Here is a 66,547-nt window from a genome sequence, read left to right on the forward strand (position 1 = left end):
TGCAGAAGAATTTTCGGAGAGAAAACGCTGGACTCAGGTCTCAAGACCTCTTAAGCGTAAAGTCCAGACCGCACGAGTTCTACAGCCCGGATGTAGTCATTGGGCTAGCTCTGACTCGCCGCAGTCATCAGGTGACTGCACGCCTCCTAAGAGAGGTAAGGCGATGCCTCAACAGACCTCAACTTCTGTTAAGGCTCTGCCTCAACAGTCCTCAACGTCTGTTGATCCCAAGATGGCTTTGCTGCACTCTATGCAGTCGCAGCTTGCGGTATTGATGCGTGAGTTTCAGGCAGAGAAGGTTACACCTCCTCCTGCGAGCGCTCCTCCTCCTCTACGCAGTCCAGTCTGCCAGACGTACGAAGTTGAGGTTCCTCAAGCTACCTCCATGCGTGAGCTACCGCGTTGGGAGTTGCCAGATACCAGCGTTGTGCAGCAACCTCCACCTTCCTTGAGGCAGGAACCTCTTACCACGCGGCAACCTCCTCAACAATGGGGACAGGAGTCTTATGCCTTACAACCTCCTCTACCTTTGAGGCAAGAGTTTCTTGCAGTAAGACCATCCTCGAGGCAGCAACCTCTTGAGGTACGACAACCTCTGCCATCCTTGAGGCAGCCACCTCAGCTCTCGCAGCTGATACCTCCACTTTCCTCGAGGCGAGAACCTCAACTCTCGAGGCAAGCACCTCAAGAACCTCAACTCGTGAGACAGGAGCCTCTTTCTGCGCAGCCGCCACCTCAACTCTCGCAGCACCCACCTCAAGAACCTCAACTCGTGAGACAGGAACCTCTTACTGCGCAGCCACCTCAACCCTTGAAGCAAGCGCAACTCTTGAGACATGAACCTCATGCAATGAGTCAGCCACCTCAACGCATGCATCTACCTCTTTCTCCTCAGCTTGAGCAGTCTTTGCAGCCTGAACCTCAGGTTTTACTACAGTCGCCTCTCACCACGCTTGCTCCCCAGACTCCCGCAGAGCCTCTTTCTTCCCGGCCTCATGACTTTGTCATTACCAGCCCTCATCCTCTTCAACAGAGACTTGAGGATGAATCCGCAAGTGTATATGCACCCGCTTGTCAGGATTCTGCCGTTCAGCATACCGCTGTAACTTTACCTCTCGCTTCTCAACCCTCAGGTGATGAGGTTTCTGAGGAGGAAGCTGCGCACCTGGATGATCCCTCTTCTGACGTGGAGGAACCCAAGTCGTTACCACCCTCCATTGACTTTCGCAAGGTCCTGGCTCTTTTCAGAGAAGTTTACCCGGATCACTTTGTTTCTGCTACCCCTCGCTCTCCTCCATCAGAGTTTTCTCTAGGCATGCAACCTGTTAAGTCTGCCTACACTAAGCTCGTCTTCGCTAGATCTTCTAAGAGAGCTTTGAAAATGTTAGGGGATTGGTTGCAGTCCAAGCAGCAACTAGGGAAGACGTCATTCATGTTTCCACCTACTAAGCTGACTTCTAAGGCGGGCGTATGGTATGCCACAGGAGAGGAACCAGGCTTGGGAATCCCTGCCTCTGCCCAGGCTGACTTCTCAAGTTTGGTTGACTCTCCACGAAGGTCGGCTATGAGGCGCTCTAAGGTCTGCTGGACCTTTTCTGACTTAGACTACTTCTTAAAGGGAGTCTTTCGCGCCTTTGAGATTTTTAATTTTCTCGACTGGTGCCTGGGGGTCTTGAGCAAGAAGACTGCCCCATCTGACAAGGACTCGGCCATGCTTATAATGTCCTGTATGGATAAAGCAATTCGCGATGGTTCCGGCGAACTTGCCTCCATGTTTGTTTCGGGAGTACTCAAGAAAAGGGAACAACTTTGCACCTTCCTTTCCACTGGTATCACCTCTTGTCAAAGGTCTCAGTTACTTTTTGCTCCGCTTTCTGAGTTCCTGTTTCCTGAGGACCTTATCAAGGAATTGTCTGCGGCTCTTATTCAGAAGGACACTCATGACCTTGTGGCCTCTTCAGCACGTAAGGCTAAGGTTGCTCCTTCGGTTCCTAGAACTTACCGCACCCCAGTGGCCGATACTCCTGCTACAAGATTTATTCCGCCCTTTCGTGGCAGAGCCCCCAGCCGAGGAAGTACCCGTCCAGACGGTTTCAGGGGCAGGTCCAAGAAAGGTCCCAAGCCTTCGAAAGGCAAACATTGACTCTCCTCCTCTCCAGACAGCAGTAGGAGCCAGACTCAAGATCTTCTGGCAAGCTTGGGAAAGAAGAGGTGCAGACGCCCAGTCTGTCAAGTGGCTAAGGGAGGGTTACAGGATACCATTCTGCCGCAATCCCCCTCTGACCACTTCTCCCATCAACCTCTCTCCCAACTACAAGGAAAAGGACAAGAGGCTAGCGTTACACCAAGAGGTGTCGCTCCTGTTACAGAAGGAGGCAGTGGTGATAGTCCGGGACCATCAATCCCCGGGCTTCTACAACCGTCTCTTTCTGGTGGCCAAGAAGACAGGAGGTTGGAGACCTGTGCTAGACGTCAGTGCGCTCAATGCTTATATCACCAAGCAGACGTTCACTATGGAGACGACGAAGTCGGTCCTAGCAGCGGTCAGGCAGGAGGACTGGATGGTCTCGTTGGATCTGAAAGACGCTTACTTTCACGTTCCTATTCATCCAGACACCCAACCTTTCCTGAGATTCGTTTTTGGAAAGGTTGTGTACCAATTCCAAGCCCTGTGTTTTGGCCTAAGCACGGCGCCTATGGTGTTTACGCGACTGATGAGGAATATTGCGAAATTCCTCCACTTGGCGGACATCAGAGCCTCCCTTTATTTAGACGACTGGCTGTTAAGAGCCCCCACAAGTCGTCGCTGTCTGGAGAGTCTCAACTGGACTTTGGACTTGATCAAGGAACTGGGTCTTTTGGTCAACTTAGAAAAGTCCCAGCTTATTCCTTCCCAAACCATCGTTTACCTGGGAATGGAGATTCGGAGTCAAGCTTTTCGGGCTTTTCCGTCGGCCCCAAGAATCAGCCAAGCCCTAGAGTGCATTCTGAGCATGCTGAAGAGGAACAGATGCTCGGTGAGACAGTGGATGAGTCTAACAGGGACCCTGTCATCGTTAACCCTGTTCACCGAGTTAGGGAGACTCAACCTCCGCCCCCTTCAATTCCATCTAGCAGCTCACTGGGACAAGAATATGACGCTCGAAGCGGTCTCTATTCCTGTTACCAAAGAGATGAAGACTACTCTCATGTGGTGGAAGACCAACATCCTTCTCAAGGAGGGTCTATCGTTAGCGGTTCAGACCCCCAATCTTCATCTCTATTCGGACGCATCAGACTCGGGCTGGGGCGCGACCTTGGACGGACAGGAATGCTCGGGAACATGGAACAAGGAACAGGAAACGCTTCACATCAACTGCAAGGAGTTGCTGGCAGTTCATCTGGCTTTAATGAACTTCAAGTCCCTCCTGCTAAACAAGGTGGTGGAGGTGAACTCCGACAACACCACAGCCTTGGCATACATCTCCAAGCAGGGAGGGACCCATTCGAGGAAGCTGTACGAGATAGCAAGGGACCTCCTCATTTGGTCAAGAAGTCTAAACCTCTCACTGGTAACGAGGTTCATTCAGGGCAATATGAACGTCTCGGCAGATCGCCTCAGCAGGAAAGATCAAGTCATCCCCACGGAATGGACCCTTCACAAGAGCGTGTACAACAGACTTTGGACCTTGTGGGGTCAGCCAACGATAGATCTGTTCGCCACCTCCATGACCAAGAGGCTCCCTTTGTACTGTTCCCCAGTTCCAGACCCAGCAGCAGTTCACGTGGATGCTTTTCTGCTGGATTGGTCCCATCTCGAGCTATATGCATTCCCGCCGTTCAAGATCATCAACAGAGTCATTCAGAAGTTCGTCTCTCACGAAGGGACACGGCTGACGCTGGTTGCTCCCCTTTGGCCTGCAAGAGAATGGTTCACAGAGGTACTACAATGGCTGGTCGACGTTCCCAGGACTCTCCCTCTAAGAGTGGACTTTCTACGTCAACCTCACGTAAAGAAGGTACACCCAAACCTCCACGCTCTTCGTCTGACTGCCTTCAGACTGTCGAAAGACTCGCTAGAGCTAGAGGCTTTTCGAAGGAGGCAGCCAGAGCGATTGCCAGAGCAAGGAGGATATCCACTCGTAGAGTCTATCAATCCAAGTGGGAAGTCTTCCGAAGCTGGTGCAGAGCCAATGCAGTTTCCTCTACCAATACCTCTGTAACCCAAGTTGCTGACTTCCTGTTACATCTTAGGAATGTTAGATCTCTTTCGGCTCCTACGATCAAAGGGTACAAGTATGTTGGCTTCAGTTCTCCGCCACAGAGGTTTGGATCTTTCCTCCAACAAGGATCTACAAGACATCCTTAAATCTTTCGAGACTTCTAAAGAACGTCGATTGTCCACTCCAGGCTGGAATCTAGACGTAGTCTTAAGGTTCCTTATGTCTCCTAGGTTTGAACCTCTCCAGTCAGCTTCTTTCAAAGACCTTACTCTCAAAACTCTTTTCCTCGTCTGCCTTGCAACAGCCAAAAGAGTTAGTGAGGTTCACGCCTTCAGCAGGAACATAGTATTCACATCCGAATCAGCAACATGTTCCTTACAGCTCGGATTTTTAGCAAAAAATGAACTTCCTTCACGTCCTTGGCCTAGATCGTTCGAAATTCCTAGCCTTTCCAACATGGTGGGTAATGAGCTAGAGAGAGTTCTTTGCCCTGTCAGAGCTCTAAAATACTACCTTAAAAGGTCAAAACCTATACGAGGACAATCAGAGGCCTTATGGTGTGCCATCAAGAAACCTTCGATGCCTATGTCCAAAAACGCAGTTTCGTATTATATAAGGCTTCTGATTAGAGAAGCTCATTCTCACATGAAGGATGAAGACCTTGCTTTGCTGAAGGTAAGGACCCACGAAGTGAGAGCTGTAGCCACTTCGATGGCCTTTAAACAGAACCGTTCTCTGCAGAGTATTATGGATGCAACTTTTTGGAGGAGCAAGTCAGTGTTTGCATCATTTTATCTCAAAGATGTCCAGTCTCTTTACGAGAACTGCTACACCCTGGGACCATTCGTAGCAGCGAGTGCAGTAGTAGGTGAGGGCTCAGCCACTACATTCCCTTAATCCCATAACCTTTTTTTAACCTTTCTCTTGAATGCTTTTATTGTTGTTTTTTGGGTTGTTACGGTAGGCTAGAAGCCTTCCGCATCCTAGTTGATTTGGCGGGTGGTCAATTCGTTCTTGAGAAGCGCCTAGGTTAGAGGTTGTGTAGAGGTCCTTTAGTATGGGTTGCAGCCCTTTATACTTCAGCACCTTAGGGTTGTTCAGCCTCCTAAGAGGAACGCTGCGCTCAGTAAGGAAGACGAACTTATTAAAGGCAGAGTAATGGTTCAAGTCGACTTCCTTACCAGGTACTTATAATTTCATTGTTATTTTGAATAACTGATAATATGAAATACGGGATACTTAGCTTCTTGATATACATGTACACTGGTTTTCACCCACCTCCCTGGGTGTGAATCAGCTACATGATTATCGGGTAAGATTAATATTGAAAAATGTTATTTTCATTAGTAAAATAAATTTTTGAATATACTTACCCGATAATCATGATTTAATTGACCCACCCTTCCTCCCCATAGAGAACCAGTGGACCGAGGAAAAATTGAGGTGGTGTCAACAAGAAGTACTGCAGTACCTGGCCACAGGTGGCGCTGGTGAGTACACCCCCTTCTTGTATAGTGATCGCTGGCGTATCCCTTCCGTAGAATTCTGTCGGGCAACGGAGTTGACAGCTACATGATTATCGGGTAAGTATATTCAAAAATTTATTTTACTAATGAAAATAACATTTTTAAAGAAAGCTCTTGAAATGTATGATAAAAGATTAACATAGATACATTCAATCCGCCCACCCCTTTTTTCATTCGAAAAAGAAATCTAAAAGAATATTTTTCTTATCTTTAAAATTAGAAGTCTATCAGTGGGGAAGGACTTACCTTTGGCTCAGGGAGACTGGAGAGTAATCCTAGTCTGAAAGTCTGTTTCTGTGTCTGGTTTTTTGGCCATGAATAATTTCTGTGCATAATTTTCTAGTGTTACCAAATACTGTAGTAACCTTGTATAGGATAAGTGAATCTGCAGTTGCCAAACTGACTTATACATGTATATGAAACTCAAATTCTATGATTTGAAGACTTATGCCTTTGTTCATGCCTAATAGGCAATTATCCTTAAAAAAGTGTACCAGAGAACAAAATGCAGGGTAAGGTATTACCCAAGTCCACAAGTTGTGAGATTTTAGCCTCGCTATCTTAGTTTTTATTAAAGCTCATCTCCTAAGTCAATTCCCTATTTCTCTCTTCCCATAAAATTCATGTAGTTTTCAATGAAAATGAAATAAAACTCCTTATTTTTCAAGGTTATTTTGGATGTCCAGTTTCTTATAAGCAGTCTTTGAAAAGTCAATATTCATGTTCCCATATCTTCCCTTTAAAGAATTTTTTTTTATTTTATTGTACTATATTTGGTTTTACTGCGATTGTTCAAGCTTGATTTATTCCTATGCGGATACAAACTTCTGAGTCATTTATATGGGGTTACTTCTGGTTTCGTTTTCTACGGCCAAACAATAAAAAAAAATGATAGATTACATCATGTTGCATTGCTAGGTAACTGCTGCACATGATGCGTCCCGTCACAAGATTTCTGACTGTGGAGGTATAGTAGTTGGACATGCCTGCCTTCACTCCTACTATTAGACTACCACATCGCCTACTCTTCACCCTTATAGTGCTTATGTCTTTGAAATTCCTTGTCACCTTCCTGAGCCGGATAGAAGTGAATCCTCACCCCGTATGTCTTATTGCGTCGGAGAAAAAGATGTATGGTGGAATCTCCACGTGAGTATTGTAGGGAGTGGTCATCCTTCCAGTGGGATAGATATTGTTCTCGCCGTAAGAAGCGAGCAAAGAGAGATTGTTCTCCTCCTTTGCCATTTGTAAGCAGTGAGAAGAAACGTTAGGCAGGTTCAGCAACGACGTTATCTCCCCATTTAGTTCTTCATGTCAGGAGCCCTCTGAGGTTTATATCACTGAAGATGATGGCTGTAATTTCATAAATATTTCATCACCTAGTGTTAATAATGTGCAATATGAAATTAATCCTGTTCTTATCGCATATACCCTGGCTACGGCCGCTGTGCTCCCTGAGCTGCATCCAACTAGATGATTCTATACCAGATTATGCCGGTATGTCTTGACCTCCTTCACCCCCTACGAGTGCGCTGAGTGGGGATTTGTATTAGTCAGACTATGAAGATAAGATGTTCACCCTTATAGAAGTGTCTCCTATTAGAACAGTGAAAGCATCTCCTTGTTCCTGGAAGGACCTTAGAGTTGAGGCTGTCATTTCCCCCCTGTACCAAGGCAGCCTTATTGGAAGATCCTGATTACCAGTCTCCCACTCCTATTAACGAGAAAGGCTTTCCTCATACACCTTTGGGTCCTCGGCAGAAAACTCTTATAAAAAGCACCTGGAATGAGTTGAGAGATTTATCATTTCTCTACCATGAGGTTGGTCGGACTGCATCAGCTAAGTCCCCTCCCACCAGAGTTGGCAATACAGTACTGTACCTTCATGCTCCATGCAGGCTTCTCCTTCCAAGCTTACTAAAGCTGGAAAGTTGAGTATAACTATCCCTGCCATACCAAGAAATTCTTCTAAGAATATAGTTCAGATTCATATATCTGAATGTGTTAATGCGTTTCAACATGTCGTCGTCACTGTAAGCACCGGCTTTGTTGCACGTGAAATTACTCTCCTGTAGTCTAGGCGTCATGACATCACTGAACACGCCACCATTTTGACTGAGGAGAGTAATACTTTGTCATAATGATGCTAAGACCGTAACTATACACCCATCTGATGTTAGAGGGCATAGTAAATCATGTCCATATAAGTCCAGAGTTCCCCCGAAGTATTATAAACTCTCGTCTAGGAACCAACGAGATAAAATTTCACTCTTTGCAAATAAGAACCCTCAGTAGAAACAAACCTACTAATTGTCTAGATAGACCCTGTTCTTACACCTTGTCTGACGGTAAGTGTTCTACAGAACGCTATCCTCTTTCAGATACAGTAATTCTTTGCTGGTACAGAAAGCAGATAAGGGGCGTGAAAAAATCCCCCCTTCCCAAGGATCACTCCCCTATCAGACATAGAAGAACGGATCGGCAGACAACGTAGATGTGGTCCTCGCCGTAGGTGTTCAAGATGGCAGTGATGAGAATTCTCTCTCGTCTCGTAAAACGAGTTCTGAGAGAGACTTTAACTCCGCTTAGAAGAACATTTACGATGGGTGTGAACTAGATTCCTCCCACTCCCTCTCCACCTCCTCTTCTCGGTATTACTCAAGGGAAAGGAAGAACGTTAGAGGAAAAGTTAAGAGCTGTTAAGAAAGAACATTCTCACTGGGATATTATTACTATTGATGACTCCCCGGAAAACCTCATGGCACGTGCAAGTTTAAGCTCTGCTGATGCACCCCCCTTGATGCCCCGGTATTGAGCTCGAAAGCCTCTCACTTCATCAAGATCATGAGCCTCATCCACCATTTAAGAGGTTTAGACGAGCCTCCCTTAGCGCAGACCGATAATAGACGGGGCACTATTGATGCTATCTTCCTGTAGTATCAGAGCCCCAGACTTAAGTTTGATGTGGCCCTTTCCAGCCTGACTAAGGACACGCATGAGTTTATGAACACAAGTCTCCACAGTTGAAAACTCGCTAAAAGCGAGAAGATCATCAAAGTTTCCCCTATTAACGCCAGAGACATTTTTACGTTAACTGTGGCGACTTCCTATTGACCTGAAGGCATTTAACTTAGTACCTTCAATTCTGGCGGAAACACTACCGAACTTACCAGCCATGATTTCAGCACTGGAACTGGCTAACATGGAGGTAGAGGGCATGTCCGACAGTCAAACGTGCTCATGGATAGACCACTGGTGTTGGGCCCTCTCTAGTTTTGCCATTTCTAGGAACCTCAACAACAAGAACATATGGGAACAGTTCAAAGAACTTTCAAGATCTGGTCCTAAAGCCATAGAGTTCCTCCTCCACCAGAATGTTTTCCTTTGCGGAAATTGTCTTCTGAAGAAGCGCAACGCTGTCTTAGCTAAATGCTCTAGACAGCTGTTCCCTAGAGATGCTACAGTTCTTAGGAACTCGACCAAATTAATTCTCCTTCCCTTTTTCCATCCTCAGACACGACTAAGGCCACTGAGAAGTTAGAGAGGCTGGGACAAAGTCCTATAGTAAGCAGAGCAGTGACACAGAGGTTGCTCACTACTTAGAAACAAACAAAGAACTCGCCTTTTAGGCCATTCCCCCTCTAACAGAGGGGGAATGTCTCAACTGCCTGGGAGGCAGAATCCTAGACTTAACTTTTATTGGAGAGGACATCCCTCCAGTTGAAAAGGACAGGGTGGCAGAAGTTCACGCTAGGGAGGGCTTGTCCTCCAGCTTACCACCAGTAGGGGGATGCCTACAATGTACTTGGCAAATATGGCAGGACTTAGGGGGCCAACCCTTGGACAGTAGAAGTCCTTCGTTTAGGGTATCGGATCCGCTTCATAGACAATCCACCTCTTTTGATCAAGAATTGGAACCACCATATTATTTGAAAGGATCTCCAAAAGACCTACTCCTATTAGAGGAAATCCCCAAGTTGGTAAGCAAAGAAGTGGAGAAAGTCTTTGACGACTCTCCAGGCTTCCTCAGCAATCTATTCTTGATAGAGAACCCGACGGTAGGTTGGACACCTGTCATAAGCCTCTCCCTCTTGAACCTCTCAATTTTGCAGACAAGGTTCAAGATGGAGACCATAACCTCCATTCTCCAGGCCATCAGGAAGAATTACTTTCTTCTGACCATAGATCTGAAAGATGCTTACTTTCAGGTCCCCATCCATCCTGCCTCAAGGAAGTACCAAAGGTTTCCCTTTGGAGACATGCTGTTCCAGTTCAAGGTGCTGTGCTTTGGCCTATCTACAGCCCCCAGGTCTTCACCAAAGTCTTATGTCCTTGACTCAGTCTGGGCACATGTCATGGGTATCAGGTTAGGTTCATGAGATACCTAGACGACTGGCTTCTTTTGGCAGAATTCCAAGCTCTCCTGCTGAAACAGAGACCTACTACTGGATCTGTGCAAGGAGTAAGGGATCCAAATGAATCTGCAGAAGTCCAGTCTCGTCCCTGGCCAGTCCATAAGGTGTCTGGGCATGGGTGCAAGCCAAAGGCCTCCCGGCTGTAGACAGACTGGCAAGGTTCAGGGCATTGGCAGCAACCTTTTTGAAAGGGAACCTCCTGCCTGCCCTAACATGGCAGAAGCTGTTAGGTTATCTCTCCTCGTTAGAGAAACTTGTCCCCTTGGGGCTCTAAAGACCCAGTGGTCACAAGCCTCAGACAACGCTGCAACCCGGCTGCGAGTACCTCAAGAGGTGATATCAGACCTCCGGTGGTGGCTGAACGAAGAGAACCTGGCAACGAGAACGCTCCTTCAGGCTGCTCCTCCCATATCTCATGCTATTCATTGATGCATCTCGCCAGGGATGGGCGCTTATCTGGGAATGAAACAGATTTCGGGCGTGTGATCAGAAGAGGACAAAAACTTCCACATAAACTTTCTGGAAATAAAAGCGGCACAACTAGCTTCGCAAAGATTGAAAAGTCACTCTGTGGTGCTGATGAGCGACAACTCCACGGTAGTGACCTACATCTCCAAACAATCCTCTCTCCTGCTATGCAACCAAGCAATAGAGATTCTCAAGTGGACACAGTCCCAGGTGATCTATCTCTTGGTGAGATTTATCCAAGGGAAGAGAAACGACAGTTGGTTCCGAATGGTCTTTGCTTCCCCTAGTGGCGAAGAGACTTGTGACTACCGTAGTGCCTACATTTAATGTAAGATGAGCTAGTGGAACACAATGCCAAATGAAACATGAGGCAAACAATTGAGTTTTGTTGAAACTTCATTCATTCACCTAAGGTTTTAGAAAATACAATATGCCACACCATCCACCTATGTAGTATAATATGATTTAGGAGCACTTACTTAACGCATGGAGGGATATTAGGATCCAGACTACCCAATCGGTCTTCTGCCTCACACTTTAGTTGTCTTATAGAGCGACTAGGGTTTTAGCAGCAGAAGGGTCTAAAATAATTAAAGTATTCAAGGTTCTGAGAGAGGTTTTCAAACCTGTAATGCCCAGCAAATTTTCAGAACCTTTACTGAAAGCAACGCTGAAAACTAGACTCAACGAGGGGAGTTTGGTTAGGTTAGGTCAGCAACAGGATGGGTAGAACTAGGTTCAATGTTGCCACTTTGAGAGGATTTACTGGATTCTGAACTTTAACAAAGTAAAGTAGGCTAGTTGGGAAGAGAGCTTATAAAGCTCAATTTCCATTGGAAATTAGCTAATTTTGTGAATGGTGCAAATTATCGGGCATGAAGTTGAATCTTAACAAAACTCGGAGGAATTGCTTCTCAACATCCAAATCTCAGCATTGAAGATGCTTCTTTAACTCTATATGACTTGAAAAATTTAGGTGCGATTCTCAACAACAAATTTACTTTTGAGAAACACATTAGGTCTGTGTGTTCTTCAATTGCTCAAAAAATTGGCTTATTGATAAAGTCTCAAGGTTTTTGCTGATCAGTCTATTCTGAAGTGGTGTTTTAATTCTTTCATTTTACCTTGTTTTGAGTATTGTTTTCCTGTCTGGTCTTCAGCTGCTGATTTTCATCTTAGTGGGACAGGAACTTACAGTCTATCAAATTCCTTATTCCTGATCTAGATATTAATCTCTGGCACCGGCATTCAATTAGTTAATTATGCATGTTGCATACGATTTTTCATAATTCTGACCATCCTTTACATTCAGATCTTCCTGGACAGTACCACCAAGTTTGTAATACTAGGTATGCCGGTAATTCTAATAGCCAGGCCTTCTCCAGCATGAAGCTCAATAATACACTGTATTCTAGAAGTTTTATTCCATCTATGGCCAAGTTGTGGAATGATCTTCCTAATTGGGTGGTTGAATCGGTACAACTTTAAAAGTTCAAACTTGCAACAAATGTTTTTATGTTGAACAGGTTGACTTGTCTCTTTTTATAGTTTATTTTTGGGCTCAAGCCATGACGTCCTGATGGAAGGTTCATTTAGTAGCTTCCCAAGGGTATATATGACTACAGTGATATTCCCAGAGAATCAAACCAAAGGTTTCACAGAATTCTAACTTTTGGCGCGAGTACCCTTAAGATTACTCTCAAGGGTATCGTATATAATCAGGGGACGTATTCTTGACACGCCACATGGCAATCTGCACCCCGAATAGCCTTTACGCTTCGAGGGGGATACGTGGCAGAATTAGAAGGGTAGCTGCAATAGAGGTTACCCTGGTTCCCCTACTACAATCGTATCACAACCGCGCCAACTCCCTCTGGCGGTCATTCCTTTAATTGTAGCGACTCACTATGGTGATGTTCCCTGTTGATCTGACATTTTCATTGATTTCAAGGGAATCTTTATGCTTTCTACAGCTTCTTTCTCCATCCATGAAAGTGGAGTATTTATTCTTTACAATATGTATTTTAGTTCCAGCCTCACAATGAAATTAGTGTATTTATTGTGTTTGGATCTACCCCGGTCACCGGTGTCGCCATAGGCGCAGTCGTTCATTGGGGGATGTGTTATTTAGTTAGCCGAACGACATTTCCGGTTTTAATAGCATTAATTGTTATTATGACAGCTGTTTAGGCATTTTATATTGTAAAGATATTTATATGCATAATTTTCCCTTTTCTTGTGTCGATCGTATATGTCAGAGTTTTGGTGATTTTAGGTAACCGAGATCTCACCTTGACTAGGTATCCCAACCTAGACAACATATACTTTCGACATTTCCCCGGTTACCCTTGTGTATCGGTTATCATTCTTTGGAGATTGATATCTCCTGGATTTATATTAGCTGTTACTAGTCTCTAATAGAGATTTATGGGTAATCTCTCTTCCCTCTGAGAGTAGCCTTAGGCTACAACTCTCTGCGTCGGTCTTGAATTTCGAATTCAGGCATGACTAGCCTAGAGTTTTTCTGTCTCATCTCTTAACAGCAGACGGCAAGATTTGGGATTCGATCAGAACCTCAGAGTATTTAGTCTTTTGTCGGCAGTCGGTCGGCGGGGTGATTGCATTCCCCTGCCGGCTGAACTGCCGGCATAGGAGGCTAGCCCTCCCTAGATTACACCTGAAGTGGTTGCATGATGCCGCCACCTTCTCCCTGTGGTCTAGTATACTAGTCCTATGCTCGCAGACCCTAGGCTGTAGAGTAGTATACTCTTGCCGGCGCCTAGGATGGCGCCGGCATTGGAACTCTGTTTCTCCCTTGTTGAGAGGAACGGCATGGACTGCCGTCCCCTTAACTGTATTAGCACCTCCTAAGCTGGAGAATAGAAGATTCTCCTGCCGCTTGGGGTTGTGCCGGTACTGAAACAGAGTTTCTTCAAGGTGTGTAGGTCCGGCAACATTGCCGGCCCCTCCCGTACCTCATGTAGGACCCCCCCCCCCCTGTTCTTTTACGATGGCCGAGCCATTGTCTTTCCTGAGCCAGCGTCCTGCAACCTTCCCATTGCCGGTGTTGCCGGAGCCGGCCAGACCCCCTCTCCTCAGCTGACGGCTGTCGGCGACTGACGGCTTCCTGCGGCCATGCCGACTGTGGGTGGGAGGTCCCTTTTGTCACCAAGGTTCTCCAGTTTTCCCTTGAACTGCTGGCCACAACTTCTGTTGTCGGCATGTTGCTCTGGCCGGCAGTAGACCGGCACGGATAGGTACTGACTCAGTCAGTAGCATGCCGACTGTACTAGTGCTGCCGGAGGCTGGCATACAGTGGTAAACTGGCAATAGTACTGTGGCTAGATGGAAGCCTGAATGTTACATTCTCCCCTTCCATTTGAACCTTCTTTTCGGAGAAAGGCAGTAAAATTAGACTTACATCCTTTATTACTGTATACATACACAGTAATAGATAGCCTTCACTCCATGCTTTCTCTCTCTCTCTCTCTCTCTTAACTAGCATGCTAGATGCTCCAGCAAGAGCTAGCTAATCCGGCAACTTGCCGGCTGAACTACAGTATATGTCTATACAGGTAGTCAGTATATTTGCAGTACTGTATAGTATATACGGCAGATGGAAAACTAACGTATATATTATACTAGTAGAAAGGCAGTAAAATTAGACTTTTACATCCTTTATTACTGTATACATACACAGTAATAGATAGCCTTCACTCCATGCTTTCTCTCTCTCTCTCTTATCTAGCATGCTAGATGCTCCGGCAAGAGCTAGCTAATCTGGCAACATGCCGGCTGAACTACAGTACTGTATATGATTATACAGGTAGTCAGTATATTTGCAGTATTGTATATACGGCAGATGGAAAACTAACGTATATATTATACTAGTAGTTATTTCCAATATATCTTGGGTATCCCTCCCCAGGTATTTGCTGAATCCAATTCTATATTGATAGAATAATATTTCGTCAATATTCTGATTTGAAATCAGTTTCCATTTACCCTACAATATTAAATTTCGTAAAGGGCTGGTGGTGTGACACCTCTAACCCTTAAAGGGGAGAACCCTTATCCCTCAGTTTCCCTGATCAGGAAACTCCCTGATTTAATATTGTAAGGGAGGTCACAGCAAATAGATTGGTTGGGATACACAAATATATGTCTTTTATCTTTTCTAATCAACATATCTTGGGTACCCTTGTGCGAGGTTCTGCTGCTACCGCTCCTATTTCGAAAGAATGGCATTCCCTCGATACTCTGATTGTGAAATCAGTCCTCCTTACCTCACAGTGTCAAGTATAAGGGTTACCTCACAGTGTCAAGTATAAGGGGGGACAGTGCTTTGTACACTTCCTTACACCTAGGTGTTCGACCCCCCTTTTTACCGGGAATTCCCCAGTTGGAGGAATTTCCTTATCTTAATACTGAGGGGAGGTAACAGCATTGGCTCGCAGGGGATACACGGGTATGTGTCTCCCGCTATCTCTTTATAGCTTTCTGTCCTAAGCTATTTTGGCAAAAGATGATTTTTGCAAATTGTTTATCAGTGTGATAATCAATTGAATATTCATTTCTGTTCTCCTTTCCTTACAGGAGGGACACCAGATGATGCATTGCAGTCTTTTGCAGTTATAAGAGTGAGTATTTTCACGGACATAATACATGCAGGTTCATGCCCCCAGCAATATTATTTCCAAATCCCCAACCCCGTCTGAGACCCTCTGACCTGTAAGTAGGCCAGACCTTAATGTCGAAGGTCTCGAAAAACCCAAGTTGATAGAATCTGGTATACAGCTCTTAACATTTACACATTTGGGTGTGAGATTTCTAAAATCTCTCCGAAACCATACCCACCTATTTAACAGCTTCCTAAAGAACATCCTGTCCCCTATCCCTCCTTTCTCCACTCCAGTTCGAGGAGAGGAGGTGAGGATGGGGGTACCACCCCTCCCTCTCACTCCCAGTGCATACACGATGGCAGTCTCAAGCTGTCGAACTACGGTTGGTTTGGTTTCAGAAGTTATCACAAAAATGCGGTTCAGTTGCGAACTTGCAAAAGTTCGGAAACTCTACGGGAATTGGACCGAAGATTTCACTTGTTCATTGCGATAACTGGCAATTTAGTGTTTCTTTTAAAGGTTTTTAGGTCTTCAAGTTCCCCAAACCCCCTAACCTTACCTCACAAGGATGCTTAGGTTGCAGATACTAACGGCACTAATGAATCTGAGCAAGACTCGTACCCCCAGCTGGCAAACACCAGGCAGAGACATTTCAATCAGGCTACACCTTGTAGTGATAACAACGACAGCAGTCATTGATTCACTGTCACATCTGACTCCGCCGCCGAGAGCCGGCAGTGTGTGCCCTTGGTCACCACCCAGTCAATAGCTGAGTTGGTATGCCTTCAATCGGCAGCCCGCCGATAACCGGCGGACTGCTGACAGCCCAAGGGGTCGCCAATGGTTCAGAGGGCTGCTGACTATGCGTATAGTTTTCACCACTACCCAGTCACATTGAATACTGGCTAGGATGGTATGTCTTCTGTCAGCGACCCGCTGACAGCCTACAAGTCACTGACATGCCGGAGAACTGCTAGCCATATCGGTACTGAAGTAATGTGCCAGTTAACTTAGCCCCAAGTACTAGCCTTGACGGTAATATGCCAGTTGTATAGGTGTATACAATACCCCAAATCACAGACAGAAATCTTTGGTACATAACCATACAATAGAATGGTTTTCCAGTACGCTGTGCTTCTGAGAACAATCTCTTACTGAGACCTACCTGATTTAGGGGATACACCCCCTCCCTTTTTTTCCTTACGCTGACTCTTCATCAGCCTCTTTGATTCTCATTATTAATTCCCTGGATGTAGGCGCTGCTTACGCTACTCTATCCTTATGGGCTAGAATCTTCCATTGGGCTCCTTCTAAAAGGGGATGCCCTAGAATCAATAATTAGGAGGGCCGCAGCAGTTGGCTGGAAGGATTCACACGTATGTGCCTCTCATATTCTTTTCCAGCGTACTTATCCTAAGCTTTATACTATAGAAAGGAATCTTCTATTACAGTGAAACACTGAGAAGCTGATATAGACAAACGGTCAGGTATGACCTAAAAGGAGGACGGGAAGGTTTCTCAGTTCTCCTTGGGATGTTAAACAGCATCCCACAGTTACAATGACCGTTGTTCCACAGACGGCCAGATATGTACACCTTCTCTGGTAGGAAGGAAGTTCCTCCTGGATCGCTGGACCTTCGATCCTTGGGTCCAAGGCCTAACCAAGATGAGACTAGAATGGAAATGGACATACCTCCACCATCCTTTCCTCAACTCTTCCTACATTCCAAATCCCCTGGAAGGGTATACCTTAGAGCTCTAGAGCATACTAGCGGTAAGGAAAGTAGAGTCCATCGATTTCCAAGGAAGGCTGTTTAGTGTTCATGTGAAGGACTCAAGAAAACTCGGAGTCATTCTGGACTTGGCGCCACTCAATAAGTTCCAATAAAACAGCAAGTTCAGAATGTTAATCCTTCTGAACACAAGGACCTTATTCAGTAAGGGGTGTTGACAATCTGGCCAGACCTGAAAGATGTCTATTGGCAACTTCCAGTCAGTCACCCCCTCCACTCCTACCTAGGATCCAAGTTACAGAAGATAACATATATCCTAGACAAGATTCTCGTCGGACTAGATTCAGTCCTAGGATCTTCACGGAATTAGCAGACACAGTCAAGCGAAACCAAGCCTAGAAAGAGTTCAGGCAACAATGGCCCTGGACGACAGGCTGGGGTGGGCAGCACCCGAAACGACTGTCTATGAGCATCCATGGAGATGATGGGGCCCCGGAACATCGGGGATGCAAAATAACTTCAATAAGTCTCGATTCTCTCCAACTCAGGGGCTTCAATGTTTTTATAAAATCATTGAAACCTGCGGTCACCCTAACGCTCCTTTCCCTTGGGGATGTAAAAGGAGATCGTAAGGTCTGTCAAGAGACTATTGTAATCAGTCAGGATTCCATGATGCTAACAGGGAGGAGTTTTGAACTCTCTCCAGTTCACAATAATGACAGACCCAGTGCTATGTGCACAGCTGAAAGATGCGTTAAGAGGCTGGAGAAGATACGCATCAAACACTCGAAGAGATCTAATAGGACCAATGATGGTCATTCCCTCTTCGCTTACCCTACAATGACCAAAGGCCACGGGCCCGTAGTCCATTTTAGCCCTGTAATGGTTGGAGAAACACTCTCCGCATAGATCAGACCTCCTCAGGCTGATCTGAGGCATTGAAGCGATAAGGGACATCTCATTTCATTAGGGAATGTTAGCCATCCCTTCCTTAAGGGAATGGCGCCCATCAGCAGCTCGTTTATAAATGATCCGCAAGGTGACAACTGATGCTCTTCTCAGGTTCAACCCAATAGAGTTGGAATGGTACACGGACGCAGACCCATTCCCTCCCAGATGGGAACAAGTCCCCGAGCTGCAGATCGTTTTCTTCATCACGAGCGTCATCAAGATACTATCTTGATATATAGCCCCATACGAGGATCCTCTAGTGGAGGTAGAATAGAAGTGATGGACTTAAAAATTCCTGTTCAGCCCATAAAATTTCCTCCGGAAGGCCCTCTACATGTTGAGACCCTAGTTATGCACCTAGGATTATCCAGGAGGTTCAGAAGTTTTCTGCCTTCAATTTATCACTCTACACCTGATCCCTTCATCTTATGAATTCCTTGCCCTTAACAGTTAGGAAAAAGACTGGGATCTCAAAAGGCAAAATAGAATTCCTTGAAGAATACAAGTCTAGTCAACTAGAAGACAATACGAGTCTTCTTGGGAAAAGTAAGCTGCTTTGTAAAGCAATAGGGACCAAAAGCAATCTCATGATCTTCTGCCTGTCCTCCTCTGTCCACCCCTATATTCAAGGTCTGGCGGCCAACAGCACGATAGCCTTTGAGAAAGGAGGCAGTGTATCCTTGGATACTATGAGAAGCCTAGTTCTTTGGCCTTGTCCCCATATAAACCCTTGAGTAAGCACCAAGGGTATGGCCGACTTTGCGAGAGAGGTCACTTGATTGGATCTTTGGATCCATGGACCAATATCCATGTGCAAGTCAACCCCAACTAGACCTCTTCTATATGCCGTTTAAATGGATCTGACGAATGAAATCTTTAATAAGATTCCAAAAACATGTGCAGGCTTAGGCCTGCAACGCCACTAAAGCCCATCTCATGGTCTTTGGACAAGGTCTTACATTATGCCTCACCTGTGAACAATGAGGATTGTTCCCTCAAGGATCTAACCTAAAAGGTTATTTTTCGGTTCGCTATAGCCTCTGGGGCTAGAGTTAGTGAAATAGTGGCCCTATCTGGGATGAGGGCCACATTAAGTGGGAGAACTGCATCTCTTTCCTGATCCAACCTTTCTCACTAAGGACGACCTACCCACTAAGAGGTGGGGTTCCTGGAGAATCTGCCCTCTGAAGGATGATGTCTCTCTAGAACTTCAGACTTCAGGAGAAACAGCTCTTTACAGGAGAAAACTTTGGATCAAACTATCCCTATAACTGAGGGCGAAGCTCACCTACCTTATTCGCGGAGCAGATCCTGACAGCACTCCTGCAGATTAAGATCCGAGAAAAGTTGTTTCATCAGTGAACCTTTCAGTGTGTGGACTTCAGCCTCTTCGCTCATTTACTGATCAGAGGTTGTCCGGTGTGTCTTACAGACACTATGCTAAGCAAGTCTATGGATTGAAGCATTATGTGGTGGCGGCAGGTGCTATTTTGGACCCTGTTGTCTAGCTCTGCGATGAACAGTAAATTGATTGGGACTATCAATTAAAAGGAGAAGGGGTCAGCATTTTTCGTTTGACCTCCCTTTGAATAAGTGTTGCCATGGTAACACCAAATCTGTTCAGAATCTCAGGTATGAAATTATACGGATACCACTAGTGCCATGTGTACATAGTACACAGTGTTGTTAGACTATTTCATGTGCAGAAATTATAAAGAAAAGTCTTGTTAAAAGAGCTTTTCTTCAGTCTGAGAGTGGCACTCATCAATTTTGCCCTTTCAAAAAAGGGAACATTAATTTCTGTGTCTCTTGTATAATTTCCTTATCATGCTACATTCATTTAGCATGTCATTTATTAGGAATAAATGTCTATTAAAATGCAGTTGCGTCCTAATTCGCCCAACAATTGCATGTTTAAGATGCCAATGTTCCTTGACTTACTCATGTAAGTATTTCTCATATCATTGTATGCTTACAAACAACAGATGAGGACACTGTTATTGGTTCCGCAATATATACAAGCCTTGAGACCGTTTTTATTCTCAGTGTATACTTATGTTTATTCATACAATATATGCTACCTTGAGCCCCCTTTTCTAACGTCTAAAAATGACTCTTCCCTGCAGGGGGCAGGAAGCACTAACATTGTTATGCTTAATGATAATGACGGATAACGGTAACGTCATTTGTCTCAATTGGCCCTTTTGGGCGTAGAAATATTGTCCCAAGGTTAAGGCACTGATGAAAATCCAGAGATACATTAATTCTCTGGTATGCTTCCATCAGGACGTCATGGCTTGAGCCCAAAAAATGGATTTTGAGCGAAGCGAAAAATCTATTTTTGGGTGAGATGGCCATGACGTCCTGATGGACCCACCCTTCTTTTCTATGAAAAGATCTTCACGGTTTCCCTCCCTGAACTACTGTATCTGTAGCACCATGCTCAACGCTACAAGGAATGACCGATTGTAGTAGGGGAACCAGGGTAACCTCTATTGCGGCTACCCTTCTAATTCTGCCACATATCCCCCTCGAAGCGTAAAGGCTATTCGGGGTGCAGATTGCCATGTGGTGTGTCAAGAATACGTCCCCTGATTATATACGATACCCTTGAGAGTAATCTTAAGGCTACTCGCGCCAGAAGTTAGAATTCTGTGAAACCTTTGGTTTGATTCTCTTGGAACATCACTGGTGTCATATATACCCTTGGGAAGCTACTAAAGGAACCTTCCATCAGGACGTCATGGCCATCTCACCCAAAAATAGATTTTTTGCTTCGCTCAAAATCCGTTATATGGAAGATCTGTTTTAATGTTACTGTTCTTATAATATTTTATTTTGATTGTTCAGTATTTCTAATATAATTTAGTTTATTTCCTTATTTCCCTTCCTCACTGGGGTGTTTTTTCCTGTTGAAGCCCTTGGGCTTATATCATTCTGCTTTTTCAACTAGGGTTGTAACTTAGCTAATAATAATAAAAATCATAATCGTCTAAAGGTGGAGTCTTTGTCATTATCCCGTTACAATCAAGTAGCCTAGTCTTCACTGGCTTCTCTAAACTAAGAGCAAGTTCTCTTTAGTACTTATCAATACTATATTAGCTTGGTCGGCAATCATTACAGCATCGCATGAGAGGTACCGTGAGGATTAAATCACAGTATTGTCCCTGCTATGATATATCAAGGGAAAGCAGATAAGGAACTTCCCGAAACAATTTCTGTGCACACTCCACATAGTAATTGCTAAGAAAACCAGGGAAAGACATCTTAATGCGCAGTAGTGATAAGCAAACAATTTGGAGGAGGTCTTTCCAGTAGCCAGCAATTGAAGAAACTGAGGAGACATCGAGAATGGTGCGTAAGTTAACGCTTATATCAAGAATGCCCATTCCTTTACTAAGTACATGGGTTTTGTAAAGGAAGAAATTGGAAAAATTAAAAATTTCTACCAGTATAGGTCAATTAGACCAAGCTTCTGGGAAAAAAAGCAATATGAACACGAGGGGGGTTCAAAGAGATAAATGTACTTACATCGAATATCTAGCAGACTTGTTGATCCTGTTGGTTTGCTTTCATTCAGAAGCTTACTGACTGAATGCAAATAAATAAATTTTTGTTCATATAATGAAGTTCTTAAATAAGCATTAGTAATTGAGGATTTTGCCTGTACAGTACTTGCAATTTATTCGAATATGGTTCCAATATGAGAATAATAAAACATTCCAAAAAATATTTTTTACCATTTATGAAAGTTAATATTTTTTTCCTGAATGCAATAAATTTATTTCAAATGCAAAAATATTTAGTACTTTTATCAGTTAGTAGACTATCAATTCTTTGGAAAGAATTTACCAATATTCATCAATTAACACTACAAAGATAATAGGGAAAAAATATTTTCATTCATTTTTAGAGATTTTAATTCTTATATTTATGTTTCTATAATACTGTAGAGCAAAGTAAAGATGAAGCAGCCAAAGTTCCCTATTATTAAACCAATTGTATTACATTATCAAGATAATCTACTAAGCGCTGTGGCTGTCCAGGTTCATACTTTTTTAACTGTGATATTTCTAAAGTAGCCAAAGTACTTTTTAAAGTAGCTGGATAACAGAAAAAGCAAAATTCTCTACTAGCAAGTTCTTCAGCTAGCTCTATCTGATGATTTGCCATCAGCGTGTCATTTACCACTGCCACAAGTGGCTTCCCTGCTTCAAGGGCCTCCAAGCATGAACCAGCCCCAGCATGGCTGATAACTAGGTCTGCTTTCGCAAAATACTCGGCAATTGAGGGCTTCAGTCTGAAGTATGCAATGTTTACACCCTTACGAACACCTTCTTCTGGAACAAACTTTCCATTTCCAATCTGAAGAACAATTTTGTCATAGCCTTTCTCGCACAATTTTACGAGTGTTTCATCATTCACAACAGCTTCTATGAGGGCATCAAAATGTGTTGTGCCTACTGTGACAAATACAGTCTTCCCTTCCATTGGCGGATGCTTTCGTCTTTGCATACAAGCAACAGCAGGCGTTTAAGGCTATGTATTACTCCTCCTCAACAAGATCATTCTTGCCAATCACCTCACATACCTGAGATATGGAAGTTATTTTTAAAATTCATCAAATTCAGTAAATTTAAAAATGTTGCAAATTTTTACTTCATGATGTATTTCTACAATTACAGCACACCATTATTTAAATTACTGTATCAGAAAAATTATTTACCATAACATCAAAAACTTCTGAATATAGTTAGTACCATATGAAAAAGTCCTTAAGTATTTTAAATCACTGAATCAACAATCCAAAACATTAGCAAACTATAAGGACAAAATATTAAAGCTTACATGCATTATGGAAATTTAATAAATGCCATGCAAAAGAGTGGAAATTATACTAAATGAATATGCTAATTTATGATACTTTTTAATCAATTAAAATGAAAGCAGAAACAGTACTGTAGCACAGAAATCCCCTCGATACTTTATCAAATATTGTGCTAACAGGGAAAATTTCCTCTGAGTGAGTGCTGTAAAGAATTTAGGCCCCATGACCCAGCACTTGAACTGGGGAGTCCATTTAGCACCATCAGACAAAATGAGAAATATTTCCTTTGAAAAAGGTCAAAAGACGACTAATTACAGCTTCACCCAAAATCTTCCAAACTTCTGTTGAAGGCCAAATTGCCTCCAGCTCTTGAATCTGGAGCAATGCTCCAGAATGTGCTCAACCAAGGGTAAAATACCAAAATGGGCACAAACTGTAACACTGCTAATATGTATATGTGAGGCAGATTTGCCAGGTTCTCAGTGTATTGAAAATGACCAAAAATCTTAAGTGGAATCAAAATGTGTCAGCAAGGTAGTAATATTATCCATGATGCTTATAAGAATTTTTATAAAATCAATCATTTCAATATCATAAAAGTTCATTACTGTTTTTTTCTGTAGAAGGAACGTTCTGACTACTTAATCAAATGATGAAATTTAAGCTCGCCCGTATGCATCAACATCATTACCAAAGCACAATTCTACCATGTTAATACTTTGTATCTTGACAAACACCTGTGGTCACCTTAATATAACAATCTACTCTCATATCAACATCTTATACAGGACCTGAAATAAGGAGAAAAAAAACATGGCCTACTTCCGAGCGTCAGAAACTGGCTCGACACCATATTTGTTCTCTACATTTCACCATAACACACACAAAGCCTGACACAGCCTTAGAAGTACCATCTGAAATAGTCTTATCTAAGCAAGTCAAATACCCTAAAATAAAGTTTTAGCTCTTGAAAACCTACAAACCTCTTCTATCAAATTAAAATAACCCATTTTAGAATCTGCAAATGAGTATTTCAAGAATACTCTCCACTTTTTAACAAATTTCTCTAGTAAACCAACTGGCAAATTACATTTATATATCTCCACTTTTCAACATTTCTTATAGGTTCAAGAGAAGTCATTATATCTAAATCAATAACTAGGTTAGGTAACCGATTTGTTTTAAAGATCTCAGAACGTCTTGGTGTGATAGAAAGTTTCAATACTAAATGAGAACCGAAATGAGCTGTTTTTCTTGTCACTGCAGATAATTAATCCATTATATTTAAACCAATCCAAGAAAATTGAAGGCTATACTGTATGTCATTTTGGAAGTGGCTGCCTCTAATGATCTTGAAGAATAACATCAACTTACCTTAAGTAACTTATTTGGATATTTTTCCAAAAAAGGTTTCCTTAATAATTGAAGGCAAGATACAGCATCAAACTAGGACGTTTTCTTTGCATCATCTTCATCTTCCTATTCTTAAGAAAAGTAAAGGTATAACTTTAGTTTGAGCAAAAACATTGCCCTTCCCATTTGTTTACCCTTAACGGGAATGATTGTGCCTGCATATGGCAAGGAACTCATTTAGTAGGAGAGGTGCTCGAGCCTACTTCAACATTTCTGGGCTCGATCTGTGTCGCTCCGTGAAATGCTCCTCTAGCACCATTTCTAAGGCATAGATATTGCTGATTATACCAGAGAAAAAAAAAAAGATGCATGGAATGCCAGGAATAAACCTAGCTCGCTCACTCATTGAGTGTCGGTATAGAAAACTGGGGCGTGATTGAACCACGACCATAGATCCCTCACCAATTAGACCTCTCCTTCATCAACATCCCCCCCCTCTCTACCCCTACATTTCCCCACCCCCTATCCTCATTCCTCCTCAGCACTTGCGTTGGTCAGACGTGTTTTGTTTTGCTCTTTGTTGTTAAGTGTTTTTTGGGAAGATGTCCAATGTTTTAGAGATCCCAGCTCCCAAGTTGAGTATTATATTCATAAGAGCAAATTGGATTATGGAAATGCAATGGTTGCTAAGTAGGAGATACAAAAGTTATTTAAAGTGTGAGTCTCTAGGAAAGGATATTGACTCTTTGATGTGTTGTACACCATTAGAACCCTTACAGACTGGTGTGCTAAAATAACCAATCAATACCTAGGGTTCAAAACTGGGTAGGTTAGGTTAGCATTCACATTTTTGCCCAAAAAAATCACTAGACTAATGAGATTGTACAACTAGTTAAAAAAGGTCTAAAGCTCAAAGCTCATTACCATCAAAACCCAAAAGCTAGTTAAAAGCCAAGGGTTAGTTAACAGCTGAGGGTTTGTTAACCCTTTCAGCTTTAATCCCTATTGGTAATGTCTCTGCCTGGTGATCGCCAGACTGGGATTCAAGTATTGCTCAATCTCGTTAGTTCCTTTAGTATCTGCAACCTTAGCATCCTTGTGAGCTAAGGATGGGGGTTGGAGGAACCTATAGATCTACCTGCTGAGTCATTAGCAGCCATTGCCTGGGCCTTTCTGGTCCTATCTTGAACAACTTCATTACAAACTAGTTCAAGGCTGAAAGGACTATAATCGGCAAGAGCCCGAGGCCTTTAGGAACACAATCAAGTGAGAATACAACCCCAGGGAAGGAGGAGCCAACTCCACTGCACAAGCGAAGAGATGACTCTCACTTCCTTAGAAAAAATTTGAAAGAACTAACAAATCAAACAAGGACTTGTCAAAAGGTATCAAAATCAACAACTGGGTCTCTGCCCCTCTGACAGAAAACAAGGAAGGGAAACTTACAGTTGAAGCCTCAAGGAGTTGGGGGAATACCTGCATGTTAGAAGCAAGACCAATCTAACGAGCAAACTCCATCGCATTCGAGGTACAGAACTTTTCAAGTAAGGGGGCATCAGGAGGTAGAAAAGTGGAATCCTTAATGTACCTAAACCAACCACCTAGTAGTCACATAATAAATGATTAAGTCTCCAGTAAAACAATAAAAGCAGACTCCATAGCCTTTTTTGCTTAAAGCGCGCTTAGCACAAACATGCTAAAGAGTACTCGTGATTCTTCAGGATCGCCTCCAATCTATGATTGAGCGCTCTCATGCACACAATATTAGCATAATGAAACATGGCTCACCAACAACAAGTGCAATTATGACATGTGCCCACAATGACATGCCCAGGATTGGCGCGCATCTTGAGAGCAAGCGATTGCAAGGATTCACTCACGCCGAATACTATGACATGCTTCCCTTTCGGTACAAAAGCAAAGGCTTACGAAAAGCTGGTCAAACTCTGAAGTAGACCTAGGGAGATTCAATAAGAGGGTGTCACCTGCCACCTGAGGCCCTCCGGAGCTCTAGAAGAGAAGATTCCTCTTCCCCTCCCCATACATCTTAGAGACACTAGACACAAAGTCAGCCTATCTCTTGCGCACCTATAAAAGAAGAGAAAGCGCAAAGTCCCTCACAACTGGAGAGGCCCCTTAAGGAAGACATCCACTGTGACACATCTAGGAGGCATCCTTATCATTTCCTAAAACATCACTGGAGGAGGAAAACCCAAGACCATCTAAAAATCTCCAGTAATCGACATTCTGGTCCTCAATCAAAATCAATAGGACAGAGCTCCAGGACCAAAATTTATGGAGCCATTCATTATCGTCCTACGCATTACGTGGTCCATCCTCGACGCTTCTCACGGAGCACTGACTCTGGTTTAGTGCCAAGCCCAGACCCAGCAACACCCACATAAGTGCTCTCTGGCATTATCATCGGATCAAGAGGGTCTCGATGGGCAAATTATTGTCGCCAACCCGCCGGTCCTGCTCCCTTCTAGGCCTAAGCTATGTTGTGGTTTACAAGCCGGGGGATCTGTCACACCCTTACCTTGGGTACAGCCGAATGGTACCTGACGAGGAGCTGAAAGGGAATCCATGAGAATACCTATATTAGAATTACTAGTAAAAGCAACCTCAAGATTTTCTGTCAGATTGTAAAACTAAACTGAAACGTCTCGGTCTAAATTCAGTGCAAAGTTTCTATCTTCTGATCCCAGCCAGCTTCAAGAGAAATAGACCTAATTTAAACCTCTGTAAACCCTAACAGCCTAAAAGCCAGATGTGGAATGGCAAGGATAACAAGCATCTTGGGATTGGAATCATTCACCCTGAAGAAGAAAACCCAGAAACCATAATATAAAAATCAAGGAAATCATTACTCGCTAAGGAATTCACAAATAACTTCCTCTCCTTTCAGCTTTCTTATGCTGCACAGATTTCCCAATTTATAACATACTCAGCCATTACATTATCGGGCCAATACTTACACAAGCCTCAATGGATAGTCACATCACCTTATCCCTAAGAGGGTCATACTCCCTGCAACTTATTCTGATATCACAAGAAGAACAGCTTCTGACTGAATACGAAGGAGGGATGACAGGATTCTCTGGAGATTCCATGAAGAATAGAAAATCCAAGGTTGCAAAAATTCACCAAAATTAATAAAAATCTACACTTAAGATATTACCAAGAACATTAACTATACCAATTGGTTATTAAAGAACCCAACAATTCCTAAAGAATGAAAGCTCTAATTCTAAGCTAGAAAGCTCTAATTCTAAGCTAAATAAAGTTTGGAAATTTAACAGTGATCAATGTTTAGAACACAAGTGCACTCATTCACAACTGAAGTTCTAACAGGGTAGCCAGCCGGAGTGTTGCCAACTGGGAGACAGAAAAGGAATTACAGTAGTAGGTAGCAGGTTTGCCAATGTAGTTAAATGTTGGAGCGGGTTTGGGGATATGAGGCTAGATAAATTATCTTGAGGTAATGTTTACTAACAATGTAGTTAAATTTCAAGAATTTGGGAGTGTGAAGAAAATGGAATGAAATTTAGAAGTATATATAGTGTTATGGATGCTTTGGGAGTTTAATTTGGAAAGGGTGTACAGTACAGTGTACTGTAAAAATAGGAGTTTGTACAGTTCTGTATTGTACAATTACAGTAATATCACTTAAGTACAGTTAGTGGACTAAGAGATTATGTAGTGTGTTATATAAGGTCCTAATCGACCTCAAGTAGGCAATGGGTCTGAGTTCACCGACCCTAGGACACCAATATTACTTCGTTTTTCGATTTACGCAGTGGTCTGTTACCTAACCCTCATGGACTAATTGCACACGATCTTTTAGATCTATAGTACAGGCCCAGGCCCTAGTGTAGTAACCGGTAGGCTTGTGCAATGGTCGTCATCCTGAACACATTTATCAAGACAAAAGAGAGGCAAAAGATACCCTCCCCTCAGAGGAGTCCTTCATGGAAAATGAAGTCTGCCCAGGAATTTAGAAATCTGTATTCCTCTGTGGCTTTCTTTTCCAGCATTTTGCTGATAAAGAAGTTGAGGTCCAGGATTTTGGCTTACAATAATTTTTGTTTGGGAGAAGGTTTGAATTTCCCACAACTAACTCAGACCATTTGAGCCTATTTTCTGTCCCCACTAAGAAAATGTCTATCATTCTTTAAAACAATGGAGGTGACCTCCAACCTCAATGTATTCAATATTTAAGTCCTCTGCCTTTGCAAAATGGTCCAGAACCCTGACATCCCAGTCTGCTTCCTACCCCTCTTCCTCCTCTAGAAAAATCCTTAAATTGAAAAAGTCGCAGGAAATCCAGAATATGCACAATCCAGAGCAGGATCGGAGATGCACCCAGAAGAGGTTGGGGGGTGCAGATCAACAATTGGACTCGCCTTCAGAAGCAAGACTCCCTTTGACCCTCACGACCCCAGAAACTAAATACAGCATACTTGAGCCTCTAAGGTGCATTAAAGTAAGCGCAGTATCAGGCAATGTGCAGGTACAGTACTTCACTTGTACACCATCCACTTGGTGGTGAAAAACCTTGCAGTCAGTCAGGTGCACTCGAAAAGGCATCTCAGTACTTGTGAGAGTGCTGAGAACAGCCCTGGATGATCTATTGTTTCTAGTTCTGGTGCAAGTGTGGACTGGCCACAAGGGGATAGAAAAGGTTCACTCAAGCGCATGTGTTGGGGCGTTACCTGTATCCTGCGGGTCACAAGGAGAACAAACACGCAATGACCGATAGCTACTTCCTCTCATTCCATCACGAGCCAAATACTCTACCTTTGGAACTAAATCATCCTAAAAAAAAAGACCGAGATTCATCTTAATCGTTCATTGCCCCGCTTTCATCCAGACCAAAAGTATGTGTGTTCGGTTCGGTATGAGACTGAGCACCTGTATCACACAGATTTTCTTACAAGTACCAGCATCATAAGAATCTAACGAAGACAAGGCAGAGGATGAGAAAAAACTAGAAGAGAGGAGTGCATACAGTTCTTCTTGCTGGCCTTTTTTGGGGCCGAGGTCTTGGAAACCAGCAACGACACTAACAAAGGAAGATCACAGGAGACTCTTTGAATACAACAGCGATAACATCAGCAAGTGCCACACCCCTCAGCACGTCCACGTGAGAAGCAAGAGTCAGGAAAGCTCCGAACAATTTGCCTTAAAAGTCCTGGCGGCAATAAAACAAAAACTTTCTCCCGCTAACAGAGCAACAGCGATACCCAAGGAAGATTAACTTAATTAGATTCAAGTTGTCATAATCATCATACAGCCACACACCGCAAGAGGATAACTGTAAACAATCAAATTCCCTGCAATAGACAAGGATGATGAGTTTTAATGGCAGCTTTATACATAATCCTGTCACAAATTTGCAGCTCATCTGGAAAACCACTGCATGTAATAGTACTGTAATGCAATTTTCATTTAACAAGGTTTGCTTGAACACAACAGCCATCTACACACTTGAAAAATTTTCTAGGAGAAAGAAGAGATTAAAACGGCCAAAATTTTGAGAGGCAGCAAGAGTGTGAGTGTACTGCTTATGGCCAAAGTAAAATGTGAGTGTCTACCTCACAGAGGTGAGCGAGCTTTCATGCCACCTGTCGGTAGTTATAACTACATTGTTGAATTTTTGCAGCTGGAGTGCTGAAGACATACAGTACTCCTATTAAAGGATGATGGTCTGTATTTGTATAAGAACTAAGTAATGCTGATGTAATAAAATAATAGAATACTCTATCATCACCAATTCCTATACTGTAATAGCTTTTGTACATGAATGCACTTTCAATATCAAAACAAACAACAGGAATAGCAGAGCATGCAATAAGATTATTCCATAGTGCTATAGATTGGGTCAATAATAAAGTTAGAAACTAATTACTTGTACAAAATTAGAAGTTGAGGTAGAATCCCATCAATCATCAATAAGTAAAAAGAGCAAATTAATAAGTACGGTATTCCCTTACCAGCGACTAAATAAAAGACGATTGACAGGCGAGAAACAAATGCTCGATTAAGCATTGTCTTCATTGTTACTACTGTATTGAGTCACTGGGTGGCATGTCATTAATTACCAGATGACTTCAATACTGAAGGTGGTGTGACAGGTTTAATAGGGGCTGACCCGACAGTAAAATTCTTAAACACCGGGTTCATGCTTTGCACGTTGCTACATTGGTCCTAAGGATGGGAAAAAAAAATTTCTTTGGTATATCATGTGGTATTGGATTCTGTTCTAATTACAGTTAGGTCATTTGGGACCACATAGCAGCCTAATGAACAAGGTAATATGTTGGAATAATAAAAAAAAGGCATTCACCAGTTACAACTAAATATTACTGAAGGTGTGCATTCACCTGAGATGGCAACTTCCAACAGGGAGATCTGGGATAACGTATTATTAGGGTAATTAATGTGATAATTTGTGTTAAGAAAACAAACGCTCCTAGATCTTATAGGAATACAAATATCAGGTAAGGTTCATTGAAATAATTTCCCTATTTTCTTTTATTTTCCAATTTTATTCTTCTATTTGTTATTCTTTCTTCTCTTCTCATTCTCCCTTATTCTTCTTTCACTAAACAATTATGTCTACAATTGGTTCTAGTATTAGGCCTATAACAGGGTATATTAATTGTTTGATTACTTATAAATATAAGAATGAAATTATAAATACTACATTCATAATGTTTTTTTGCTTTTCTGAAGAATATTGAGCAATAATGAATGTCTTGTTTTTCTGAAGAATATGTCAACTTTACTGTGCAGTAATCCGTTAAGTTTTATATCAGAGACAACATAAGACTGCTTAAAATTGTGGAGCTGTTTGATACAAGTAACTGTAACGGATAATTGGCAACCATGGTCATAAATATTACACTGGACATCAAGTACCCCTATAATCAACACAAGATTTTGTGGAACCCACCTCCCTAGACTGGTTAAGGGAGGTGGGATATGGACTACTTTCATTGGTACAAAGTGGCTTCTAGCGGTAAATAAACACCCAGGTGGCATTGCCGTCTTCCCGACGAGTTGTGCTGTCCAGTGGTTAATGTGTTACCAGCTGGCAGATGAATATAGCAATGGAGAGCTTGAATCTTTGTCTCTCCCTTATATATACCAAGACCATGCTTACAAAGTGATGCACTACCTCCTAGGGGAAGGAAGGTAATATTTCTTTGGTATATTCTGTTCTAGCCTAGCAGGAAAGTCTTTGTGACGACTCAGGATCTCCAAAAAGTAAACCCATTTTTTTAATTTCTCAGATAAAAGCTGTTAAAGATATTGGTTACGCATGTGACTTTCTAAGTCCTTAACCCATGGCATGATCCTAAGACTAGGTCTGCATGCATTCATAATTGTTTTTGAGGAAGCTTTACATATGTCCAATTTTATTGATATATTGTTAATTCTAAAAAATCCAAAGTAATATCAGACCACTTGAAAAAATGTGCACTAGTTACAGTAACTAACTCAGCACCTGCTAACAAAGAGGTCCAGGCTATTGTATCAGAAGGAATTTTAACAAGTTAATTTTGGTTGCCAAAAAGCTAAAGTTTCTAGATTTTGAGCAAATGTATCAAAAAAATTATTCTATGGTACTTTCTATCTCCCTTTTCATTATTCTTTTTCATCTTATCCTTACTTTTACTTTTAATAGCATTTCATATATCCCCTTCTCCATTTCCTGGACTTTCCTACAGGTTTTAATACTACTGCTTTTCTTACCAACTAGTACTCATCCCATCTTACCACATATTCTTGAACCATCTCTTTCTAAAATTTCACTTTTACTATCCCTCTTAAATACTCTTCACACTCAATTGAGAAATGTTTTACTGTACTCACTAATAACTACAGCTCAGTGACAAATACAAAACTGATATGCTATAAGTTTCAAGAATGTTTGGATGAAATTTTATGCACCCAAGTTTCAAACATTACCAGCGATGGAATGATGTTTGCAATCTTAAATTGTACATATTTATTTACTATGGCAGCTTTTATTCATACTACTCTTAGGAATTTACCTAACAGTAGTTTGCATAGCTCATTAGAGTTCTAGATATGTACTATACAGGCTCAGTACTCTATTTTTCCAAAGAATTTCAATTTATTGTAATATGTTTGTACTGTAAATTTAATTGCAACCACTTTCATATATCTGAATTGCATGAATGTTTAAATTTGATATAAACACTAGCAGTAGATTCTTGTTGCAAGTTCTACATCATCTTGAATTTGAGGAATTACAGCTCCTTACATTTGACAAATACATTTTACTTTTAGAAAGACTTTATATCTCTAATTCACCCTTTAATGACTTAAACTATGTCAGCAAAAGTTAAAGACAAACTATGACCAGTGAGGAACTGTTTCTATCCTCCTACCTTACCTAATTACTTCCAAAGAGATTTGAAACTCTAAATTGCAGACTAAAATTTCAGGCTACAATTATCATAGAATGATGTAATTTAGATTAAGGTAAGTAATATCCACATTAGCATCCTATCCAGTTAACCCTTTTACCCCCAGGCTCTTTGGAAATTTCCAACCCTTAACCCCCAAGGGATTATTTTTTTCCCAGCACATTTTGCAGTATATTTTTTTTAAATTGCTCTAACAGCCTTAATTTTTGTCATAGAGAGGTCAGGTTGGTCTCATTCTCTTGGAAAATGCCTGAATTTTTAAAAAAATTATCAAAAATATGAAAAAAAGAAAAAAAAAAAATTTATAGCATTTTTTTGCAAGGATGTACCGGTACATCCATGGGGGAAAAGGGATGGGTTTTGTGAAACGTACCAGTACGTCCTTTGGGGGGTAAAAGGGTTAATTAAGAACTGATGCTGAAGTATTCTGCAATACCCCCATGGATACAATCCAAACATTTGTCAGTTCATGTTTGTTACAAAAACTTAATTACCAGTGAAAGCAATAACTTAGCAGTGGTATATCATGTAGCTAAATGTCTACCAAGGAACTGACAAAATTATCAGGCAAAATAAAGAAAGCATTATCTCTAGATGTATGTCTTGGGAGTACCCATAACACATGAATGGATGAAGATGTTAGCGACTATGGCTGTTCTTTGCACCTCATAATTGAAGCCAAGCTCTGCATAACCTACCCAAGCGGAATCCTACATGTGGTACAGATTATTTACTGGACCTATGCATTTCTAACATGAGATGATATCAGCCAAAGGAGATGGCTTCTTAGAACAGTAATCACACTCAATATGACAGCCCCTATCACCCAAAAGCCTTTCCAAAATTACAACTTTATAACCTTAGTGACATCTTTAGAAGAACATTCAATAAAAAATTTAAAAGCAATGGAGGTTGTCAGTTTAGAACAAAGAGCTGACAAAGCGAGGGGAACGAGCTACGTGTTACAGCTGTTTCACTCAATTAACCTCCCCAAATGAAGTTGTAAAATTCTGAAAATATCTAATTGTCAAATCTTATCTAAAAAAAAGGGAGCTTACAAACAAGTTTGCATTTTTGCAAGAACCAGAAGTTACATCTCTACTTACAAATAATACTGCTACACAAGGAAGAGAGATAACATTTTGCAGACTTGGTACAGGTTTATGTAAAAAGAAAAGTTTGACTAACTACTCTTTAGATATAAAAATAATAGGCAATTAGAAAGCATTACAATTTTATTACTTGAAATTGTTTTACATACTGTACTTACAGAATGACCTCACTAAAAATCTAGTATGCAAACAATATTGCACAATGAGCAAGAAACTGAAATTATGAACATTTGTAACTTTTACTTAAGTAAATTTACCAAAACATAAGTTACAAATAAGAAGCCTTACAAATAGCAAAATAATAAAGTACAAAAAACACTTAAAGCTCTTCAGCATTTTAAATCAAACTAGCAACACTGCAAATGAAAAAGAAGCAGCAATTGTTATTTGAAACATTACATGAGCAGGCAATTTTCTATATAGCTACCAAGGACACTGTTATTGTAACAACTAAAAACTAATATAGCAAATTTTAAAAGCAAATTGCTTTGATATATAAACCTCACTCTTTTATATAAGAGTTCCGTATGTTCCTTAAGACCCAGATTGTCCATTGATAGTTGCTAATAAATAGTTAAATGGTAGCAGGTCAGTGTAAGTACTGCCGCCTCACCTATCAGCAGACACACTATTTTCATAAGCTAAAGCAGAAAAAGTGGGGATTGTCTAAGGTGGGATTTTGCAAAAGAATTTGGGTTTGTATATTAAAGGAAATGCAATTTGTTTGAATAAAAATTGCTGTTTGTTCTTAGAATACAAACAATTTTTGATAAAGGACACACACCTCTAAGGTGGCAGGTTTATCTTTCAAAGTTGGCTAGGGTTTCATTCTAAAAATGGAGGAACAAATGTGGTTGTGAATCTTCATTGTCTCAAGCAGTCTGTTCCTACTGGCTACACCGATAGGATAATCCAGTCTCACGAGAAAAATCCAGGTTCACACGTAGGAATTATTATGGTCATGTGACTGCACACCATTCATCTTCTCTTGTTTAGAAGACTGAGGGAATGCATTCTTAGACCTTATTCTACTGACATATGTTTGGCTGTGTAGCTCACCGGCTAAATATCAGCTGAACCTACATGAAAAAAAAAGTCCTCCAAGATAGACATTCTTTGTCTGATGCATGAACCTGAATGGTGACAAACTTTCCTGTTACAATCTTGGTCAGTGTTCAGGCAGAAAGAAACCTAAAATACATGCAAGACAGAACACAATATGACTATTGCAGTTCAGTATCTCAACCCACAGTGGTTAAGATGCAATATAGAATTATTACACAAAGCCAAACAGAATGCCATGGGGAGAATTATGTAAAGGTAATTTCTGGTAATACCACAATAAATCAACTTTCATGAAATCACTCATCTTGCTGTCATACAATTAAGTCAAAAAGAAGGAAACAGAGTGATCTATAGGTAAGATCAAGACAAAGTAACCTGAATAAAGTAAAGAAAAGGAGAAAAATTCCAGTCTGACAACCCTATAAAAAGAGCACCACCACCTATCCAGTCCATGAAATTTCCTAAATCTACTCTTCAAAAATGAAAAGACAAAATAAGAAAATCCTGTCCAATTTGCAATAGATTTTACAATATATAAAAACTTCGTCTTTATAAATATTTAAGACAAAGGTTGAGTATCTGATAACAATCAAACTTTTTAATCACTTTGTATTTTCCTAACCAAACAAACCTGAGACCTTTGATAGCATAATGACTTAAGCGAAGCTGGAACAGACAGTTAAGCTGTTAACGAGGTCAACAAACCTGGCTGCCGAGTGGCGGGGGAAGCCCCGCCCACCTGGCAGATAGCGCTAACCTTCACTTTGACCTATGGCGTTGCACTAGCGGGGTGGTTGAGACGGGTCATACAACCTAAAGGTCATGGGTTTCTATGGGTAGGAAAAATACAAATTGATTAAAAATTTGTGATTTGTTCCGATACATAATACAAACCCTCGTCCTATAATAAGAGACTTATCCTGGAGGTGTGGAAGTCCCTATGAACCAAACTGGCTGATTTCTCTGACCAGGCAAACGTCAATGTACATTAGTCTTGTAGAGGAGCAAAAGTCATGACTCTACTGTTCAATCTCCTAACTACCTGAGCATATAGATGTCGGAGATGTTAGGTTAGGCCTCCAATAGGGAAAGTGAACAGTCTTGGAAAATCTCAATCCTACCAGATTATAAGTCCTTCAATTTGTATTTATATGCTTGATGGTAATACAAATGTCTCTCCATCCTTCCTTTTGTAAGAAGGATGGGAGAGATGCTTCAATACATACCAATGTAAAGAAAAAATTTTCTATTGGGTAGTGTCCTTTCCACCTGCATAATGACGCAACTGCTAGAACCCCAAGATAGGGGCCAGTCAGTCACTCTACCTTTCATTCTTGAACTTAAGTCAAAACCACTATCTTAGGCGAAATGCTTTTTGTCCTATAAGGGAACTAGGCTTGCTACACAACCTGTTGAGCAGCTAACACCGGTCCTTAAGAGAATATGGGGGGGGTGAAGGTTGTCTGGCATTTCCAGACAACTCCCTTCAGCACCAGTGCCACGGACAGATTCTTCCTGAAGGCGTGGCTGGGGCAGATACTTCAAACTTCGTGAGCGCGCAATCTTGAAGGGTCGCTCTCAGTGCTTCCGAGGAAGAATATACGTGTCTGATAATTTCACGAAGCTAGAAGGAAATAGTATTCTTGGAGATTGGCTTTTTTGCCCTACCTATCCCAAAGAAAAGCCACTTGTGCTCTGGTTTGAAGTGAAGGGGTTTCCTTGAGGTAACATACTAGTGCCCTTACAGAAAAGAGAAGTCAGTCACCCTGATTGCTAGTCTCATCTTTACGAGAAGATATGGAGAAGAATTTGAACCTCGGGTCCCGAGTTGCTGAGTTTTGAGTCTTCACCACAAACTCGGGTACAAAAGCCAACGAGACCTTCTTCCAGCCCCAGGAATAACTAGTGGCATACAATATGCTATGAAGTTCACAAACCCCTTTCATCAAGGCAAGCGCCAGCAAAAACATGGTATTAAAAGTGACACCCATCCAATACCCTTATTAAATGTTAGTTCAGCACATGTTTAATAGAGGCAAGAATTCTGTTAATCTTACAGGAGGGGTGTTTGAGTTCCCTAATGGACAGGATTGTTCAAGCTCCTCATTGGCATAGACAGTTCCCTAGATGAGGAAACGTCCAGGCCTTTCAGTCTAAAGAGTTGGCTCAGGACTGAACAGTAGCTATCAGTTGCACAGATACATTCAACCAGAGGAGTACCCAGTTTATGACACCAACTGCAGAAGATGACCCATTCTCCCTGGTAGACAGCTTCAGAGAATTTAAGGAGGTATCCAACCATCTCTCTTGCAGAACCTCACAAAAAAAAAAAAAAAAAAAACTTTCGCTCAGAGATGTTGGTTGTCTCTACATGTGAAGAGACAGGGAGGTTGGTTGTGGAATATCTGCATGTATGGCTGACTGACAAGATTAGGTCATTGGGGAGACTTCTGCATGCATGGCTGACTGAAAAGATTAGGCCATTGGGTACCTTGCCTAAAAGCATCATCAAATCCAAAAATCATTCGGCTTGTGGTCACTTGGGAGCCACCAGGCTAAACCTGATGTTCGAAGCCGTCAAAATTTTGTTGAGTATTCATCGTATCAGACAGAAGGGGAAAGGCATAACCATCCAGACTGTTCCACGGATGTTGGAGCTCATCTTTCATGGCAGCAGACAGATCTGAGACTGGAGAAAAAATACTGGAATCTTGATTAGTCAGATTATGAACAAATCTATCGTCAGGGAAACCCAAAAGGCAAGAAGCCTTTCTGCCACGCAAGAAGAGGGAACCACAATATTCCTATGACCTGTTCCTAGTGACTAAGTGTGTCTGCCAGTACATTCCTCTTGCCCAGAATGAATGTTGCAAACAACTCTATTGCATTGTTTAATGCCCTAGTGTATACCTACTTTGCCAGGTCACAAAGAGGTTGAACACCGTCCCTCCTTGATTGTTGACATAAGCCACTATGGTAGCGTTATTGCACATCAATATTACAGAGTGCCCTATCAAACTTTGTTGGAAAGACAGTACAGCTAGAAGTGCAGCTCACATCTTGAGCAGGTTGATATGAAGGCCCTTCATGTCCTCGGACCACAGACCTTAGGTGGTTTTGGTCTTCAAGTTGTGCACCCAACCCCTCCTTAGTTGTGTCTGTAAATAGAAACATCTCCGGAGGTTTTCATCATTGAACAACTGATCTAAATGTCCACTAACTCCTGTTCTACCGGAACCTGAAGGCGAGGAGGATCAGTGGATACTGACCAGTGTCGTTTCAGGCACCACCAAAACTACCTTTGGTGGAGATGCCCGTAAGGCAAGAGCTTCTCCAACGACAAAAGGTGAGGAGGCATTGCCACTTTTTTGCTGGTTCTTGAGCAATCAGGAATGGTTGCGCTGTCTCTCTTAATCTGTTAATGCGATAGTCTGACGGAAAGACTCGCACTGCCACTGTATCCCTTAACATACAGTACTCAAATACTCCATCTGTCTCTTGGCCATGAAATTCAACTCCTGTCAATTGATCAAAATTCCTAGATCATGACAAAAGACGATAAGTTTGTCCAGATCCTGAAGTAACTGTCTTCTCAAGGATTACAGGATCAACTAGTCAAGTTATTGTCATATAGAAGGATGCAGATCCTGTTAAGAGGCCAAAACTGTGGATACACGAGTGCACACTTAGGGAGCAGTCGACAGTCCTAAAGTACAGTACATTATTTTGAAACTGGTACGCAACTCCCTTGAAAATCAAGTGAAGGAGCTTTATGTCAGGATCGATTGGCATTTGTAAATATGCATCCTTCCGATCAATACAGCATGAAGTCTTCGCTCCTTACGGCAGTGCAGAATGTGCTCACTATCTCCATCTTGTATGGAGTTAGGAGAACAAAGTTGTCCCCGGGAAACTCATCTTGGCAGATTTCTAGTGTGTTTTCCTCCATCATCAACTTCACTTCATTCTGGAGGATGAGGGCTTTCACCAATTCTGGACGGTACAGCTGGAATATCATCAGAAAGAGTGAGAGGAGGAGAAGAGTTGATGAACGGAGCCACATCCATCCTAAGGACATTTACTACATAACTCTTTATGCAGTATTACTACCACGTTGCCCAATGTTTTATCAGGCATACCTCACTCACGGCAGCTGGAGAAGGTGATCACCGATCTCAACTAGCTCATCCTCCTTTCCTACCAAAGCCTGATTAGGAGCAAATGGAGGGAGTGATCTCCAGCCTTTCTCAAGGTAGAGGGTCCTGAAGCTTCACATCTTGATATAGGCTTTGCCGTTGTGTTCTTCGGGAATTTCCTACTAAGATGAGAAGCAGCAGCTCTTTGGGCCAGCGGACTTTTCGAGCCTCAAGCCTTCAAAATGTCTGCCTTATGGATGAGGAAGTCATGACTCTCCTTCCTCTTCAACACCCAGTCTGCCCACTGGTTGGTCAATGGATGATCTAAGAAATTTCACTGCTTTAGCTCCCAAGAGCAAGAGTTCCTTTTAATTTCTAATTCCAAGAGGATATTGAGAAATATTTCAATGAAACATAGAAAGATAAGGCTCTTGACCAGTGGTCGATCCAGCAGGTGGCCCACAGGCTTGCCATTCCCTCGTACTTCAGTCTGTCCGCCATCGTGCCCCTGTTGTCAGTAATGGGATAGGCTCTTCTAGAACTTAAAATCTCTGTTGACAAGAGAGGGCTGGAGGAAGGATCTTGGTGGATCTACTTGAACGAAGTGAATTCTTAGGTCCAGCGACCTGCGAATTCATTCAAACAAGTGCATCCCACACAAGGATTGACCACACAAGCTCAAGGTCTGGAGGTTTGAGGAGCACCGATCCATCTGCGTCACCAAAGCCTTGATTGGTTCCGTGGCTTCCTACCCGAGTTTGTTCATCACTTTGATGAGTGCTAGAGCACACTATAGACTGATGATTCTGGTTTCTCCATTTCTGCATCATGAGAGGGAGAACCTTTCCTTCCCCAAGATTCCTCTCATCTCCTCAAGGAAAGAGATAAGCAGCAATAGAAGTAAATCCCACTCTCCTACTATAGTAGGATCTTTCTGCACCAAGGACAGAACCCAGTCTACTGTATACTCCAAAGGAGCAGAAGGACTTCCGATAAATCTCTGCAGCCTCACTGCTCTTCTTTCTCTTGCTCCCGAGATTGAGGAGACAATGAGTAATCAGGTCACTCAGAATGCTTCCCCTTGTAAGGGTTCCGATGAGAATTACCTTTCCTCGAGAAAGACTCCCTCTTCTTTCCATTGCGTTTTCCGCCAGCCGAAGCCTCAGAGGGAGAAGAAGAGGAGCATGCAATGACCTTAAAACCCCAAGAAGGGAGAAAAGAGCCTGAGAGGTTCTTGGGTATCAGCTCCGGTATATCCAAAACAAATTCTGAAGAATCCTTCCTTAACTTCTTCCTCTCCTTCGCAAACTTGGTCCACTGCAGCATAGGCCACTCCCTACACTCTGGACAGGGGGATTCCTGCTAACAGAAATGTTGCCTGCAGCAACTATTTAACTTACGAGGGTTAATTTCCGTCTTGCTCATAACCGGCCACAGCCTTTACCGGGCTTGCTGAGAACCACTGGAAAGATAAGTCTGTACTCTTCAGTGTCCAAAGTCAAATTGAAGGTTAGCGATACCCATCCGGTGGACGGTGTTTTGCCACGCCGCCCGGTAGCCAGCTGTGTTTACCTCGGTAAATTTTTAACGGCCTGTTCCAGCTTCGCTGAATTCATACTTTATTAAAGATGTCGGGTTTGTATAACTTATAAGAATAAACAACAATTAGCCTTCACATAACCTATTCATAAAATATTGAATCACAAACTGGAAGACTATATATCAGCATAACATAATTACAAAGGTAGAAATAACTGAAGAAAAATTTCACTTTACCACATGTTCACCTTCTAAGCACTTCTGTTGTAAGGCAAAAGTGTTCAAAACTTATCAAAAGCAAAGTAAAAAAATATAAAACAGTCGGAAGAGTAGCAATAAGCAAGTTCACACTCTTTGTGGCCAAATGCAAATGTAACGTGATACAGTTGGGGGGAAGGAGTCTCCCCCACCTCTCTCCTGCTCCAACATTGTTGAATAATCAATAGACATCCCAAACTGAGCCTAAGCTATACTCTAATTTAACTGAAATGGTCTGTACTGTATACGTGGAAGATCAAAATTTTGTAATCGAGGTCCAGTTCCATGACCACAACTCTGAGATGCAGACTACCTATCATAACAGCGGCCAAAGAGAGAGAGTGTGGTCTGCAGACAGGAGACAAGCAATAACTAACCCCTTATTTACCTTGTTAACAAGCTTCCACAATTAATCAGTCACTGAAGATACCTCTATTTAAAAGACAAAGGATTGTATTCTTACAGGGACAAATAAAGTAGAGTATTATATAGTATGTAATACTGCAGTATTTACCAGTAAACCAATTCAAAATATGAAGCATAAAATAAGGATAATTTTGCCCAACTAAAGATTTTCTAGTTTTACTATCTGGATTTCCTTAATGTTAAAAATGAGCATTTCACCATAAAACATAAATGATAGTAAAAATATCAGCATCTTTGATAACCATACTGTCTTTTTTGTAGGATAAACATAAAATACAAAATGTATTAACCACCTAGCTAAAATTCATATACCGTAACTATAAAGCACTTTCATTACATGAGTAAGTAAAAAATTTCTCTACATGTTCTGATCAAGACTATCTAATAATATCGGTCACCTGCCACTCTAAGCAACAGCAGTCAAACCCATCTGTTACACGTATACAGTACAAAGTACCTATAATACCAAAAATTCAATAAACTAAAAACTATACAAGTGTCTTTTATTTTCCTTAGAAAAAATGAAGTATGTTCTTCGGATGATATAGTACAGTAATCAAAAAGTCTGATCAAAGAAATAGAAAAAGTACTATTCCCTACAGACATGCCAGTGAATGAGATATACAAAAAAAAAAAAAAAAAAAAAAAATAAGTGTTATATGAAAGCTAAGATAAAGATGAACCCACAAGAAGGAATGGTATAGATAGGAGATAAGCCCAAAAATGTGAATCATAACAATTACTGCTTGTAAAGGAGAGGGACTTGCATGAACTTAACATCAGCATAAACTAACATGTACGGTAAACTGTACTTGGAATGACCCGCAGAAAGACTTTATACTAAATACACCAATATTACTGGTACAATAGTATCTTGATTTAAGAGTAGAATTGTATCAATGTGATTAAAAATTTCCCATGTTTTTTCTTTTGTGCACGAGTAATTGAGAGACTAGCACGAAATCTGTCACATTATGCTCATATGCCACACGTGATTTTCACCCCAATTCCATGGCATTTTAAAGAAAAACCATTAGTCATCTCTAGATAGGTTCCTCGTCAAAATTAAATGTAAGTGTAAAAAAAAAAAAAAAACGTCAACCAGTGGCCATAAACCATACAATGGAGTTTTTATGATAAAACAAAGTTTTTATGATAAAACAAAGTTTTATGAATACTTACCTGGCAGTTATATATATATATAGCTGATATCTCAGCTATATATATATATATATATATATATATATATATATATATATATATATATATATATATATATATATATATATATATATATATATATATATATATATATATATATAACTGCCAGGTAAGTACTATTCATAAAAATGGAGTTTTTATGATAAAACAAAGTTTTATGAATACTTACCTGGCAGTTATATATATATATATATATATAGCTGAGATATCAGCTATATATATATAACTGCCAGGTAAGTACTATTCATAAAATTAAGTGATTCGGTTAGTGATAGCGAAAGTCATTCAAAAGAGAACTTTGCTTTGACTGAAATATTACAAATTTTTTTGTTAATTTGTATTTTTCATAATTATAAAAACCTGAGTCCCTTAACAGGACATAGATTTAAGTGAAGCTGGAACTCGGCTATTCAAATTTATAACAAGGTGTCACCAGTACTGCCAGACGGCAGGGAAGCCGCGACACTCCCCAACAGCCGCCGAGTAGCCACTGTGACCTTCACCTAGGAAATGCAGCACAGATATGGCAGGAAGTTTAACTTGAAGGACTTGGATTTGTCTAGTTAGGAAAAATAAAAACTACTTCAAAAGATTTGAGATTTGTTCCTACACAAATACAAACCCTTGTCCTTTAATAGGAGACATCCTAAGAGGGAAGTGAGTTCTTATTACCAAACTGGCTGGTTTAAAATCCCGGGAGGTACAACACTCGGACCTGAAGAAGTACTAGAGTGCCAACTCCAATCTGCCTCCTGTCAACTTGAGAAAAGACCCTCAGGCTGGAGGGAGCCACACCAGACACTACTTCTGCCACAAGCAGCAAGGGCAGAAGGAGAAGCTGTGGGAGACGGGGAAGTCCAAAGACTTGCAATAATCTCTTCGTAAACGGAATGCCCTCCAGACCTAAGGAAGGCCACAGCGTCTTTAGGACCAAGTCCTTGGCTGGGTTGACATCGTTCGCTGGTTCATCATCCTTCTTCGCTATCCCTCCGGAGGATGGAGACAGAAGATCAAATAACTAAGAGCAAAAGAAGTACCTCCGTGGCTTTCTTTGCCCTTTAGGAAGTCAACGAAGGTGAAGAATCTCTCTTCAACTCATTAGTCTTCCTCCTCTTGCTATATTTCACCCACTGTGGCAATGGCCATTCACTACATTCCTTACTGGGGGATGACTGAAAACAGTCATGCCCCATGCAAGGACAACAAAAGGAATGGGGACCGGCAATGACATTTGCTCATGAAGGTGCCACACTTATGGCCATTACAGCATGTCTACACGTGGTTTCTCCATTCCAAAGCAAACTGTAAACAAAATGCGCAAAGAGGAAAAGAAAATTAAAACAGCCAAGTTCGGAACAACAAGAGTACGTCTGTATTGCTCAGCACCTATAGTCAAATTGGTTACTCAAGTGTGCTGGGGGGAAGGGAGTCCCCACCAACTGCCAGTAATAACAACACCTCGTTATAAATTTTACTGAGTTTTCAGCTTCACTAAAGTCCTACTCCTATTAAAGAATGACCATTTCTATTTCTGTAGGAACAAAACTGCTTTGAAAATGTTTCAACAATCAACTGGCAGGGCCACCCACAATATAAACTCAAAATTTGTGTATGATGATAGACAATGGTCTGCAGATAACAGTATAGGCTGCCCTAAGCAATTAGTTGACTGAAGATGTTAGTACTGTAAACACTTTACTATACAACACATGGGAAAAAATCCCATAGTAATCCCAAACTACGATTAATTTAAAAGTACTGTATATAAATGAGATGGGAAGGCTTCCAAGTCCCTAACTCGACTAGATATGCTTTGTCTGTGCTATGCAAAAGAAAAAGTGATAGCAAGATCCTTATTTCCTTAAAAAAAAAAAAAAACACTGATTTGAGTTAATGTGATTCTCATATGACAAAGACTGACAGCATCTATAAATAGCTTCCCTTTACCTAAAAAAAGAATGTCACTGCTGAAACATATCCACTTTTGGGATAATGAGGGATGTGTCAATATTCTTCCTTAATAAATATTCTTTCAAAATAAGAACAAGTATGATATAAAGAAAACACATGCCAGAACTAATCCAACAATCATGTAGATTTGACCTATGGTGTTTCAGCCATAAACCCTAATGCTGCAGCTGGAGAGACCATCCGGCGCAGATGTATAACTGAGAGGAAAATGCCTATAATACACAATGAAATCAAATTTAAGAGGGACATCAAAATGGGCGAAAAGAATTAGAAACAGAAGTGAGGTACAAAACTAAAAAGTGAATACAGCATTTGATCATTTAGTGAGAATTACTTTTATGAAACAATGTCTTGTAAACAAAGAGTGACCTTTGAGGAGTCCCAACAAATTGAATTCAACTCATTATATTGGATGACATATGAAACCTAGTTTCTCAAGGGATGATAACTTTTATCATGGTAAACGATTCCCAAACAAATGCCAACCTACATCTTTTGGCGATCCTTAGGAAGGCGGACCTTGGATTTTAGCGTCTAGCAAATCTAAGTTTTCTTTCCTATTCCTAGTAAAACTAGAAATTCCAATAAAATACAAAATACAGTAAGGTGAAAATTTCCATAAGTTACATCTAGATAATTTTACAAAAAAGAGCAAAAATTTTATTTTTATTAATAAAATAAATTTTTGAATATACTTACCCGATAATCATGTAGCTGTCAACTCCGTTGCCCGACAGAATTCTATGGAGGGATACGCCAGCTATCACAATACTAGAAGGGGGTGTACTTACCAGCGCCACCTGTGGCCAGGTACTCAATCATTTGTTGTTTACACCTCCTCAATTATTCCTCGGTCCACTGGTTCTCTCTGGGGAGGAAAGGGAGGGTCGATTAAATCATGATTATCGGGTAAGTATATTCAAAAATTTATTTTATTAATAAAAATAACATTTTTCAATATTAAACTTACCCGATAATCATGTAGCTGATTCACACCCAGGGAGGTGGGTGAAAACCAGTGTACATGATTAAAGGATAGCTAAGTATCCCCAAATTTCATATAACAGTTATCTCAAATAACAATGAAATAATAAGTACCTGGTAAGGAAGTCGAATAGAACCGTTACTCTGCCTTTTATTTAAAGTTCGTCTTCCTTACTGAGCGCAGCGTTCCTCTTGGAGGCTGAATCAACCCAAAGGTGCCAAAGTACAAGGGGTTGCAACCCTACTAAAGGACCTCTACCAAACCTTTAACCCAGGCGCTTCTCAAGAATGAATAGACCACCCGCCAAATCCAAGGATGCGGAAGGCTTCTTAGCCTACCGTAACAACCATAAAAACAACAACAAAAGTATTCAAGAGAAAGGTTAAAAAGGTTATGGGATTATGGGAATGTAGTGGCTGAGCCCTCACCTACTACTGCACTCGCTGCTACGAATGGTCCCAGGGTGTAGCAGTTCTCGTAAAGAGACTGGACATCTTTCAGATAAAATGATGCAAACACTAACTTGCTCCTCCAATAGGTTGCATCCATAATGCTCTGCAGAGAACGGTTTTTATTAAAGGCCAACGAAGTAGCTACAGCTCTTACTTCGTGGGTCCTTACCTTCAGCAATGCAAGGTCTTCCTCCTTTAAGTGAGAATGTGCTTCTCTGATCAGAAGCCTTATATAGTACGAAAGCCCATTCTTGGACATGGGTCTCGAGGGTTTCTTGATGGCACACCATAAGGCTTCTGACTGTCCTCGAATAGGTTTAGACCTCTTCAGATAATATTTGAGAGCTCTGACAGGGCAAAGAACTCTCTCTAGTTCGTTACCTACCATGTTGGAGAGGCTAGGTATTTCGAACGATCTAGGCCAAGGACGTGAAGGAAGCTCGTTCTTTGCTAGGAATCCAAGCTGAAAAGAACATGTAGCTGATTCGGTTGTGAAACCAATGTTCTTGCTGAAGGCATGAACCTCACTGACTCTCTTAGCTGTTGCAAGGCAAACGAGAAAAGCAGTCTTGAGGGTAAGATCCTTGAAGGAAGCTGACTGGAGAGGTTCGAACCTAGATGTCATAAGGAACCTTAAGACTACGTCCAGATTCCAGCCTGGAGTGGAAAGACGACGTTCTTTAGACGTCTCAAAAGACTTGAGAATGTCTTGAAGGTCCTTGTTGGAAGACAGGTCCAAACCCCTGTGGCGGAGGACTGAGGCCAACATGCTCCTATACCCTTTAATCGTAGATGTTGAAAGGGATCTCTCATTCCTAAGATGAAGAAGGAAGTCAGCTATTTGGATCACAGAGGTATTGGTAGAGGATATTGAATTGGCTCTACACCAGCTTCGGAAGACCTCCCACTTAGACTGGTAGACTCTACGAGTGGAAATTCTTCTAGCTCTGGCAATCGCACTGGCTGCCTCCTTCGAAAAGCCTCTAGCTCTAGCGAATCTTTCGACAGTCTGAAGGCAGTCAGTCGAAGAGCGTGGAGGTTTGGGTGCAACCTGTCTACGTGTGGTTGACGTAGAAGGTCCACTCTTAGAGGTAGAGTCCTGGGGAAGTCGACTAGCCATTGACGTACCTCTGTGTACCATTCTCTTGCAGGCCAAAGGGGAGCAACCAGCGTCAGCCGTGTCCCTTCGTGCGAGACGAATTTCTGCAGAACTTTGTTTATAATCTTGAACGGAGGGAATGCGTACAGGTCGAGATGGGACCAGTTCAGAAGAAAAGCATCTACATGAACCGCTGCAGGGTCTGGAACAGGGGAACAATAAAGCGGAAGTCTCTTGGTGATGGAGGTGGCAAACAGGTCTATGGTAGGTTGACCCCACAACGTCCAAAGTTTGTTGCACACACTCTTGTGGAGGGTCCATTCCGTGGGAATGACCTGATTCCTTCTGCTGAGGCGATCTGCTGAAACATTCATATCGCCCTGGATGAACCTCGTGACCAGAGTGAGGTTTAGACCTCTTGACCAAATGAGGAGGTCCCTTGCGATCTCGTAAAGGCTCCTCGAATGGGTCCCTCCTTGCTTGGAGATGTAAGCCAAGGCTGTGGTGTTGTCTGAATTGACCTCCACCACTTTGCCTAGCAGGAGGGACTTGAAGTTCAACAGGGCAAGATGGACTGCTAACAGTTCCTTGCAATTGATGTGGAGTAATCCTTGTTCCTTGTTCCACACTCCTGAGCATTCCCGTCCGTCCAAGGTCGCACCCCAGCCCGAGTCCGATGCATCCGAGAAGAGATGAAGATGGGGGGTCTGGATGGCCAATGATAGACCCTCCTTGAGAAGAAGATTGTGCTTCCACCACCGGAGAGTGGTCTTCATCTCTTGGTTGATAGGGATAGAGACTGCTTCTAGAGTCGAGCCCTTGTCCCAATGAGCTGCAAGATGGAATTGAAGAGGGCAGAGGTGGAGTCTCCCCAGCTCGACAAACAGGGCCAGAGATGAGAGGGTCCCTGTGAGACTCATCCACTGTCTCACTGAGCAATTGCTCCTCTTCAGCATGCTCATGATGCACTGTAGGGCTTGGTTTATCCTGGGGGCCGATGGAAAAGCCCGAAAATCCCGACTCTGAATCTCCATTCCCAGGTACACAATGGATTGGGAGGGAATGAGTTGAGATTTCTCTAAATTGACTAATAGACCTAGGTCTCTGATTAGATCTAAAGTCCAAGAGAGGTTCTCCAGACAACGACGACTCGTGGAGGCTCTCAACAGCCAGTCGTCTAGGTAGAGGGAGGCTCTGATGTTCGATAAGTGCAGGAATTTCGCTACATTCCTCATCAGATGAGTAAAGACCATAGGAGCTGTGCTTAGGCCAAAACACAGGGCTTGGAACTGATAGACAACCTTTCCGAAAACGAATCTCAGGAAAGGTTGGGAGTCTGGATGAATGGGAACGTGAAAGTATGCATCTTTCAAGTCCAACGAGACCATCCAGTCCTCCTGTCTGACCGCTGCTAAGACCGACTTGGTCGTCTCCATAGTGAACGTCTGCTTGGTGACATACTCGTTGAGAGAGCTGACGTCCAGCACCGGTCTCCAACCTCCTGTCTTTTTGGCCACAAGAAAGAGACGGTTGTAGAAGCCCGGGGATTGATGATCCCGGACTATAACCACTGCCTTCTTCTGCACAAGTAGCGACACCTCCTGTTGCAATGCTAGCCTCTTGTCCTCTTCTTTGTAGTTGGGAGAGAGGTTGATGGGCGATGTGGTCAGAGGCGGTTTGAGGCAGAATGGAATCCTGTAACCGTACCTCAGCCAACTGACAGACTGTGCGTCTGCACCTCTCTTCTCCCAGGCTTGCCAGAAGATCTTGAGCCTGGCACCTACTGTTGTCTGGAGAATCTGAGAGTCAGTGCTTTCCCTTTGATGTCCTGGGTCCTTTCTTAGACTTGCCCCTGTGAGAGACTGGACGGGAGCTTCCTCGGCTGGGGGCTCTACCACGAAAGGGCGGTATGAACCTAGTGGCCGGGGTATCAGCCACTGGAGAGCGATAAGTCTTGGGGACAGAGGTGGTAACCTTAGACTTACGAGCCGATGAAGCTACAAGATCGTGCGTGTCCTTCTGTATCAGGGCAGCCGACAAGTCCTTAACTAGCTCCTCGGGAAAGAGGAACTTTGAGAGTGGAGCAAAAAGGAGCTGTGACCGCTGGCACGGTGTAATGCTGGCTGAGAGGAAGGAACACAGTTGTTCTCTTTTCTTCAACACCCCTGATACAAATAACGACGCTAGCTCACCCGATCCATCCCTGATAGCCTTATCCATGCAGGACATAATCAACATGGCAGAGTCTTTGTCCGCAGAAGATGTTTTCTTGCTGAGGGCTCCCAGGCACCAGTCGAGAAAATTGAACATTTCGAACGCTCTGAACAACCCTTTCAGAAGATGATCCAGGTCTGAGAAGGTCCAACAAACCTTCGAGCGTCTCATCGCAGTCCTCCTAGGCGAGTCCACCAGACTTGAGAAGTCAGCCTGGGCAGAGGCAGGAACTCCCAAGCCTGGTGCTTCCCCTGTGGCATACCAAACGCAACCTTTCGATGCGAGCTTCGTTGGAGGGAACATGAAGGAAGTCTTGCCCAGGTGTTGTTTAGACTGAAGCCACTCCCCTAAGGTCCTTAAGGCCCTCTTGGAGGATCTAGCTAGGACAAGCTTAGTATAGCTCGACTTAGCTTGTTGCACGCCTAGCGAAAACTCAGATGGAGGAGAGCGGGGAACAGCAGAGACGAAGTGGTCAGGGTAAAGCTCCCTGAGTAGAGCCAAGACCTTTCTAAAATCAACAGACAATGGAGAAAGCTTAGACTCCTCCACGTCTGATGAGGGATCAAGATGTGCCTCCTCATCATCCGACACTTCATCAGCAGAAGGTAGCGAAGCAAAAGGACCAGAATGCTGAACCGCAGAGTCAGAACGGGAAGGAACAACAACAGAGGTTTCCTCAACTTGAGGGAGAACCTGAGGTTCAGACTGCATAGGTTGAACAACAGTCGGAGCAGAAGGCAGGTGCAAGGGTGAAGGAGGTTGACTCCTAGCAAGAGTTGCACCCAAGGATTGCACCAGCTGAGCGGAGGACGGAGGCGGAGTAGTCCGTTCCTGTTCCTGAGAGATGAGTGGAGCATGAGAAGGTTGAGGCTGCGCAGAACAAGGTAAAGTTCTAGCAAGCTGAGGCTCCTGAGGCGCAAGTGCATGGTGTAGATGAGCTTGCCTAGATGAGGGTTGAACTCGGTGCAGCGCTGGTGCAGCAGACAGACTCACGGAGGGGAGAGGTTGTTGTACCCCAACCGAGAGTTGCACCACTGGTGGAGCAACAAGGGGAGGAGGAGGAAGAGTGTAACTCTCCTGATCCCTAAGCAGAGATTGCCTTAAAGAAGGCTGAGGCTGAACAACACTGTGAACAGCAAACTCCGAAAGTGGTTCAATATCGTACGCCTGGCAGATGGTGCTGCGACCAGGCGGAGCAGGTGCAGGCTGGGCGAGCACAGGCGGAGCAGGTGCAGGCTGGGCGAGCACAGGTGCAGCGAGAACAGGTGGAGGGAGTGCAGGCGGAGCAGGTGCAGGCTGGGAGAGCACAGGCGGAGCAGGTGCAGGCTGGGCGAGCACAGGTGCAGCGAGAACAGGTGGAGGGAGTGCAGGAGGTGCAACACTCTCAGCCCGACATTCACGCATAAAGTCCGAAAGCTGAACTTGCATGGACTGAAGCAGGGTCCACTTGGGGTCGGCAGAAGCGATAAAAGACTGAGGTAAAGTCACAGTCGGGGTCTGTATAGGCAGAACCTTACTCCTCTTGGGCGGAGTACTGTCGATCGATGACAGAGGCGAGTCGGAGCTGAGCCAATGACTGCAACCTGGCTGAGCACTCGCTGACTGAACTCTACGTTTCAGCGGTCTCGAGACCTGAGACCAACGTTTCTTCCCTGCATGAAGATCAGCGGACGAGAAGACGGGCTCAATCGTCTGCAGGTGGGAGTGACGGTCTAAGGAAGACACGCCCGCAACCACCGAGGATAATTCTGTGCGCCTAACAAGGCCTGTCGAACCCTTAAGCCCTTCGACATTGCTTCTCCCCTGGGCATGGGAGCTTGCAAGAGGTCCCGGACTGGGAGGACGACTGGCTCGCACAGAAAAATCCTCACGCACCACACTGGCACCACTAGCACTTGGCACTGCACAGACACTAGCACTCGTCACAGCACTGGCACTATTTCCACCCACTGCACTCTTGACCTTCAGTTCTTTAACCTCGGCCATCAGAGACTTATGGTCACTTACCACTGATTCTACTTTATCTCCTAAAGCCTGAATAGCACGCAAAACAGTTGACATATCAGGCGGAGGGCACACAGTAGGTTCGGGGGTAGCCACTACAGGGGTAGGAAAAGGTAGGGGATCATGAGGTGAGGAAAACATAGAAGAGTGAGAAGAACTTCTCCTAGCTCTAGTTCTCTCTAACTTGGATGAATATTTTAAAAGACGTACAAAATCCAATTCCGAAAGTCCGGCGCACTCCTCACACCGATTTTCTAATAGACAGGGCCTGTCCCTACAGTCAGAACAAGCGGTGTGAGGATCTACCGAGACCTTCGGAATACGCCTATTGCAAGACCTACATCGTCTATGGGAGGGAGCTTGCGAAACGTCAGACATCTTGTTTCAAAGAGTAAGTCAAAGGGTGATCCAAAAAACAAGCAAAAATTCATTAACCGTTAATCAGAGTTTATATAAAAGCTAACTAGCTAATATAAAAAGGATTCCAGTATGCGACAGCCGTTAATCTAAGAGAATACTTCACCAAATATCCATGAATAAACTCGAAGACCATGAGCGTATCCCAGAACGTCTAGCCGGAAGCACGACAGAGGAATAATTGAGGAGGTGTAAACAACAAATGATTGAGTACCTGGCCACAGGTGGCGCTGGTAAGTACACCCCCTTCTAGTATTGTGATAGCTGGCGTATCCCTCCATAGAATTCTGTCGGGCAACGGAGTTGACAGCTACATGATTATCGGGTAAGTTTAATATTGAAAACTGTTTTGCCTAAATAAATGAAAGATGAAAATGGAAACTAAACATAGATTAGTGAAGTGATTAACATGGAACAAAGAAGGATGATCCATAACCACAACAAACATGTGCAGGAGGTAAACTGGGCTTAATAAACAAATGGAAATATTCACCAGGTTCATAGGTCTTTTGGGAAACCTATCAAGTATAGTAAATTTATATGAATAAGAGATATAGAGGTCATACACCATTGAATGTTTTAGTATGTCTACTGTCCAGAATGATAGGCCAGGAATTTATTCAGACCAAAAAAATTACAGAGCTTCAACAATTCAATATTAATAATATTTACAGCTTAGTTCATGAATGCGATATTATAACAGCTAGCCTACACTATACCCTATGACAACAAGAGCTACAACTTGAACTAAGAGTACTATCGTAGTACTGCATCTTAATTAAAATTGTACTAAACAAAGTATCTAGTTAAAATATTTTTCACCCTAATATTTTAGTACAATACAGTAGACAATACTCTGAAAAACAGTATCATGAAACTACTAACATGTACTGCATAAACCTATATCACAAAGACACTAACATATCTATGAAAATATTTCTAAATCTGTGAAAAAGATAAAAAAAATAGTTATAAAGATTTCAGACCTGAAACCTAACATACATTTTACCCTTCATACTTAGGAGATCAACATCTTTGGTTATACAGTAATCCAATTCTTCCACTTAACCTAATACAGTACAAACATGAATACGAAAAACTTCAAGAATATTTTTTACATACAGCTACCGTATGCTTAAGTAGCAACCCAAAAACACCCTCATATATTTACATTGACAAAGAAATTTTCCACTGTCAAATCATAAAAGCATAATGACAAAATTAAACTCACTGAGAAGGAGTTCTTTTGTATGCAGCCTCTCATTGTCATCAAACAACATATGGTTTTTGAGCAAAAGTAAATGAGAAACTGATGAGCTTTCTTTTCAATAATGAGGCAAGCTTTCAATCAACTAAAGCCTTTACCAAAAAGTCTGCGTTTCATCCATCACAACGACAGTTGTGTACTCTATATAGAGAGCTATACCAAGAATAGAAGTCCACAAATGAAGAAAAATTTACCTGTTTTACAACAAGATCTCAATAGATACATTCCAGTTCACAAACAAAATAAAATTACATACAAAATTCAAACAAATTTCATGCATGGTTAATTATACAACATAAGGATAAGTTCTTGCTAATAAAACTTGCCGAAATAAATTTCATTAAGACTGTACTACAATACTGTACTTAGTATTTACTAACAAATTGCAAAATATTTCAAGCTTCAAATTAAATACTGTATGCCACTCAAGAACTTCATTATAGAAACAGTACTTGTATCCAGCACTGTATTTTACAGTAGCTACAAAGCTTTGGTTAAACTCTCTTTGACTATGCAGTTCAGTGAGCAACCAAAAAAATTATAAACAACATAAAGGCAGACAAACAACAGCCACTATTCAATAGCATGAGGTCCTGTAGCAACAAATAAGGATTGCTCATATTGTATTAGTTGGTCTATCTACATCAACTGTCTATAAACTACTTAACCAAGGACTCAACACAAACCACATTCCAATCTTCCTCTGGCCTTTGAGGCATCAGCTGGTGCACTATTATTGCAGACTTGCCTGCTACTTCAACAGTCCAATCTAAACTCGGCCGATTTGTTGCTACATTGACACTCTTGCTGCAGTCAACTCTAACAGTCACTTTACTGTGAGCCTTGTTTTGAATAACGACACTACCTCGGTGATCACCAATATGTTCATATTTTATTAGGTCTAACATATTCTTGATTTTCATGGGTTCAGAATTTTCCATGATTGATCTCACAACTGCTTTATCCAATAATAGACCGCCACTTTTCAAGCCTGAAACCATAATGGTCGGCTGACACACCTGACTATAAATGCTAACAACGAATGGAGCTGCTTGGTCTTGCTGGCCTTGACGGTTATAGCCCATCGCTTCGAGTGAAACCCACAAGTCCTCAGAGTCCCCATTATTGTCCTCGGCTTCTAACTGATGGAGGGCCATAAATCCATTAAAGGTCAATTCCCCATCATCAACATCAAAGTTATTTTGAAGAACATCCCATTCATCATCCTGAACTTCTTCACCAGATGTACGCCAGTTGTAAAGATTAAATTCCTGTCGATTGAGACGGCCATTTCCATCCAAATCAACTTGCTTGAAAACTTCCTCAAGGATTAAACGAAGCTCTTGTGTTAACTGAACTTTTCCTTTATTTTCCACTAAATCTATAACACCCTCAGGTTCATGTTCTCTTTCTCTCAGCCTACAACCAGTAGTGTATGGAATTACAACATATCGACCCTCTTTCAAAGTGTCTTGCCAATAAAATGTTCCATCAACATCTCTGCGATCAGTGAAACCAATATAATTCCTCATACCTTCAGGAGATTCACGGAAAATATAAGCCAACGTATCCACTGGACCATGTTTTTCATATTTCTTTACAATTTGTGGGGTCATCTTCACAACAGTTGGACCCATACAAGATATTTCCATAGAGTACTGATGTGCCAACACATTTTGCTTATCTAAATAGAAACAACCCTTCAAGCTTGCTTGATTCCACCCATCCAAATCCAGTAAAGAACGATGTGGAGTTGACCCATTAGCCTCAGAACTTGCAAATTTTCCTCTCTTCTTGCGAGTGAACGTCTTTGAATTGATGCGCTGATAATTGGATCGCTCTTCTAATTTTTGCAGGCTCAGTTGTTTCATCTCATTAATGGTATGGATAATCACCTTGCTTAATTTGTTGCAATCAACCATGCCATTTTCAGTAACACTGGCCTCCTGAAGGATGTAGTCCAAATCCGAATCACTCAAACATCTCGAATGATCTCCACATCCTATCATATTGCGGAACTCGTTCTCTCCCACCTTTCCATCGCTAGATCCAAAGACTTTCATAAACAGCGTGTTAATGTCATCTATGATAATTTCTGGCATCTGTTCTGCAATGTTGCAATAAGCCTCATAAGTGATGCTCTCAGTCTCTCCCTCTTTCCAGGTACTATCGATGAAAACAGTCGTTGGATTGAGACCAGCATACTGCAATGCTCTCCGCAGCTCATCAGCACTGTTTAGATCTTCCGCCACGGTCGATTTCACACACAAATAAGCAGCATGAAGCTGTCTTGGTCTGCATTCATCTGCCTCCATTTTTTCTCAATAGAATTATCCTAGTGTACAGAAGGTACCACAAGGTATATGCTAGGCTTGCTCCAGGTTTACTCAAACTGACACAGAAGGCCAGCTCAGACCAAGCTATAGATTCTGTCAAGCCTATTGTATTAAAGAATATATTCCGGCAACAATCAAGCTACGGTTAGCTTAATGTCTTATTAATACCTTTCCTGCTGTTAATGGCAGTCTAGCCTAATGATACACTATGGGGGGATATAACTGGGTATACAGTATACTACCGAAGCCTAACAACCAACGTCCTGCTTCAAGGTAGCCTAGGCTAGGTCTCTTTCCCTAAAAAATGTTCCACTTTCAAAACAAGAAATCCAAATGCTATGTAAAAAACTCAACGTTGAAGGGACACCGGGGACATGGGTTAGTTAAGAGGCCAACCACTGACACATCTCGACCACCTGACTTACAATAGGACTTGAAAAAGCTTGAGCCGAGGCGTAGCGAAGAAGCTCTTAATTAGGGCACAAGCCGGCTGCTGAGAGCCATCTGGCAGTAAGGAATGTCAAGGCTGCAGCAGTCCAGCTGGCATCAAGTTATCATGCAAACGTCAGTCAGTTGTGATAGCGAGAACCATTTCAAAACTGGAAATTTTCATTCACTTTCCTCCATGTACAGTCGCTACACTACTCATCGGTATACCGCTTGATCGATCTGGCAATGGTGTTATTTAAAGAAGAAAATCAGGTATATGAACATACCAATTAGTAAAGAGAAGACTATCAAATTCCACACCAAGTAGAAATCCAACTTAAGACGTCTACGACTACGTGCAGTTCCTGAGACTCGTCCGTCTGCTCCTATCATTTTCCCACGTTACTCACTCACTCACACACTCTCACTCCACTCCCTGTCCCACTCCCAGTCCCAACCCAAACATCCCGATGACCCCGGTACGGAACCTTCCACCCTTGCCACCCACCATCCCAACCCCAAGCCATGACTCAGAAAGCACAAATATACAACTGCTCGTTATATCCTTTGTTTTCTTGCCTATAATATATAATTAAAGTTGTAAGAATACAATAACAAATATAATAGTTATGAGCATATGGTGTGTTTTGAAGGGTGATAAAAAAGAATACAGTGGTATAAGTTTAAATTGAAGGGCTATATTCTAATACATCAAAGATAATCGTGTATTGTCTTTGCTAATACATAAAATTCTTATTGCTCATTATTTAAACAGGGTTGCGCGCGCGCACACACACACACACACACACACACACACACACACACATATATATATATATATATATATATATATATATATATATATATATATATATATATATATATATATATATATATATGTATTATAGTAGTGTATTACATGGCAATGTAACCTAGGAAAAAAAATACTTTTTCTTATAGAAAAATTACGCTCTCTTCGAAAATGACACTTGTTCCAGTCGCAAATGAATAGTTTCAGAAATATGTATGTGTATATATATATATATATATATATATATATATATATATATATATATATATATATATATATATATATATATATGTGTGTGTGTGTGTGTGTGTGTGTGTGTGTATCATTATCATCATCAGTTATAACTAATCAATTGCAAGACGAATTAAGGCCTCAGACATATGGCCTTCCACTGTATGATATCCCCTTGAGCGAAGAAGAATTGTTTGGTAATGTCGGTGTTGCCGGGAGTATAAGAACAGAGGAGAATGTGGAAAGAATATGCCAGACTACTCGGTGCATGAGTAGGCAAAGGGAAAAAAAAATAAGCAGTAACCAGAGAGGGAGATACATTGTTGTACTGTCTGACCAGTTAAAGGACCCAATAACTTTAGCGGTAGTACCTAAACGGGACTCATTCTGTTATTATTATTATTATTATTATTATTATTATTATTATTATTATTATTATTATTATTATTATTATTATTATTTTTGGGCTCAAGCCATGGCGTCCTGATGATAGAAGCAATGAAGTGCTTCCGGTGGGAGGAAGACTCCGCCAATTCCAGGATCGTTGGACCTTCGATCCCTGGGCACACAGCATCGTCAAGAAGGGTCTAGGCTGGAGTTGGACTCAACCACCCCCAACCTTCCAGCAATTCTTCCAACAATCAACCCCCCTTCTGGAAGAATATGTCCTAGATCTCTTGAACAAGAAGGTGATAAGGAAGGTAAAGTCCACCAGGTTCCAAGGGAGACTGTTTTGTGTCCCCAAGAAAGACTCCGACAAACTCAGAGTCATTCTGGACTTATCCCCCCTCAACAAGTTCATAGCGAACGACAAGTTCAAGATGCTGACTCTTCAACAGATAAGGACCCTTCTGCCTCGAGGTTCCTACACAGTCTCCATAGACCTGGCGGATGCCTACTGGCACGTTCCAATGAACCATCACGCTTCCTCCTACCTAGGATTTCGACTCCAAAGGAAAAGCTACGCCTTCCGGGCCATGCCCTTCGGCCTCAACGTGGCCCCTCGGATCTTCACAAAGCTGGCGGACGCCATAGTACAACAGCTCCGCCTCCGAAACGTCCAGGTGATGGCCTACCTCGACGACTGGCTAGTCTGGGCTCCATCGCCCGAAGATTGTGTAAAATCTTGCAACAAAGTCACCCAGTACATAGAACACCTGGGATTCAAGATCAACGAGAAGAAATCTCGCCTCTCTCCAGCTCAGAAGTTCCAGTGGTTGGGAATCCAATGGAACCTTCAGTCACACCGCCTTTCCATCCCCCAGAAGAAAAGGAAGGAAATAGCAGGGTCTGTCAAGCGACTGCTGAAATCCAAACGAATTTCAAGACGCCAGCAGGAACGAGTTCTAGGCTCTCTACAGTTCGCCTCAGTAACAAACCCAGTGCTTCGTGCACAGCTAAAGGATGCCGCGGGAGTCTGGAGACGTTCTGCATCCATCGCTCGAAGAGACCTCAAGAGACGGCTTCCAAACAGACTTCGACTTCTCCTAAAGCTGTGGTCAGAAGCAAAGGCCCTGAAAAGGTCCATTCCTCTCCAACACCCTCCTCCATCACTCAACATCCACACGGACGCTTCGCTGGAGGGTTGGGGAGGTCACTCCCACCAAAAACAGGCTCAAGGCACCTGGTCTCCCCTGTTCAAGACGTTCCATATAAACATCTTGGAGGCCATGGCGGTCCTTCTAACTCTGAAGAAGTTATCCCCGCCGCCCTCGATCCACATTCGTCTAACCCTAGACAACTCGGTGGTAGTTCGTTGTCTCAATCGCCAAGGCTCAAGATCGCCCCAGATAAATCAGGTGCTTCTCCCAATCTTCCGTCTGGCAGAGAAGAAGAAGTGGCACCTGTCTGCAGTTCACCTACAAGGATTCCGCAACGTGACAGCGGATGCTCTATCTCGGACAAACCCGATAGAGTCGGAATGGTCTCTAGACGCAAGATCGTTCTCCTTCATCTCTCACCAAGTCCCAGAACTTCAGATAGATCTCTTTGCAACGAGCGACAACAATCAACTTCCTCGGTATGTGGCCCCGTACGAGGACCCCAAGGCAGAAGCAGTGGATGCCATGTCACTGGACTGGAACAGATGGTCCAAGATCTACCTGTTCCCTCCCACCAACCTTCTGTTGAAAGTCCTCTCCAAACTGAGAACCTTCAAAGGGACTGCGGCCCTAGTGGCTCCCAAGTGGCCCCGGAGCAACTGGTGCCCCCTGGTCCTGGAGCTGCAGCCCAAGCTGATCCCTCTCCCGGGCCCAGTTCTCTTCCAACAAGTACAGAAGTCGACTGTCTTTGCTTCACCATCGAAAATCAAGGACCTTCATCTCATGATTTTCTCTCCCTAGCCGCAAAGAAGAGGTTTGGGATCTCGAAGAAAAGTCTGGACTTCCTAGAGGAATACAAGACCGAATCCACAAGACGGCAATACGAATCATCCTGGAGGAAATGGGTCTCCTTCGTCAAGACAAAAAATCCTAAAGAAATCACGATTGATTTCTGCATGTCCTTCTTTATTCACCTTCATGGACAGGGATTAGCAGCCAATACGATTTCAACCTGCAAATCGGCCTTGACCAGACCAATTCTATATGCTTTCCAAATTGATCTGTCCAGCGACATCTTCAACAAACTACCGAAAGCATGTGCTCGCCTACGCCCAGCACCCCCACCGAAACCGATCTCCTGGTCACTAGACAAGGTGCTCCATTTCGCCTCCAACTTGGATAATGATTCATGCCCTCTCAAGGATCTGACTCAGAAAGTTATATTTCTCTTTGCTCTTGCTTCGGGAGCTCGAGTCAGCGAAATAGTGGCATTATCAAGAGAAGACGGACACATCCTGTTTACCGATACAGGAGACGTTACCCTCTCCCCTGATCCGACGTTTCTCGCCAAAAATGAATTACCCACCAAAAGATGGGGCCCCTGGAGAATATGGCCCCTGAAGGAAGATGTCTCTCTATGCCCAGTAGAGAGCCTCAAGGTCTATCTTCGCAGAACTTCGAACTTTGGTGGAGGCCAACTCTTCAAAGGAGAAACATCGGGCAGCGACCTGTCACTGAAACAATTAAGAGCGAAAATCACCTACTTCATTCGCAGAGCGGATCCTGACAGTACACCCGCTGGTCATGATCCTAGGAAAGTTGCATCATCTCTGAATTTCTTTCAGAGTATGGACTTTGAAAGGCTTAAAAACTTCACAGGCTGGAAGTCCTCGCGCGCTTTCTTTAAACATTATGCGAAACAAGTGCACGAAGTCAAACATTTTGTGGTAGCCACAGGTAGTGTTATGAAACCTGCACCTAACTCTGCGTAGAACAGTGAGTTACTTGGGACTCTAACTCTTCGGGTGCCTATGTTGACCCTCGAGCGATACATAGTGATGTCGAAAACACTTAGTGCTTTTATAACTGTTCTTATCCCAGGTGAAATGTCATAGTTGTCACACAAGTGCCGCATGCCCTGAGCATGATGTGTTTTAATCAAAGACTTGCGTTCCTCGAGAACGAGTGCCTACTAATAAACTTGAAATTCCTTTTCAGATTCAAGAGCAAGTCTTTATTACTATGTACATTATAATTACTGTAAATGAACTTTACTTATTGCTGTAATTTATTTAATTTCTGCATTTGTGAATTAAAATTTCTATTTTATTACCTGTGCGTCTCAATCAGCTCCTACTTACTATGAAATACATACCTGTCATAGTTTTATTATCCCCTTTTCCTTATGGTTATGGAGAAATTAAGATACTAACTCTTAATTTATATTCACTCTGATTATGTAATGTTCCAATACGAATACTTACTCTTCATACCCTGGAGATGAATCATCCTTCTCAACATACAGTGCCCAACCACCACTGGTCTGCTTTTCAGAATGTTCCTATACAAATACCAAACATTCAGCTTCATCTCCAAGTTCTTCAAGTTCTTCTATCAGGATGAATAGTCCTTCAATACCACTTTGACGTCGGCATGGCCCGTGGGAACTTCACTGCCAAGGGGGGCAGGATGCTTCTTCCCTACGGTTCTTTACCAAGATTACTATGCTAATTTGTCAATGCCTTGGCACTTACTATTAGGGGAAAATCTACCACGATACATTGATTCTCTGGTATTCTTCCATCAGGACGCCATGGCTTGAGCCCAAAAAACGGATTTTGAGCGAAGCGAAAAATCTATTTTTGGGTGAGATAGCCATGGCGTCCTGATGGACCCTCCCTGCTACTTCGTCCAGTTTTAGGTCCCACCCTGTTCTGCTGTATCATGGTGATGGGCAAGCAACTGGCTTCAGGATAAAGACGGACGTGACGTCATTTAAGCAATGGCGCCCGTTTGTTTACGTCTCGAGTACCAGTAGTAGCCACGAATGAGATTAGCTATGGAACGGCTCCCAGCTATTCTCAGCCCTTACACACCGAAGCATTAACTCTGTTCGGGGTGTAGATAGCTATGTGGCGCGTTAATACATGCGTCCCCTGTTGATATACGATGTCTTAAAAGGGAAACCTTTAGGATACTCGCTCCAGAAGTTAGAATTCTGTGATAACCTGTGGTTAAATTCTCTGGGAATATCTTAGTAGTTATTTACCCAAGGAAGCTACCAAAAAGGAACCTTCATCTCCAGGGTATGAAGAGTAAGTATTCGTATTGGAACATTACATAATCAGAGTGAATATAAATTAGGAGTTAGTATCTTAATTTCTCCATAACCATAAGGAAAAGGGGATAATAAAACTATGACAGGTATGTATTTCATAGTAAGTAGGAGCTGATTGAGACGCACAGGTAATAAAATAGAAATTTTATTTCACAAATGCAGAAATTAAATAAATTACAGCAATAAGTAAAGTTCATTTACAGTAATTATAATGTACATAGTAATAAAGACTTGCTCTTGAATCTGAAAAGGAATTTCAAGTTTATTAGTAGGCACTCGTTCTCGAGGAACGCAAGTCTTTGATTAAAACACATCATGCTCAGGGCATGCGGCACTTGTGTGACAACTATGACATTTCACCTGGGATAAGAACAGTTATAAAAGCACTAAGTGTTTTCGACATCACTATGTATCGCTCGAGGGTCAACATAGGCACCCGAAGAGTTAGAGTCCCAAGTAACTCACTGTTCTACGCAGAGTTAGGTGCAGGTTTCATAACACTACCTGTGGCTACCACAAAATGTTTGACTTCGTGCACTTGTTTCGCATAATGTTTAAAGAAAACGCGCGAGGACTTCCAGCCTGTGAAGTTTTTAAGCCTTTCAAAGTCCATACTCTGAAAGAAATTCAGAGATGATGCAACTTTCCTAGGATCATGACCAGCGGGTGTACTGTCAGGATCCGCTCTGCGAATGAAGTAGGTGATTTTCGCTCTTAATTGTTTCAGTGACAGGTCGCTGCCCGATGTTTCTCCTTTGAAGAGTTGGCCTCCACCAAAGTTCGAAGTTCTGCGAAGATAGACCTTGAGGCTCTCTACTGGGCATAGAGAGACATCTTCCTTCAGGGGCCATATTCTCCAGGGGCCCCATCTTTTGGTGGGTAATTCATTTTTGGCGAGAAACGTCGGATCAGGGGAGAGGGTAACGTCTCCTGTATCGGTAAACAGGATGTGTCCGTCTTCTCTTGATAATGCCACTATTTCGCTGACTCGAGCTCCCGAAGCAAGAGCAAAGAGAAATATAACTTTCTGAGTCAGATCCTTGAGAGGGCATGAATCATTATCCAAGTTGGAGGCGAAATGGAGCACCTTGTCTAGTGACCAGGAGATCGGTTTCGGTGGGGGTGCTGGGCGTAGGCGAGCACATGCTTTCGGTAGTTTGTTGAAGATGTCGCTGGACAGATCAATTTGGAAAGCATATAGAACTGGTCTGGTCAAGGCCGATTTGCAGGTTGAAATCGTATTGGCTGCTAATCCCTGTCCATGAAGGTGAATAAAGAAGGACATGCAGAAATCAATCGTGATTTCTTTAGGATTTTTTGTCTTGACGAAGGAGACCCATTTCCTCCAGGATGATTCGTATTGCCGTCTTGTGGATTCGGTCTTGTATTCCTCTAGGAAGTCCAGACTTTTCTTCGAGATCCCAAACCTCTTCTTTGCGGCTAGGGAGAGAAAATCATGAGATGAAGGTCCTTGATTTTCGATGGTGAAGCAAAGACAGTCGACTTCTGTACTTGTTGGGAGAGAACTGGGCCTGGGAGAGGGATCAGCTTGGGCTGCAGCTCCAGGACCAGGGGGCACCAGTTGCTCCGGGGCCACTTGGGAGCCACTAGGGCCGCTGTCCCTTTGAAGGTTCTCAGTTTGGAGAGGACTTTCAACAGAAGGTTGGTGGGAGGGAACAGGTAGATCTTGGACCATCTGTTCCAGTCCAGTGACATGGCATCCACTGCTTCTGCCTTGGGGTCCTCGTACGGGGCCACATACCGAGGAAGTTGATTGTTGTCGCTCGTTGCAAAGAGATCTATCTGAAGTTCTGGGACTTGGTGAGAGATGAAGGAGAACGATCTTGCGTCTAGAGACCATTCCGACTCTATCGGGTTTGTCCGAGATAGAGCATCCGCTGTCACGTTGCGGAATCCTTGTAGGTGAACTGCAGACAGGTGCCACTTCTTCTTCTCTGCCAGACGGAAGATTGGGAGGAGCACCTGATTTATCTGGGGCGATCTTGAGCCTTGGCGATTGAGACAACGAACTACCACCGAGTTGTCTAGGGTTAGACGAATGTGGATCGAGGGCGGCGGGGATAACTTCTTCAGAGTTAGAAGGACCGCCATGGCCTCCAAGATGTTTATATGGAACGTCTTGAACAGGGGAGACCAGGTGCCTTGAGCCTGTTTTTGGTGGGAGTGACCTCCCCAACCCTCCAGCGAAGCGTCCGTGTGGATGTTGAGTGATGGAGGAGGGTGTTGGAGAGGAATGGACCTTTTCAGGGCCTTTGCTTCTGACCACGGCTTTAGGAGAAGTCGAAGTCTGTTTGGAAGCCGTCTCTTGAGGTCTCTTCGAGCGATGGATGCAGAACGTCTCCAGACTCCCGCGGCATCCTTTAGCTGTGCACGAAGCACTGGGTTTGTTACTGAGGCGAACTGTAGAGAGCCTAGAACTCGTTCCTGCTGGCGTCTTGAAATTCGTTTGGATTTCAGCAGTCGCTTGACAGACCCTGCTATTTCCTTCCTTTTCTTCTGGGGGATGGAAAGGCGGTGTGACTGAAGGTTCCATTGGATTCCCAACCACTGGAACTTCTGAGCTGGAGAGAGGCGAGATTTCTTCTCGTTGATCTTGAATCCCAGGTGTTCTATGTACTGGGTGACTTTGTTGCAAGATTTTACACAATCTTCGGGCGATGGAGCCCAGACTAGCCAGTCGTCGAGGTAGGCCATCACCTGGACGTTTCGGAGGCGGAGCTGTTGTACTATGGCGTCCGCCAGCTTTGTGAAGATCCGAGGGGCCACGTTGAGGCCGAAGGGCATGGCCCGGAAGGCGTAGCTTTTCCTTTGGAGTCGAAATCCTAGGTAGGAGGAAGCGTGATGGTTCATTGGAACGTGCCAGTAGGCATCCGCCAGGTCTATGGAGACTGTGTAGGAACCTCGAGGCAGAAGGGTCCTTATCTGTTGAAGAGTCAGCATCTTGAACTTGTCGTTCGCTATGAACTTGTTGAGGGGGGATAAGTCCAGAATGACTCTGAGTTTGTCGGAGTCTTTCTTGGGGACACAAAACAGTCTCCCTTGGAACCTGGTGGACTTTACCTTCCTTATCACCTTCTTGTTCAAGAGATCTAGGACATATTCTTCCAGAAGGGGGGTTGATTGTTGGAAGAATTGCTGGAAGGTTGGGGGTGGTTGAGTCCAACTCCAGCCTAGACCCTTCTTGACGATGCTGTGTGCCCAGGGATCGAAGGTCCAACGATCCTGGAATTGGCGGAGTCTTCCTCCCACCGGAAGCACTTCATTGCTTCTATCATCAGGACGCCATGGCTATCTCACCCAAAAATAGATTTTTCGCTTCGCTCAAAATCCGTTTTATTAGCAGCAGCTAAACTACAACCCTAGTTGGAAAAGTAGGGCTCCAACAGGGAAAAATAGCCCAGCGAAGAAATGAAATAAATAAACTACAAGGGAAATAATGAGCATTTAAAATAAATTATTTCAAGAACAGTAACAATATTGAAATAAGTCCTTCACATATAAACTATAAAAAAAGTTTAAAAGAAAAAAAAAGAGGTAGAGAAATGGGGAAGAGAACTCAACCCTAAGACAGTGGAAGATTTTGGTACAAACAAAGACTATATAGTCTTTGGGTACAAAGGCTATATGATAGGCTACTATCGAAGATCGAAGACCAGAGAAAAATAATTTGATTTTGGAACGTCCTTCTCCTAGAAAAACTGCTTACCATAACTAAAGAGTCACATCTATTGTTATCCTTAATGCCCATCTATTATCTGCCATTCTCGTTATACATCCTGCTCATGTTATTTATATATCTTATTCTTACATGCTGTTAGAATGTCATCTACTTTATTTAGCTCTCGTGTCAATGTTGCTCTTTTTCCGTCTCTTAGTGTTATTTATTCCCACCATTATTCTTTCCATGGTTTTTTAAAGTTGTACCTAGCTTATTTTTAAGGCTTTAGTAAGGCTCCAAGTTTCCCTTGCATAAGTTTATACTAGTATGACCATGTATATATATATATATATATATATATATATATATATATATATATATATATATATATATATATATATATATATATATATATATATATATATATATATATATATATATGTGTGTGTGTGTGTGTGTGTGTGTGTGTGTGTGTGTCCTCCTACGCCTACTGACGCAAAGGGGCTCGGTTAGATTTTGCCATTCGTCTCTATCTTGAGCTTTTAAATCAATACTTCACCATCTACTTCACACTTCATAGTCCACAGCCATGTAGGAGAGAGAGAGAGAGAGAGAGAGAGAGAGAGAGAGAGAGAGAGAGAGAGAGAGAGAGAGAGAGAGAGAGACTTTTATTCCTTATTCTTTACCGTTTATCATGAACATTAAATAAATGTACAGCTGAAAATTATTTAGCCAATATTGTTTACAATAATCATTACAGCTTGTGGATTGAGACCAGATATATGTTTAAAAGGAAATTAGATTTTTTTCAACCACTATATCAACTAAAACAGCACATACTGTATGTTTTACTCTGATGGGTATGACGGATTGGCTCCAACGTTCTACTGCGCAGTGACGCACCTATTCACAAGTCAAACCTGCTGCTAACGGGAACGTGCGTTCGTTAAACGTAAACGCAAACGTATGGACGAAAGACTGGCGTTGTAATCGTTCCCGTCAGACGTACGTCTAATGCATAAGGTCTATACTCACATCGACTGAGCAAAAAAGGCCAATTTCGGCCCACGGGAGCAAGATACGTGCTTTTCTGTTTCCTATGGCTACTAAGAATTGGATTCCCATTGACTGTACAGGCATTATTTCAGCTTTTGTTGGTGCCATAAAAAGATGATGAATAGGATTTTCCAAAAACTGAGAAACATTACTCTGTGCACCAGTAGTTAATGGGGGTGGTATCTGCCATTCTTCTCAAAACAAGAAAAAAATGCCACAAAGAATAAATGAAAAATTAAAACAATAGAAATAGAATAGTGTTGAAGAAGGTCTAAATCAATGAGGAAAGATATCAACATCACCTTTACAAAAGGGATAAAATTAAACAAACATAGAACCTTAAAGCTCAACGCAGAAACAAAAGATACTCTAATGGAATAGCCCATAGAAAATGCGATCCAGGTCAGACTCCCAATTCTGTTACGTGATGGTGTGTTCCTAAAGGGGCCCATACACGTTCAAAAAAAGCGTCAAAATTTTGCATCAAAATTTTGATGCAAAATTTTGACGCCTTTTTTTTTTTTTTTTTTTTTTTTTTTTTGCACAATACACTACTAAGAAAGCTTCAAAATGTGCAAAACCGGGCGACTAGACTGATAAAAGGCATTAAACTAAGGGAG

At 42.4% G+C, this 66,547-nt stretch overlaps 1 protein-coding gene across 2 annotated transcripts; it reads right to left on the reverse strand.

Annotated features, from left to right (window-relative positions):
* Positions 1-21,688: 21,688 nt before the first annotated feature.
* LOC137645833 (EF-hand calcium-binding domain-containing protein 7-like) lies at positions 21,689-55,928 on the reverse strand. 2 transcript variants are annotated; one of them, XR_011045355.1, is made up of 2 exons: positions 55,779-55,928; positions 21,689-22,508 (listed from the first exon to the last, which is right to left on the reverse strand). XR_011045355.1 is itself a non-coding variant. In XM_068378808.1 (2 exons), the coding sequence occupies exons 1-2, from the start codon at positions 55,039-55,041 to the stop codon at positions 22,464-22,466; spliced, it is 1,674 nt and encodes a 557-aa protein (XP_068234909.1). In that variant the 5' UTR covers positions 55,042-55,928; the 3' UTR covers positions 21,803-22,463. The 2 variants fall into 2 exon arrangements, 1 of the variants encoding a protein (XP_068234909.1); XM_068378808.1 differs by having other exon boundaries at positions 21,803-22,508; positions 53,413-55,928.
* Positions 55,929-66,547: the final 10,619 nt, after the last annotated feature.

The sequence above is a fragment of the Palaemon carinicauda genome, chromosome 8, assembly GCF_036898095.1.
Source record: "Palaemon carinicauda isolate YSFRI2023 chromosome 8, ASM3689809v2, whole genome shotgun sequence".
NCBI lineage: Eukaryota > Metazoa > Arthropoda > Malacostraca > Decapoda > Palaemonidae > Palaemon > Palaemon carinicauda.

Excerpts from the sequence above, each read along its gene's own strand:
- LOC137645833 (XM_068378808.1), bottom strand. The coding sequence starts at position 55,041 with ATGGAGGCAGATGAATGCAGACCAAGACAGCTTCATGCTGCTTATTTG. Across the intron at positions 22,509-53,412 it reads CAGAGGAAGATTGGAATGTG|GTATGTGAGGTGATTGGCAA; the intron begins GTTTGTGTTGAG and ends TCCATATCTCAG.